This window comes from Coregonus clupeaformis, unplaced genomic scaffold, assembly GCF_020615455.1.
Source record: "Coregonus clupeaformis isolate EN_2021a unplaced genomic scaffold, ASM2061545v1 scaf2172, whole genome shotgun sequence".
NCBI lineage: Eukaryota > Metazoa > Chordata > Actinopteri > Salmoniformes > Salmonidae > Coregonus > Coregonus clupeaformis.
The window spans coordinates 16,156-84,272 of record NW_025535626.1 but is presented as its reverse complement, the minus strand read 5'-3'; the positions used below and the strand labels follow the sequence as shown (position 1 = coordinate 84,272).

General features: G+C 45.8%; 2 protein-coding genes and 1 long non-coding RNA gene across 7 annotated transcripts; all 3 read left to right on the top strand.

The window, feature by feature from the left end:
- Positions 1 to 7,408: 7,408 nt before the first annotated feature.
- LOC121563432 lies at positions 7,409 to 31,631 on the top strand. 5 transcript variants are annotated; one of them, XM_045219238.1, is made up of 13 exons: positions 7,409 to 8,555; positions 8,817 to 9,025; positions 9,368 to 9,455; positions 9,883 to 10,946; positions 11,309 to 11,668; positions 11,828 to 11,900; positions 12,089 to 12,437; positions 12,738 to 12,850; positions 13,457 to 13,592; positions 13,920 to 13,997; positions 15,789 to 16,249; positions 16,493 to 16,594; positions 16,920 to 17,437. In XM_045219238.1, the coding sequence occupies exons 1-4, from the start codon at positions 7,430 to 7,432 to the stop codon at positions 10,065 to 10,067; spliced, it is 1,608 nt and encodes a 535-aa protein (XP_045075173.1). In that variant the 5' UTR covers positions 7,409 to 7,429; the 3' UTR covers positions 10,068 to 10,946; positions 11,309 to 11,668; positions 11,828 to 11,900; positions 12,089 to 12,437; positions 12,738 to 12,850; positions 13,457 to 13,592; positions 13,920 to 13,997; positions 15,789 to 16,249; positions 16,493 to 16,594; positions 16,920 to 17,437. The 5 variants fall into 5 exon arrangements, with proteins under 5 accessions (XP_045075173.1, XP_045075170.1, XP_045075169.1 ...); XM_045219235.1 differs by having other exon boundaries at positions 8,772 to 9,025; positions 15,789 to 15,930; XM_045219234.1 differs by having other exon boundaries at positions 8,772 to 9,025; positions 15,789 to 16,022.
- Positions 31,632 to 43,628: 11,997 nt separating this feature from the next.
- LOC123481169 lies at positions 43,629 to 47,163 on the top strand. Its single transcript, XR_006660021.1, has 7 exons — positions 43,629 to 43,666; positions 44,806 to 44,893; positions 45,299 to 45,441; positions 45,803 to 46,015; positions 46,399 to 46,477; positions 46,722 to 46,836; positions 47,105 to 47,163. It is a non-coding gene; the product is annotated as an uncharacterized LOC123481169 (long non-coding RNA).
- A 13-nt stretch (positions 47,164 to 47,176) lies between these two features.
- On the top strand, positions 47,177 to 52,380 carry LOC121564814 (serine/threonine-protein phosphatase 6 regulatory ankyrin repeat subunit A-like; the record flags this gene model as incomplete). The annotated part of the gene is made up of 10 exons (XM_045219233.1): positions 47,177 to 47,252; positions 47,725 to 47,793; positions 48,140 to 48,280; positions 48,648 to 48,759; positions 48,976 to 49,002; positions 49,179 to 49,253; positions 50,660 to 50,861; positions 51,510 to 51,597; positions 51,819 to 51,936; positions 52,161 to 52,380. Coding segments are annotated over exons 6-10 (700 nt in total), but the record flags the coding sequence as incomplete, so codon positions are not given.
- Positions 52,381 to 68,117: the final 15,737 nt, after the last annotated feature.

The window sequence follows — 68,117 nt, the reverse complement described above, 5'->3', positions numbered from 1 at the left end:
GTTGAGATTTCCTGCAATGACAACAAGCTCAGTCCGATGATGCTGTGACACACCGCCCAAGATCCACCTCCAAATCGATCCCGCTCCAGAGTACAGGCCTCGGTGTATCACTCATTCCTTCGACGATAAACACGAATCTCACCATCACCCCTGATGAGACAAAACCGCCGACTTCGTCAGTGAAGAGCACTTTTTTCAGCCAGTCCTGTCTGGTCCAGCGACGGTGTGTTTGTGCCCATAGGCGACGTTGTTGCCGGGTGATGTCTGGTGAGGACTTGCCTTACAACAGGCCTACAAGCCCTCAGTCCAGCCTCTCTCACGCCTATTACGGACAGTCTGAGCACTGATGGAGGGATTGTCGTTCCTGGTGTAACTTCGGGCAGTTGTTGTTGCCATCCTGTACCTGTCCCGCAGGTGTGATGTTCGGATGTTCCGATCCTGTGCAGGTGTTGTTACACGTGGTCTGCCACTGCGTGACGATCAGCTGTCCGTCCTGTCTCCCTATAGCGCTGTCTTAGGGCGTCTCACAGTACGGACATTGCAATTTATTGCCTGGCCACATCTGCAGTCCTCATGCCTCCTTGCAGCATGCCCCTAAGGCACGTTCACGCAGATGAGCAGGGACCCTGGGCATTTTTCTTTTGGTGTTTTCAGTCAGTAGAAAACCTCTTTAGGGGTCCTAAGTTTTCTAACTACCGTCAGCAAGCTGTTAGTGTCTCAATGACCGTTCCACAGGTGCATGTTCATTAATTGTTTATGGTTCATGGCATTGAACAACATTTTTACATTTTAGGTCATTTAGCAGACACTCTTATCCAGAGCGACTTACAGTTAGTCGAGTGCATAGCATTTTCATACTGGCACCTCGTGGGAAACAAACCCACAACCCTGGCGTTGCAAGCGCCATGCTCTACCACTGAGCTACAGGGGACTAGCATGGAAACAGTGTTTACACCCTTTACAATGAAGATCTGTGAGGGTTATTTGAATTTTTTTACGAATTATCTTTGAAAGATCCTGAAAGGGACGTTTTCTTTTTTTGCTGAGTTTATGTATACATTACATGTCACAGTAGATATCCATATGACAGCTGGCTCCCCCATGGGCAATGTTGAGCATTTTAAACAATGCTATGTAACTGAACATCTATAATTTAGAATTTACTTATAATGAAAGGATAAATGAAAGGCTCTAAGGCGCTAACATTGAGTCCTTTTAAAAGTTGGCAGAATTCTCTAAATATTTGGCTCTGGATAGGCCGAGTCATCTCAAGAGTATTGGAGCCATAGAATTTGAGTGATTCTATTCTAATTCTAGAATGATTCTAATTCTATGATACTAATTCTATAATTGGAACACATCCTCACACTCACATTATAGCAGTGACCTAAGAGACATTCCCTTTTCTCTATCTAGATCCCATAAAGATCACAGAGAGGCTGAGAGACTAACCAAGTTGGACGAGGCTGTTCTAGAGAGCAGATACCCCAACTCAGTCACAGGAGGTTGAAGGAGAGAGTGAGTTGGACGAAGCTGTTGCCATCCCATCTCAGTCACAGGAGGTTGAGGGAGAGAGTGAGTTGGACAAGGCTGTTGCCATCCCATCTCAGTCGCAGGAGATTGAAGGAGGGGAGTGAGTTGGACCGAGGCTGTTGCCATCCCATCTGAGTCGCAGGAGGATGAAGCGGAGAAGTGAGTTGGACAAGGCTGTTGCCATCCCATCTCAGTCGCAGGAGATTGAAGGAGGGGAGTGAGTTGAGCGAGGCTGTTGCCATCCCATCTGAGTCGCAGGAGGATGAAGGAGATAGTGAGTTGGACGAGGCTGTTGCCATCCCATCTCAATCGCTGAGAGGGTTGAAGGAGAGAGGAGTTGGACGAGGCTGTTGCCATCCCATCTCAGTCGCAGGAGGTTGAAGGAGATAGTGAGTTGGACGCAGGCTGTTGCCATCCCATCTCAGTCGCAGGAGGTTGAAGGAGAGAGTGAGTTGGACGAGGCTGTTGCCATCCCATCTCAGTTACAGGAGGTTGAAGGAGAGAGTGAGTTGACGAGGCTGTTGCCATCCCATCTCAGTCACAGGAGGTTGAAGGAGAGAGTGAGTTGGACGAGGCTGCTGCCATCCCATCTCAGTCGCAGGAGGTTGAAGGAGATGAGTGAGTTGGACGAGGCTGTTGCCATCCCATCTCTCTGGACAAGTTGATGTATGATGTATTTTTCTATTACATGTATGACATTTCATTTAGATATTTTGTGTTTTAATGACGCAAAATTGAATTCCAGCCTAACTCTGCTTTCTGTTGTCGCTATCAGGATGCAGCGGTGACATTCACTACCGTGACCCACAAGGATGAAACTTCCCAGACCAGCCTCACCCTCAGCAGGGGAAAGAGAAGCTACCCAGACCTACACACCTTTGTGCAGGACATGAAGGGACGAGTAAGTTGCTCTTTGGCTTCCCCATGCATCCCCTAGATATGTTCCCTATCTCAATTGCATACTCCTCGTGTCCTCTCTTCTCAAAACCCATTGGATGAGAAAGCCAGAGGTCCCGCCCTTCTGACCTTCTCATCCAATGGGTTTTGAGAAGGAGGCGAGAGATTGAGAGTCTCCCATAGTCTCGGGCCAATACAAAGGACTCAACGGACCAAATAACCAATCAGGGATGTCTGGGTGTGGCCTAGTTCCATAGAGGTCCGTCCATAACGTAGTCTAAGATAATAGAGGTAATGTCCATCCATAACGTAATCTAAAATAATAGAGGTAATGTCCATCCATAACGTAATCTAAAATAATAGAGGTAATGTCCATCCATAACGTAATCTAAAATAATAGAGGTAATGTCCATCCATAACGTAGTCTAAGATAATAGAGGTAATGTCATGTAGTTCATTGTGTACTTGCATTTATTTACTTTTCAATCATTGGAATCTGCTGAGTGAGAATATGCGTGCCGGGGTGAGTTATAGTCACCTCTAAAGTAGTTAATGTTGGTAAAATGGACCAAACATTCATTTGTGGAAATCCTGCAGGACCTTTAATCCTGAACCACTGCTTTAATTGACTAGCTTGAGTAAATGGTTCTACGTTTTATATCAGTGCAGCCCCTTTAACAAACTACCTCTGTATGGTCTTTTAACATTGCAGATGAGCAGACATGAGTTTAGTGCCAAGTGCATGGATATTGTAGCATGGGTGATGGAGTCTACATCCACTGTGGTTGTTCCCGCCCTTGACCTCACCATGCAGATAGAGCTCTCTGATTCGCCAAGCTCTTCTGGATCAGGAAGTAATGAGGCAGGAGAGGTGACCTCTCTTGGCCGCAGCGTCAGATTCAGCTGTAGTGGAGGACCCATTAGGTGCACCAGCGCCAGAACCGCCTGCAGCACACGCACTCCCACGCCTTTCCCCTCCTCTCACAGGTACCTAGCCCTATCCCATCCTCTCACAGGTACATAGCCCTATCCCCTCCTCTCACAGGTGCCTAGCCCAATCCCCTTCTCTCACAGGTACCTAGCCCTATCCCTCCCTCTCACAGGTACCTAGCCCTATCCATGCCTCTCACAGGTACCTACCCCTATCCCCTCCTCTCACAGGTACCTAGCCCTATCCACGCCTCTCACAGGTACCTAGCCCTATCCCTCCTCTCACAGGTACCTACCCCTATCCCCTCCTCTCACAAGGTACCTAGCCCTATCCCCTCCTCTCACAGGTACCTAGCCCCTATCCCCCCCTCTCAAAGGTACCTACCCCTATCCACGCCTCTCACAGGTACCTAGCCCTATCCACGCCTCTCACAGGTACCTAGCCCTATCCCCTCCTCTCACAGGTACCTAGCCCTATCCCCTCCTCTCACAGGTACCTACCCCTATCCCCTCCTCTCACAGGTACCTAGCCCTATCCCCTCCTCTCACAGGTACCTACCCCTATCCCCTCCTCTCACAGGTACCTAGCCCTATCCCCTCCTCTCACAGGTACCTAGCCCTATCCATGCCTCTCACAGGTACCTACCCCTATCCCCTCCTCTCACAGGTACCTAGCCCTATCCATGCCTCTCACAGGTACCTAGCCCTATCCCCTCCTCTCACAGGTACCTAGCCCTATCCACGCCTCTCACAGGTACCTAGCCCTATCCCTCCTCTCACAGGTACCTACCCCTATCCCCGCCTCTCACAGGTACCTAGCCCTATCCATGCCTCTCACAGGTACCTACCCCTATCCCCTCCTCTCACAGGTACCTAGCCCTATCCTCTCCTCTCACAGGTACCTAGCCCTATCCCCTCCTCTCACAGGTACCTAGCCCTATCCACGCCTCTCACAGGTACCTAGCCCTATCCCCTCCTCTCACAGGTACCTACCCCTATCCACTCCTCTCACAGGTACCTAGCCCTATCCCCTCCTCTCACAGGTACCTACCCCTATCCACTCCTCTCACAGGTACCTAGCCCTATCCCCTCCTCTCACAGGTACCTAGCCCTATCCCCTCCTCTCACAGGTACCTAGCCCTATCCTCTCCTCTCACAGGTACCTACCCCTATCCCCTCCTCTCACAGGTACCTAGCCCAATCCCTCCTCTCACAGGTACCTACCCCTATCCCCTCCTCTCACAGGTACCTAGCCCTATCCCCTCCTCTCACAGATACCTAGCTCTATCACCTCCTCTTTTTGCAGGTCTTTCCTGTTATAGGTACAAATATCCATTCCAGATCCACTTAGTGAGAAATACTACTTAGATACTACACAACCACTCTAAAAAGTTTACTCTAAATGTTAATGTTTGGACTGAGTGTGGTTTGAGATGGTTCACAATGCTTCCTTTGAATAACAATAACAAGGTTGAGTTTGTGTCCCAAATTCTTGGATCATATTCTTTTATTTTGTTACCATGTACTATTAATTTCTGTTGTGCATTCTGCAGGTGTTTGACCTCTTTGCTGAGTGAGGACAAAGAGTGATATGTCTCCTCACCTGAGGGTGGCGATAGAGAGATGAGACACAGACCACACTCAGCACCACTGAGATCTGTGTTTGGCATCTCTGAGGACTCTGTCTTCGACATGGTCCAGAGCGGCCAGTCGCAGGGTGACATCGTACCGCTGCCCAAACGGAGTAGACATGAGAAATACAGACCTAGCAAAATGTCAACGGACGGCAAGTTTATGATGGGTATTGTCGAGTTGGTTATAAACCTTCTCAACTCCAGATTGGCTGAGCTAATGCGAAGTGTCAGTCAGGGAACTCTAGTTCTGCTGACTGGAAGTATCTCAGCAAGTCAACAGTTTGCCCAAGAGATGCTAAGCATGGCGACTTCTAAGATGTATTCCCATGCCATAGAGCATATTGCGCTCGGCCACAAGTCTCCCCTTGAGTAAGAGAGGGAGCTTGAGGCCATCTTGGGTCCTCTGGCTGGACAGGTCATAGTCATCATCATAGAGAGCATCATCAAGGCTAAAACCAACGGAGGAAATGAGGGGAGAGCGACCAGCCCCTTGACCTATTTTCTAACTGCCATTTCGGCAGAAATACAAAGCCTAGTGGTTCACAGATCGGCTAGCAGACCATCCACCAGACTGTCCAACAACGACCCACTGCTGAACATTTCCAAGTCGAAGGTCTTAAGATCAGTTCTGCTCAAAATGGCAGAGCTCTTTGGCCAAGGTCCAAGTGAAACCTGTCTAGTTCCACTAGTCCAGAGTCAGTCCAACAACTCCATTTGCGACTGGACTGTGAATGCAGGCACCATTCATCCAAGTACATTTCTGTCCGACAACAGAGTGACAGAAGTGTCATCCGATGTTGTGGATCTTGTACTTGAGGTTTTTTTGGATAACAGGATTTTTGGATAACAGGAACCCGTCAAGGGCACAGAGTGCCTGCTCCCACAACTCAGCTAGTGGAGCAATAGATATGAGAGCTCTTGCTGGGGACTTGGTCAGACAGGTGTCTGTCAAACTCAGTCCGTTTGTATCTGACAGTCAACTCTCCACCATGTCCATGACAGATCTGTCATCATCTTTTTCTGACTCCACCTTGAAGCAGTTGTGTTCTCGCTCTGCTGTTGCTCTGGCAACTGCCTGTCAAGCAATCAAAACAGAGCTCGAGAACCAGAGACCTACCAACCTGGCAGCCAGAGACCTACTATCGTCTCTGGTAGAGACCATTGAGGACATGGATATCTCTGACATCCTCCAGGGCCCGTCGGCCATTTTGGAGGAGGCTGCTGTGATAAAGCACCCAGAGATGTCCACCTCGACAATATACAGATCTCTGCTTCTCGACTCATCTCTCGCCTCCTCTAAGATGGTCACTGAGAGCATTATCTTCAACAACCCATGCCCATCAGAGGAGAATGTGAGTATTCAGAAGGAGCTCCCTGCTGATAAAGTTAACATCCTCCATGGTCAACCAGTGGAGGAGTATATTGTCAAAGCTGAGCAATGCATCATTCAGGTCATTCAGGATGCAGCTGTGACATATACTGCTGCGCTGGATAGAACCGACTCTTGTGGGAAACTGTCGGAAATCCTATCTGTCCATGTTTCCTCAGAGAATATTGAGGAGGCATCCTCTGATCTCTTTGGTGGAATTATTTCCGACCTGCATGAGGTATCTGAGGTCAATAAGGCCTCCATGCGTACGAAATCAGGTCGCAAAATGTTTTGGGTGGAAGTGAGTTCAGGTTCCCAGATGATTTATACCAAAACCCTGGACAAACTAAGGAAACTGTTCACCTCCCACCATCTCACTGAGGGAAAAAATACTCCTGTGCAAATCGAGCTCTCTGCAACTGGACTACTTGTAACTGAGGCCACTGTGGAGGAATCTCCTGTAACGCAGAAGACAGACAGTAAGACCCCTTCTAAGTTCTCAGCCTCAGCCCACCAGCTCACCCTCGACACCTGCACTAAAGGGGTAATCAAACAGGTGATCTCGGTGCTGAGGGTGGACACTTCAAAGGAAGACTGCTCCGCTTCCGTTGGGGAGAGCACGTCAAATTCATCCTTCGATTTCAACCAGAAGTTGGACTCGATAATTTCGAAATTGGAGGACCTCACCATTTCGAGTGACGTGACGTCAGCCGAGATTGCCACACTCACGCAATCTCTTAGTGCAGCCAGCAGAACCTCTAACATTTCCATCCAGAGCTTTCACAGTGCTGAGTTCCGAGCTAAGGCCAAACACATTGTGAGTGAGACCATTCTCAGAGCTGCTAGCAAAGCCAGCCATTCTTTGCTATGCATGCCTAGCACCACCTTCTCACACCATGCGGTTTCTACAGCCGAAGATATAGTAAATATTATCATGCAAGACCTTGAAAGTGTATCCCAGTACACTGTGGATGACGCAGACTCCTTCCCACTAGAAGAGAAAAAGCTGGAGTCCCAGCTCAAACCCAGAGTTGTCTTTGACAACTTATTGAATGCTGCTCAAACCATGTACCACAGAGTAAAGGATAGACTGAACATCTTTTTCTCTTTTCCACCGGTGTCAGTCACCACAGCCAAATATGTGCTGGACTCCACCCCTGTGGAGACACTCAGACGTTCTAAGTCCGCTGACACTGCTCTTGTTGAGGACAGGAGCCGCCCTCCGTCTGTGAGAAGTGAGAAGCCTTTGTCAAAAGTCTGTTTGGCTAAAAGGTCTAAAGCCCTTGTGTCTTCGAGTGGCTCTTCAACAGACCACCATGTAATTGACACATGCAGTGAGGATTTCACTCTGCCCACCAGGAGTATGTCAGTTGTGAGCAACAACAGTTTGAAGAGAGCCTCTCCTCTCCACGGCAGTGGATTGAGTGAAAGTTGCAAACCTCTTGTGGCTCTAAAAGACGTAACAGTGGCAGTCAGCCAAGAAGGCTTTAGCAAAACTGCAAAGAAGACGCTCAGCTTGATCCTAAATGTGATCAAGTGTAGAGTGGCCAACTCTGAGAGTTCATCTGTTGGGCAGATTGCAAGTGAGGAGTGTCTGATGGCCACTAACATGTTAGACTCTGTACTGGAGAGCCTTGACCAGTTGTCAGACATGAGTGCTGCCGATGAGATCACAAGGACAGAATCCCATTCCTCTATCGCAATGGATGAGAAAGGTTCACGGTCAACGCTTGTGAGCCAACAAGAAATAAACATATCTGACACCAATATCATAGTGAAAACTATAATGGACACAATCAAGACGGACGACCCAGAGATGACTTCAGCAGAAGAAAATCTGGATAGGCTCCTGTCAGTTGAAGCCCTTCAAGGTGCGTCTGGCAACCTGATTGCAAAGGTCCATGGTCTTATTCAGGAGATAACCATAAACCGCCAGCTTCAATCAATGGTTGGCCACAGAAGCCTCTCTCAACCAGCGCTGCCTAAACCAGCCCTGAGGAAGCTGTCAAAGGACGATGCCTCAGAGCTCATTTACAACTTTGCCCAGACTTCTGTTAGGAGACTCCTGGGGCAGTGTATGGGAAGGCCTATGCCACCATCGGCTGAAATGGTTTTGGATCAGGTCATCAAGTTGATGACAGACGTGGTGATGGACAGCCTGACTTATGTGTCCAAGTCTACAATGGAGGATGGTAAGTGAAAGGACCTATTTTCATCTGCATAGGACTTAATTGTAACATGATGCTCAATACATTGCGTTTTATGATGTGAAATTCACTGGTTGTGTCCAAAATGGCACCTTCTTCCATATTTAGTGCACTACTTTTGACCCTATGGGCCCTGGTCAAAAGTAGTGCACTATTTGGGATGCAGTGACTGACTTCAATGGCTGCATCCTCTTCTCCCAGTTATTGTACACAGGTCGGTCACACTAGCGTGCTCTTCTCACTCAGACACCAGCAATGCCACAAGTGACATCACTCATGGTGTTGTAGCTGACCTTAATGCTACTGAGGAATTCCCTGCCAGGAGCCTTAGCCCGGCTGATGTAAAGGCTGACGGCATGGCCCGTCTTCCCTCTGCCAGAGGGGAAGAGACTAAGAAGAACAGGAAGTGGCGTTTCCTACCGAAAATGCATTCGTTTCCAAAGATCATGATTAAGGTAGGGTGCTCTGTGTTTTGAGATTACCTCTGTAAGGCAGGGCTGAAATTTACCCTACAGATTCACTACACCCCTATTGTCTCTCAGCATTAGAACAAAACTGTTGTCATTTTCTTTAGGAGGTTGAGTGAGGACGCTGTAATGCAATCCTAATACACATGGGAGAGAGTCAATGGCTATGTCCCAAATGGCACCCTATTCCCTATATAGTGCACTACTTTTTACCAGAGCTCTCTGGGCCCTTGCCAAAAGTAGTGCCTTACGTAGCGAATAGGGTGCCTTTTGGGATGCACACTCTGTATTTTACACAGGCTCAGTTGTCCTGATGTGTTTTGTCAACAGCTGTTCAAGACAAAAGGGGAACCGAAGAGACACCCTGAACTGGATGCGCTGCCTACCAAACGTCTCAGAGAGACTCATATTTCACAGGGTAAGTGATAAGCATCGATAATGTCATATTGATGTATCACCCTATGACAAGCTTGTTAAAACAGTGACAACAGATACAGGCAGACCGACGGACAGACATGCAGACAGACAGGCAGACTGACAGGCAGACGGACGGGCAGACAGACAGACAGGCAGACAGAAAGACAGGCAAACAGGCAGACAGACAGACAGACAGGCAGACGGACAGGCAGACAGACAGACAGACAGACAGACAGAGCAGGCAGACGGACAGACAGGCAGACAGACAGACTGACAGGCAGACGGACAGGCAGACAGACAGACAGGCAGACAGAAAGACAGGCAAACAGGCAGACAGACGGACAGGCAGCACCAGACTGGCAGACTGGCAGACGGACAGACACAAACACACACATTCATTTTCTGATTATGAAATGTTCTTATGACAGATGCTGAGTGTGAGGTTCCAGAGTTTCCATCCACTTCCCCACCCAAAGAGGACCTGACAACCACACCAGCCCCTGCTCCCCAGGAGTCCCAGTCCCGTAAACGCCCACTCATAGTCAGGGTGTTACACGCTCTCTCCAGAGCCATCTCCAAACCATTCAGAGGAGCTTCTGGGAAGAAGAATTAGCCAAATGCCTGATTTTATTAATATGATATTTTAATCAGAGCCTTTATTTAATAAAACAATACTGCATTGATTTCTGTCTATAGTAGTCTTCATGTATGTGCAAGATAACGGTAAAGTACTTCAAACCACATAGTCAAAAGTATTCATAGTGAAGTACCGTTTATGATTATTGATTGTGGAAATACACATAATACAGAAAAGTTGTTGTCACATATAAAGACAGACATAAAGGAGAACTCTGTAGACCAGTCACATTCTCAAGCCATAACTAAATCCATGAATGGATCTCCTATAAGATGACAGGAGAACATTTGTAACACTTTCTATGAAGCCTATATCTATAATGCATACACTCAAGTCATTTACATTTTACATTTTAGTCATTTAGCAGAAGCTCTTATCCAGAGCGACTTACAGTTAGTGAGTGCATACATTTTTTTTTCATACTGTCATACACTCATAATGACTTAATTGAGTTAAGTGTTAAGTTAAGTGCAGTTATAAACACATAATGAGGGCTTATTATGTATTTCTTGCAATAAAATAGAAAAATGCTACTAGTTTATTAAATATTCATGACTGCTATTGCACGGCTCATGTCCACACTTCTGTACAATAGGGGGCAGTAATGCACCATAACGTTGGATGCCAACTGCCTATAAACCCCACTGAAGAAGAAAAAGCTACTCATGTAATGCATGCTGGAAAGCAGACAAAAACTAATGATTTGCAAGAGATCTAAACAAGATTTATAAGCTACTGAACAACAAGTCCAAGAAATCATTGCTAACCGCGTTTGCACTTTGAACAGATTTCTCGACAATAATAATGGAAGATGTGACTGGGGCTCAGCTCATTGCAGAGGCACTAAAAGCTCAGGTGAAGTGTGTGCAATATATATAAAACAGTGTTCTACTGTGTAACCGTGTTACTAATAATATATTAGTCGCTGATCATGTCCTTGGCAGTGAGAATGTAGCACTACGAGTTGTGAAAGTGTGCCATAGGTCATTGCACTGGTATAGCTAACTATTAATATTGTTGTAGAAAAACATTTAGATGTTTATGTGGAATAGTATATGTTAACACCCTTGTTGATGCATGCCAATGTGTGTGTCAATGCAAAGAAAATCTAAACTACATTGTAACAATTCATATACAATTCAGTATGAAAATGCTAAATGACTAAAAATGTAAAAAAAAAAGGTAAATATACTGTATCTACATGTAACTCTCTACAGAATGTAGAATATATGTTTGGAATAGTTGGTGTTCCAGTCATTGAAGTAGCTATGGCAGCTCAATCCTCAGGAATAAGCCACCTTTTTATTACTAAACCAGCTCTCCCCAAATCATGTGATATTAACTACCCGTACATAGACTACAGGAGCGTGTAGTGTGTGAGGGTCAGTTTCATAGCTTTTTTGCATTGCTAATTATGTCTGCCTGTCTGTCTGATCCTTTGTGTGTCTGTCTGCCTGTCTTCCTGTCTGTCCCTCTGTCTGTCTGTTCCTCTCCAGTCCAGGTGCGTGTCTGGTTGTGTCTGGACCGGGACTCATCCATGCACTTGGTGGAATGGCCAACGCTAACATGAACTGCTGGTATGCTAGAACTCCACAAACAGAAGACCCTACTACTCATGTTCAGTGGTCCTTTCAAAAGAAGGGATGCTATCCGCACACTGCAAAAAATGATCTGAGGACTCCAAACTATCTCAGATTGTCAGTTGATGTCATTGTGTGATACCTCTCTCTCTGTAGGCCTGTGATTGTTATTGGAGGCTCCTCCGATCAAAACCAAGAGACCACTGGGGCGTTTCAAGAGTTTCCACAGGTACCGATTCAACCATGATATTTCTGACTTTTGAACATTAGGGGGTTGTTTCCCAGGACACAGATTAAGCCTAGTCATGGCCTAAAAAGCAAACTCAATAGAGAATCTCTGTCTGGGAAACTGGCCCTAGCAGTTGAATTGCTGAAAGAGGAAATCATGTGTTATTTGTGGTCCTCTTTCTCTGTCAGGTGAAGGCATGCAGATTGTACAGTAAGTTCTCTGCTAGGTCTAGCAGTCTGGATATGATCTCCTCAGTGGTAGAGAAGGTATACAGTCTACTCTGACTCCCTCTGTGTAGTCCTCTTCATATCATTTGGTATCACCTGCAATTGTCTGTTTTCTGACCTCTAATTTTCCAGCTTAGCAAGGTACCTTAACTGCTTCATAAGAGCACAGCACAGCCTTAATTGATCTGAATGGAAGGGTGTTTGGTCTGTCTAAGGCAGCACGCACTAGCATGTATGGACGTCCAGGTGCTGTATACGTAGACATATTTGGGGACATGGTCAATGCTAAATTGGACAGGAGCAGAGCCAGGTTAGTGGCCATCACTGTCTTTCATCCATTTAAAAATGTCTACTAATGTGTTACTGTTGAATATGTATACCTCTGAATTCACATCACTGTAGTCATTTTTATTTTATCTTGTTATACCTTTTAACGTCTGAAGTGAACCAGAAATTAAATTACTTAGAAAATATAGCACTATATCAAAATATTCTCATCAGAGAATAGCAATAAGCCTCGATAGACCTTCATGGTTTATTTACATATGCAATAAAGTTGCTAGGTAACATGTTTAATGTTTGACCTATTATTTATTATTTCCTTTGTCAGAGAGGTGCCCTGTAGTCCACCTCCTCCTGTGAGTATGGCTGACCATATGGCGATCACAGAAGCACTGGCGGTCCTGAAAGGAGCCAAACGGCCTTTACTCATCATTGGCAAAGGTAGGCATTGCTTTTTTAATAGCCAGATAATCTGGGGGAAACAGAACTAAAATCTTGCATAATTGCGTCAGATACTTGGATAAGGTCTGGGGAGATGCTAAGAGAAAGGTACTAACGCCACTTGCGAACTCTCCACCCCCCTAAACGGAAACTCTCTGCAAGGTTCCGGCAAGTTTATGGGCCAAATGTCCCCTCCCGTTCTGAAATTGAAAAGATGCGAGCACCTGCGAAATCGGGATTTGTCCAAATGATTAGTGGTGAAAAATCAGCGTACCGGAACAAAGTTGTCACATCCCAGTCTGTTGACAGACGCTACTTCCAGTTATGTTACGTGCGTCTGTCCAAGAGAGATCAATAGCCAGCTGAGACGCACTGTAACACATATAGCACTGTACCACGGTTCAGTTGAAAACTGGGCCACGTTCAGTCGACAAATGTTGTTGACATGATTTCTCATTCTACCTGTCCGAGAGGCACGTTCGTTCTACATGCTATATTTCTATCTGAACGTTGCACAACGTTTTGCTCAGCTGAATGCATCCCAGTTGTGAAGGCCAGTCTGTTGAAATCCGTGTGGCAGTGCCCTCTGTCTGTGTCCCTCTGCAGGTGCAGCCCATTGAAGAGCAGAGGGGGCTCTGAAGGAGCTGGTGGAGGGGTGTGACCTGCCCTTCCTGCCCACCCCCATGGGTAAAGGGGTGCTGCCTGACGATCACCCCAACTGTGTTGCTGCTGCCCGCTCCAGGTCAGCCTCTCCTTCTCTCAGCTGGCATCATATTCATGTACAGACCATTGACTGTATAAGTAGGACCAAGAATTTCCCTGACCATTTGAACGGACCAGGAAACTCCTGAAATCCCTATCTATAACTAGTCTCTCCTGGCCAGGTCATGTCAATGTAAACTGGTGTCAATCAAACAACTACACTACTCCTATAACTAGCCTCTTTTCATTACATTTTGTTTTGTCCCTGCTCTCCTCCTCCTCTCTTCCTATCCTCCTCCTCCTCTCTTCCTATCCTCCTCCTCCTCTTCCTATCCTCCTGGTTCTATGGTCTTGGTGGGGACTGCAGAGCTCTGCTCCAGTCTGATGTTGTGGTCCTACTTGGTGCCAGACTCAACTGGATCCTGCACTTTGGCCTTCCCCCCAGGTTTGACACCCAAGTAAAGGTCATCCAGCTAGGTCAAAGGTCACCAGTAGGGTTTCTTTTTTTTCCTTATTTTTTTGGGATTTTAGATTTTCTGCTTATTCCGTTATGATTTTTGGAATCTTCCAACAGGGATTTCTGGGAATTTTGGGAAAGTAACTGTAACTTTGCAACCCTAGTCACAGGTCATTTCATAGTGAACTACATTTCATTGTAACCAGGTATAAAGGTATTTGACTCAGTCTATTGGATTTAGTCTATCAATTATATAGCTTCTCTATAAGTCTTTGTGGTCTCTCCAAATAATGTCATGGCTGTCTTAATGCTGTACAGTACATCTATATTTAAGCAATAAGGCCCGAGGGGGTGTGGTATATGGCCAATATACCACGTCTAGGGGCTGTTCTTAAGCACGATGCAAAGCGGAGTGCCTCGATACAGCCCTTAGCCGTGGTATATTGGCCCTATACCACAAACCCCAGAGGTGCCTTATTGCTATTATAAACTGGTTACCAACGTAATTCGAACAGTCAAAATACATTTCAAATCAAATCAAATCAAATTTTATTGGCCACATGCGCCGAAATACAACAGCTGCAGACATTACAGTGAAATGCTTACTTACAGCCCTTAACCAACAGTGCATTTATTTTTAACAAAAAAGTACAAATAAAACAACAACAAAAAAAGTGTTGAGAGAAAAAAAGAGCAGAAGTAAAATAAAATAACAGTAGGGAGGCTATATATACAGGGGGGTACCGGTGCAGAGTCAATGTGCGGGGGCACCGGCTAGTTGAGGTAGTTGAAATAATATGTACACGTGGGTAGAGTTAAAGTGACTATGCATAAATAATTAACAGAGTAGCAGCAGCGTAAAAGGATGGGGTGGGGGGGAGTGCAAATAGTCCGGGTAGCCATTATTAGCTGTTCAGGAGTCTTAAGGCTTGGGGGTAGAAGCTGTTGAGAAGTCTTTTGGACCTCGACTTGGCACTCCGGTACCGCTTGCCGTGCGGTAGCAGAGAGAACAGTCTATGACTAGGGTGGCTGGAGTCTTTGCCTTCCTCTGACACCGCCTGGTATAGAGGTCCTGGATGGCAGGAAACTTGGCCCCAGTGATGTACTGGGCCGTAAGCACTACCCTCTGTAGTGCCTTGCGGTCGGAGGCCAAGCAGTTGCCATGCCAGGCGGTGATGCAACCAGTCAGGATGCTCTCGATGGTGCAGCTGTATAATTTTTTGAGGATCTGAGGACCCATGCCAAATCTTTTCAATCTCCTGAGAGGGAATAGGCTTTGTCGTGCCCTCTTCACGACTGTCTTGGTGTATTTGGACCATGATAGTTCGTTGGTGATGTGGACACCAAGGAACTTGAAGCTCTCAACCTGTTCCACTACAGCCCTGTCGATGAGAATGGGGGCGTGCTCAGTCCTCTTTTTTTTCCTGTAGTCCACAATCATCTCCTTTGTCTTGGTCACGTTGAGGGAGAGGTTGTTATCCTGGCACCACACGGCCAGGTCTCTGACCTCCTCCCTCAACGTGACCCATGTTATACGGTCAGATATACCACAGCTTTCAGACAATCAGCATTCAGGGCTCGAGTCACCCGGTTTATAAAAGGGAACGTGTGTGTGTCAGCCTTAGCATTATGTGGTGGTGCCTGGTTATTTCTGTTGTGTTTAGCTTGAGGTTTGGCCACTCCTCCAGCTGCTGTTACATGTGTCACGCACGGCGCTCTTCCTGTCGTGTCGTTGCTGGTATGTTGTAGTAACGTTCAACATACGTTATTTATGTCAAGGTCAATGTCAAGGTTGATCTGTGTGCTGAGGAGATGGGGAACAACGTGCAACCTGCTGCTGCTCTCCTGTGGGACATCATTACTATTGTCAAGCCTGTAACACAACTCAGTCCTGGGGGACATCAGTGCTATTGTCAAGCAGGTAACACAACTCAGTCCTGGGGGACATCAATACTATTGTCAAGCCTGTAACACAACTCAGTCCTGGGGGACATCAGTGCTATTGTCAAGCAGGTAACACAACTCAGTCCTGGGGGACATCAATACTATTGTCAAGCAGGTAACACAACTCAGTCTTGGGGGACATCAATACTATTGTCAAGCAGGTAACACAACTCAGTCCTGGGGGAAATCAGTGCTATTGTCAAGCAGGTAACACAACACAGGCATCTAATATCTGCCCTATATCTGCATATTCTTTTTTAAAGAAACAAGCATTGATTGTCCTGCAGCACAGCAATGTGAGTTATATGGATATATGGATTATAATGAATGGACATTTATGTAAGGGTTGATAGGGAAAATGATGTCTGACATTTCTAAGAGTACAAACTTCAGAAGCCTTTTTAAACCTCAAATACACTACACGTTTTAAATGTCCTGCATTGCAGGAAAGTTCTCCTGCAACAAGGTGATCAAATTAAGATCCTACATCTGTACTTGATTCAGTTTGTTTAGTTTCTACTCCTCATCTTTACGTTCAGCTCCTGGAGTACGTTCATAAAGATGGCTGGAGGTATCCAGCTGATTCAGAATGGTGGACCACGTTGAAAGAGAAGATGGTTGCTATGACAAAGGTGACAAAGGTGTGTTGGTGTGTCCGTCTGTGACCTGTGATCTGTGACCTAAGCATGTTAGATTCTGCCTGTGTGTCTGTATTACTGACTCTTTGTTATCTGTGAAATAACTTGACTTAAATCCAACAGGTAGAATACATTATGGTACAGATGTAGTATTGCTCTTTCATTAATTATGTACAATTATTGCTCTTAAATCCAAAGGTAGAAGACATTATGGTACAGATGTATTCTGAGTCTTGTCATAGGCATGTATGATCCCGTCCGGTCAGGTCCAACAACTTTGCTGTTTGGGTACCTACCACCCCTGATTTGATTGTGTTTCTCTCTCCAGGCGTTAGCTCTACAGTCGACAACACCCATGAACTACTACCAAGTGTTCCACCACATCTCCCAGCTGCTGCCCCACGACTGTGTCATCGTGAGTGAGGGGGCCAACACCATGGACATCGGGCGCACCATGTTGAACAACTACCTTCCTCGACACAGGCAAGGCATGCCGCCTCACACAGAGATCAAAGGTCAAATCCGCCAAGTATCCTGTGCCTTTGCCCTGAAGACAAGTAGGAATGAGTTGGGATCTGTTGATAGTTCTGCCTGAGAAGACTTCTCAATGGAGTGCTGCCTGACAGGCTGACTGGATGACTTCTCAATGTAGTGCTGCCTGCCACGCTGACTGGATGACTTCTCAATGTAGTGCTGCCTGACAGGCTGACTAAATTACTTCTCAATGTAGTGCTGCCTGACAGGCTGACTAAATTACTTCTCAATGTAGTGCTGCCTGACAGGCTGACTAAATTACTTCTCAATGTAGTGCTGCCTGACAGGCTGACTAAATTACTTCTCAATGTAGTGCTGCCTGACAGGCTGACTGGATGACTTCTCAGTGGCAGTGCTGCCTAGCTGACTATATTACTTCTCATGTAGTGCTGCCTGACAGGCTGACTAAATTACTTCTCAATGGAGTGCTGCCTGACAGGCTGACTAGATGGCCTAGTTACAGTACGTAGCCTAGTTGCTGTACGTAGCCTAGTTGCTGTATGTAGCCTAGTTGCAGTATGTAGCCTAGTTGCAGGACGTAGCCTAGTTGCAGTACGTAGCCTAGTTGCAGTATGTAGCCTAGTTGCAGGATGTAGCCTAGTTGCAGTATGTAGCCTAGTTGCAGTATGTAGCCTAGTTGCAGTACGTAGCCTAGTTGCAGTACGTAGCCTAGTTGCAGTATGTAGCCTAGTTGCAGTATGTAGCCTAGTTGCAGTATGTAGCCTAGTTGCAGTATGTAGCCTAGTTGCAGTATGTAGCCTAGTTGCAGTATGTAGCCTAGTTGCAGTATGTAGCCTAGTTGCAGGATGTAGCCTAGTTGCAGTATGTAGCCTAGTTGCAGTATGTAGCCTAGTTGCAGGATGTAGCCTAGTTGCAGTATGTAGCCTAGTTGCAGTACGTAGCCTAGTTGCAGTATGTAGCCTAGTTGCAGTATGTAGCCTAGTTGCAGTACGTAGCCTAGTTGCTGTACGTAGCCTAGTTGCAGTACGTAGCCTAGTTGCTGTATGTAGCCTAGTTGCTGTATGTAGCCTAGTTGCTGTATGTAGCCTAGTTGCAGTATGTAGCCTAGTTGCAGTATGTAGCCTAGTTGCAGTATGTAGCCTAGTTGCAGTATGTAGCCTAGTTGCAGTATGTAGCCTAGTTGCAGTATGTAGCCTAGTTGCTGTATGTAGCCTAGTTGCAGTATGTAGCCTAGTTGCTGTATGTAGCCTAGTTGCAGTACGTAGCCTAGTTGCTGTATGTAGCCTAGTTGCAGTACGTAGCCTAGTTGCAGGATGTAGCCTAGTTGCAGTATGTAGCCTAGTTGCAGGATGTAGCCTAGTTGCAGTATGTAGCCTAGTTGCAGGATGTAGCCTAGTTGCAGTATGTAGCCTAGTTGCAGGATGTAGCCTAGTTGCAGGATGTAGCCTAGTTGCAGGATGTAGCCTAGTTGCAGGATGTAGCCTAGTTGCAGTATGTAGCCTAGTTGCAGTATGTAGCCTAGTTGCAGTACGTAGCCTAGTTGCAGTATGTAGCCTAGTTGCAGTACGTAGCCTAGTTGCAGTATGTAGCCTAGTTGCAGTATGTAGCCTAGTTGCAGGATGTAGCCTAGTTGCAGGATGTAGCCTAGTTGCAGTATGTAGCCTAGTTGCAGTATGTAGCCTAGTTGCAGGATGTAGCCTAGTTGCAGTATGTAGCCTAGTTGCAGGATGTAGCCTAGTTGCAGTATGTAGCCTAGTTGCAGGATGTAGCCTAGTTGCTGTATGTAGCCTAGTTGCAGGATGTAGCCTAGTTGCAGGATGTAGCCCTAGTTGCTGTATCGTAGCCTAGTTGCAGTACGTAGCCTAGTTGCTGTATGTAGCCTAGTTGATGTATGTAGCCTATTTGCTGTATGTAGCCTAGTTGATGTATGTAGCCTAGTTGCAGTACGTAGCCTAGTTGCAGTACGTAGCCTAGTTGCTGTATGTAGCCTAGTTGCAGGATACGTAGCCTAGTTGCTGTACGTAGCCCTAGTTGCTGTATGTAGCCTAGTTGCAGTATGTAGCCTAGTTGCAGGATGTAGCCTAGTTGCTGTATGTAGCCTAGTTGCAGTGCGTAGCCTAGTTGCAGTACGTAGCCTAGTTGCAGTGCGTAGCCTAGTTGCAGTACGTAGCCTAGTTGCTGTATGTAGCCTAGTTGCTGTATGTAGCCTAGTTGCTGTATGTAGCCTAGTTGCAGGATGTAGCCTAGTTGCTGGATGTAGCCCTAGTTGCTGGATGTAGCCTAGTTGCAGTACGTAGCCTAGTTGCTGGATGTAGCCTAGTTGCGTGCATGTAGCCTAGTTGCAGGACGTAGCCTAGTTGCAGGATGTAGCCTAGTTGCAGTACGTAGCCTAGTTGCAGTACGTAGCCTAGTTGCAGTATGTAGCCTAGTTGCAGTATGTAGCCTAGTTGCTGTATGTAGCCTAGTTGCAGTACGTAGCCTAGTTGCAGTACGTAGCCTAGTTGCTGTATGTAGCCTAGTTGCAGTACGTAGCCTAGTTGCAGTACGTAGCCTAGTTGCTGTATGTAGCCTAGTTGCAGTGCGTAGCCCTAGTTGCTGTATGTAGCCTAGTTGCAGTATGTAGCCTAGTTGCTGTACGTAGCCTAGTTGCAGTATGTAGCCTAGTTGCAGTATGTAGCCTAGTTGCAGTACGTAGCCTAGTTGCAGTACGTAGCCTAGTTGCAGTACGTAGCCTAGTTGCAGGATGTAGCCTAGTTGCAGTATGTAGCCTAGTTGCTGGATGTAGCCTAGTTGCAGGATGTAGCCTAGTTGCAGGATGTAGCCTAGTTGCAGTATGTAGCCTAGTTGCAGTATGTAGCCTAGTTGCTGTATGTAGCCTAGTTGCAGTATGTAGCCTAGTTGCTGTATGTAGCCTAGTTGCAGTATGTAGCCTAGTTGCAGTATGTAGCCTAGTTGCAGTATGTAGCCTAGTTGCAGTATGTAGCCTAGTTGCAGGATGTAGCCTAGTTGCAGTATGTAGCCTAGTTGCAGTACGTAGCCTAGTTGCAGGATGTAGCCTAGTTGCAGTATGTAGCCTAGTTGCAGGATGTAGCCTAGTTGCAGGATGTAGCCTAGTTGCAGGATGTAGCCTAGTTGCAGGATGTAGCCTAGTTGCTGGACGTAGCCTAGTTGCAGGACGTAGCCTAGTTGCAGGATGTAGCCTAGTTGCAGGATGTAGCCTAGTTGCAGGATGTAGCCTAGTTGCAGGACGTAGCCTAGTTGCAGGATGTAGCCTAGTTGCAGTATGTAGCCTAGTTGCAGTACGTAGCCTAGTTGCAGGATGTAGCCTAGTTGCAGTATGTAGCCTAGTTGCAGTACGTAGCCTAGTTGCAGGATGTAGCCTAGTTGCAGGATGTAGCCTAGTTGCAGGATGTAGCCTAGTTGCAGGATGTAGCCTAGTTGCAGTACGTAGCCTAGTTGCAGTACGTAGCCTAGTTGCAGTACGTAGCCTAGTTGCAGTACGTAGCCTAGTTGCAGTACGTAGCCTAGTTGCAGTACGTAGCCTAGTTGCAGTACGTAGCCTAGTTGCAGGATGTAGCCTAGTTGCAGTACGTAGCCTAGTTGCAGTATGTAGCCTAGTTGCAGGATGTAGCCTAGTTGCAGGATGTAGCCTAGTTGCAGTATGTAGCCTAGTTGCAGGACGTAGCCTAGTTGCTGGATGTAGCCTAGTTGCAGGACGTAGCCTAGTTGCAGGACGTAGCCTAGTTGCAGTACGTAGCCTAGTTGCAGTATGTAGCCTAGTTGCAGTACGTAGCCTAGTTGCAGTACGTAGCCTAGTTGCTGGACGTAGCCTAGTTGCTGTACGTAGCCTAGTTGCAGTACGTAGCCTAGTTGCAGTATGTAGCCTAGTTGCAGTATGTAGCCTAGTTGCAGGATGTAGCCTAGTTGCAGGATGTAGCCTAGTTGCAGGATGTAGCCTAGTTGCTGTATGTAGCCTAGTTGCAGTATGTAGCCTAGTTGCAGGATGTAGCCTAGTTGCTGTACGTAGCCTAGTTGCAGGATGTAGCCTAGTTGCAGTATGTAGCCTAGTTGCAGTATGTAGCCTAGTTGCAGGATGTAGCCTAGTTGCAGGACGTAGCCTAGTTGCAGTATGTAGCCTAGTTGCAGTACGTAGCCTAGTTGCAGGATGTAGCCTAGTTGCAGGATGTAGCCTAGTTGCAGGATGTAGCCTAGTTGCAGTACGTAGCCTAGTTGCAGTATGTAGCCTAGTTGCAGTATGTAGCCTAGTTGCAGGATGTAGCCTAGTTGCAGTATGTAGCCTAGTTGCAGTACGTAGCCTAGTTGCTGTATGTAGCCTAGTTGCAGGATGTAGCCTAGTTGCAGGATGTAGCCTAGTTGCAGGATGTAGCCTAGTTGCAGGATGTAGCCTAGTTGCAGGATGTAGCCTAGTTGCAGGATGTAGCCTAGTTGCAGTATGTAGCCTAGTTGCAGTATGTAGCCTAGTTGCAGTATGTAGCCTAGTTGCAGTAGTGGCCTAGTTGCAGTGCGTAGCCTAGTTGCAGGATGTAGCCTAGTTGCAGGATGTAGCCTAGTTGCAGTATGTAGCCTAGTTGCAGTACGTAGCCTGGTTGCAGTACGTAGCCTAGTTGCAGTACGTAGCCTAGTTGCAGTAAGTAGCCTCGGGCTGTGCGTCTTAGCCTGCGTGCCAGTCAGTGTAGCCTCAGCGCGGCAGTTGCAGTATGTAGCCTAGTTGCAGTACGTAGCCTAGTTGCAGGATGTAGCCTAGTTGCAGGATGTAGCCTAGTTGCAGGATGTAGCCTAGTTGCAGTACGTAGCCTAGTTGCAGGTAGCCTAGTTGCAGGATGTAGCCTAGTTGCAGGATGTAGCCTAGTTGCAGTATGTAGCCTAGTTGCAGTACGTAGCCTAGTTGCAGTAGGTAGCCTAGTTGCAGTATGTAGCCTAGTTGCAGTTGCCTAGTTGCTGTATGTAGCCTGGTTGCAGTATGTAGCCTGGTTGCTGTACGTAGCCTAGTTGCAGTATGTAGCCTAGTTGCGGATCATGTAGCCTAGTTGCAGTATGTAGCCTAGTTGCGGATGCAGCCTAGTTGCAGTATGTCTAGTTGCAGTATGTAGCCTAGTTGCAGGATGTAGCCTAGTTGCCGGATGTAGCCTAGTTGCGGGACGTAGCCTAGTTGCGGTATGTAGCTAGTTGCTGTTGTAGCCTAGTTGCGTATGTAGCCTAGTTGCAGTATGTAGCCTAGTTGCAGGATGTAGCCTAGTTGCCGGATGTAGCCTAGTTGCGGATGTAGCCTAGTTGCAGTACGAGCCTAGTTGCAGATGTAGCCTAGTTGCAGTGTAGCCTAGTTGCATGTAGCCTAGTTGCAGGATGTAGCCTAGTTGCAGTATCGTAGCCTAGTTGCGTACGTAGCCTAGTTGCAGTACGTAGCCTAGTTGCATGATGTAGCCTAGTTGCAGTATGTAGCCTAGTTGCAGATCGTAGCCTAGTTGCAGACGAGCCTAGTTGCAGACGCAGCCTAGTTGCAGTACGTAGCCTAGTTGCAGTACGTAGCCTAGTTGCAGTACGTAGCCTAGTTGCAGTATGTAGCCTAGTTGCAGTATGTAGCCTAGTTGCAGTACGTAGCCTAGTTGCAGTACGTAGCCTAGTTGCAGTACGTAGCCTAGTTGCAGTAGTAGCCCTAGTTGCAGTATGTAGCCTAGTTGCAGTATGTAGCCTAGTTGCAGGACGTAGCCTTGTTGCAGGATGTAGCCTAGTTGCAGTATGTAGCCCTAGTTGCTGTATGTAGCCTGGTTGCAGTATGTAGCCTTGTTGCTATGTGCCTAGTTGCAGTATGTAGCCTGTTGCTGTATGTACTGTTGTGTATTCCTGTTGCGTATGTCTAGTTGCGATGTAGCCTAGTTGCAGTATGTAGCCTGGTTGCTATGTAGCCTGTTGCGGTTGTAGCCTAGTTGCGATGTAGCCTAGTTGCAGGATTAGTGTTGCGGGATGTGTTTGCAGTATGTAGCCTAGTTGCTGTTTCCTTTGCATTCTAGTTGATCTAGCCTCGGTTGCTTTTCTTTCGTATGTAGCCTAGTTGCTGTATGTAGCCTAGTTGCGGATGTAGCCTAGTTGCAGTATGAGCCTAGTTCGATGTAGCCTAGTTGCGGGATGTAGCCTAGTTGAGGATTAGTCTAGTTGCAGTGCTAGCCTAGTTGCAGTATGTAGCCTGGTTCCAGTATGTAGCCTTTGCAGTATAGCCTAGTTGCAGGTGCTGGTTGCAGTATGTTCTAGTTGCAGTATGTCTTTCTATGTAGCCTAGTTGACTGTATGTATCCTGTTGCTGATCTACTATTGCTATGTATCTGTTGCTTTTCCTGTTGCAATGTATCCTAGTTGCAGGATTACCTTTGCTCGATTTAGTTGCGGATCTATTGTCCTGGTTGCAGGATTTCCTGTTGCAGATTAGCTAGTTGCATTTTGTTGCATATTATAGTTCTTGCTTAGTTGCAGGATTCTAGTTGCAATACTGTTGCAGTATTCCTAGTTGCATATTATGTTGGACCTCCTTTGGATGTAGCCTGGTTGCATTCTGGTTCATATTTTGCTTACTCTATTGCATATTAGCCTAGTTGCTTATGTCTGTTGCTTCCTAGCCTATTGCAGTACGTCCTTTGCTTGTAGCCTATTGCAATTATCCTTGGTTGTCCTATTGCATAGTTTTTATCCTTTTTTCGTCGCCTACTGGCGGGAGCTGTGCATGTGGATGAGGTGTCACACCTCATGTGGATTTGTTGATGCTTATGTAAGTAATTTCTTAAACAGTGAAAGTAATTAGCATATTCAATACTATTCGTCTATTTTATTTTTGATAAATTTGTTTATTGCATTAATTTTTTTGGGGTATTTGAATTTCACGATCGTCTCTAAGAGTGACCAAGTCGCAGCGTGTGAAACAAACATGACTTTAATAAGTTAAAATACAACCAAACAAAACACCACTCGTGAAGTCCACAGATACACTACTGAAAACAAAACCCCCCAACACCCGGGAAAAACATACAGTTTCAAATATGGCTCCCAATCAGACATTCCACATAATCTTACCTCTATTGTCACTCCCCACAAACCAAAAATACAACACATAGACAACCCAACCAGAAGAACACAACAAGCCACCCCTGGCTCAACACTACAAGTCCGGCAGCCAGAGCGTGACAAGTACCCCCCTAAGCGCGGACTGCACCCGCCTCAAAACCATCCAACAGGGAGGGCTGGTGCATTTCCTCCTCGGACGGCTCCGGCTCGTTACCACCACCCTTCCTCAATCCCCTCCCTCTCTACCTCTGATCTACTGCTCTTGTTTACTCCTGATCCGCGCACCCCTGGCGGCGCGTGGGAGGCGGGAGCGCACCACCCTGGCTACTCGCACCCTTGGCTTATGCGTGGGCCGACGAGACCTCACCAGGCTGCCGACTTCGCATCCCTTGGCTTGAGTGCGAGTGCGGGAATGGGCTGGATCAGGCTGGCGGCTCGCACCCTTGGCTTGGTGCGAGTGCTGGCGAGCTGCGACCAGGCTGGCGACTCGCACCCCTGGCTTGGTGCGATGCAGCGCGGGCTGGACCGGGCTGGCGACTCGCACCCCTGGCCCGTGCGGGGTAGCAGGGCCGCTGACCTACAACTTCGCACCCCTGTTGGTGCGAGTGGCAAACGGCTGACCGGCTGTACTCGCACCCCTGGCCCGTCGAGTAGCAGGGGGCCGGGCTGGACCAGGACTGGCTGACTCGCACCCCTGGCCTAGTGCGAGTGGCAGGAACTCAGGCCGGGTCGGGCCTGCCTCCGTAGGTTTTCCGAGTGGCAGAACGGCCCGACCTGGCGCGCTACACCGTGGGCTTGGTGCGTGGAGCAGGGACAGGCGGGCTGGGCTGGCGCCACTAGCCGGGTGCTGAGCAGGGACCGGCCGGGCTGGGCTGGCCCACACACGTGGCTTGGTGCGTGGAGCAGGGACGGCCCGGGCTGGGCTGTCGACCGCCCATGTGCGTGGAGCAGGAACAGGCCGGGCGGGGCTGGCGCGCTCACCGTGAGGCTTAAGTGCGTGGCGGAACAGGCCTGGCCGGCTGCTTCGAGCGCCCGCCGTGGGTTTAGTGCCAGTGGCAGGAACAGGCCGGACCGGACTGTGGAGGCGGATAGGAACTTAAAAGCCCCAACCCGTCCTGGCTGAATCCTACCTTCACACACTCTGTTTAGGCATCCCGGCTAGGCTGTGTACCCTCTACGACCGTACACTGAGCAGATATCCGGACCGCGGAGAGGCACTGAACCCGAGCGTTAGCGCCTCGTCCTGGCTGCATACTCGCCTCGACACGTGCGGGGTGCTCGCGACGTACAGGTCTTGCGGACCACTCCGTGGCACAGTCCGCTGCTCCCTCCGCAAACCTTCCCCGTCCCATGCTGCCCTGCCTGAGTGGGAAGTTGGTTCCCATCTCCATCCAGTCTCGCCAATCCTGCCTTCTGGCCCACCCCGGTGGCCTCCTCTCCAAATCCCCTGTGGCACCTCCTGCTGCCAGCCCCCATACCATGTCCCCCAATTTTTCTTTTGGGTTCCTCTCGTCCGTCCGACGATGGCCCTGCTGAGCCGTTGCTCCTCTCTCGCCAGGGCCTTAACCCTACCCCAAGGTCCCTTGCCCCCGAGCATGTCCTCCCAGGACCACAATTTGCCCACCTGGGCCACTCGCCAGCCTCTCTAACTCACCCTTCCTGGCCTTCCTCCCATGTCCAGTCTCCTTGCTCCCGGACACGCTGCTTGGTCCTTTTATGGTGGGTTTTTCTGTCACGATCGTCTGGGTAAAGAGTGGACCCAGGCGCAGCGTGTGAAACAAACATGACTTTAATAAGTTAAAAAGTACAACCAAACAAACACGACTTGTGAAGTCACAGTGACACTGACTGAAAACGGAACAAAAACCCACAACAGCCAAGGGAAAACATAAAGTTTAAATATGGCTCCCAATCAGAGACAACGAGCTCAACACTTTACAAAGTCCCGGAGCCAGAGCGTGACAAGAATGCACTAAATTACATTGTATTTTAGAGCTCTGTTGAGCCATGGAAGATTCTCAAATCCATAAGACGTGTTATGCTGGGGATTTTAGGTTGTGGGTAGAGGGAGGGGTGTCGCTTCCATTTACACCAATTGCAGTCAGCTCCTGGGAGTAGAGCGTTTGTTGTCCTGAGTTTGCAATCACTGGGAGGGGGTAGGTTGTTTTTCCACCTGACCAGGGTATCCCACCTCTGTCTTTTGATGTACCATGATCCACAGTACTCGGCTGATAATGGGACACCTCCGAGTCAGCTTAGTGACCTTGTTAAGCAGATTGGTTCAGAGATAGGATAATCTATCAGAGCGAGTTTACTGCAGCCTGGGGTTTCAAGTCTTTCTCCTGCCCGTCCCCCTCACTAACCCCAGCAGTTTCCCCTGCCTGAGCAGTGTGGGTCAACCTTTATTGATGCAATCATTTTGGAAGTCAACCAAGCTGAATCTGGTTGTGAAGTCAGATGTTAGTGCTCCACCTCTTTTAGGGGTGATGGCTCAGATAAGTACTCTGTCCTGGAGTGGGAGGAGTTAATGGAAGTCTAGCCTAGAGAAGAGGGGTTACACTGGATCTGGGAATGTTGGGAGGTGATGTCTCAGGCTCATGGGGAGGCACGGGATGTGACCAAAGTCTGGAAGCGAACAACCTTGTTGTCACAGATGTTAAGGCGTTGTTCAGAGTGTTTTCAAGCAACACTTTGGGGATACTGTCTGCTCCAGGTATGCCATTAGCTTCGATTTCTATTCAATCAAACCATATGCTAATGAGGTCCAATAGATTTCTGGATTAGGCTTAACAAAGCTGCAGAGGCAGCCGAACAGTACCTTGTGAGTGAGGGCAGGACCTTACCCAATCAGTGCTCAGAGTTGGCAGTCATGTTTGTACGCAACTGTCCTGATAAAGAGTTGGCCCAAGTGTTCAAGAGCAAACCCATTCGTGACTGGACAGCCAGTGAGGTACAGGATCGGTTGGATGAACTGTTAAGGGAACGTAAAGCATGTAGAACACAACTTTCACAGCAGGTTGCTGCTGTTTTTGACTGCCCTCAGGAGGAGTGGGTCCTGTGAAAAGACCTAATGTGTCATCTTTTTCTCAATGTGGCCGTGAACCAGACCAGGCACCATCTGTATCTGAGGGTGGGACATTAAAGAAAGTTTTGACTTTGTTAGAGAAGGCTCTGGTCAGCAATACTCATTCTGTGAGTGGCGCAGTGGTCTAAGGCACTACATCGCAGTGCTAAGCTGTGCCACTAGAGATCCTGGTTCGAATGCAGGCTCTGTCGTAGCCGGCCGAGACCGGGAGACCCATGGGGCGGCGCACAATTGGACCAGCGTCGCCTAGGGTAGTGGAGGGAATGGCTGGCTCAGTTCGTAGAGCATGGTGTTTGCAACGCCAGGGTTGTGGGTTCGATTCCCACGGGGTATGAAAAAAAAGTAACGTATGCACTAACTGTAAGTCGCTCTGGATAAGAGTGTCTGCTAAATGACTTAAACATGTTAAATGTAGAGGGCCCCGTAAACAGTTCCACAAACGTCCAGCATGAGTGTGCTGTCTGTGGAATCACTAATCACTGGACCAAAGCTCACTGTCAGATGCACCAGCTGTGCGTCAAGTGCTTTTCTCCAGGCCACATGAGCTTTGACTGTAGTGAGGCTGGGCAGCGACAGAACCCTGGATGTGGACAGACTGGCAGGTCTCAGGAAAACTAGAAAGCCTCCGTTCTGAGGGAGGGCAATGTGGGGTATTCTTATTTTTCCTCCACTGATGATGATATCCAATCTGTTTATTCTTACTTTTGTGAGTTCTTACCCAAGAACAACACAGTCATTTTTCAGAACACAATCAGAATGACAGTTTGTTTTACCCCACTATGCTAGTACAGGATAAAGTTGAGCTGAAGGGGATGTTAGATAGTGGGTCCATGTCTACTACTCTGCGCGCAGATATTGTACCTGGGTCGAGGAGGCAGGAGTGGTAGAGGGGAACTTTCTAGCTCCTTCAGACATTATCCTGGTGGGTTGTGGTGGGAACAAACTAGCCCAGTGGGCATGTGTGACTTAAAAATTCAACTTTATGGCTTCTGTTATGTAGTCCCAGTGCTTATTGTTGATGGGCAGGTTGATGAATTCATTGTGGGCACTAATGTGTTGAAGTCTCTGATTAGACAGTTCAAATCAAATGACAGCTACTGGCGGGTGGCGGGTACACCAGGTTCCTCTAGCCAGTGTGATGTCAAATCTGGAGAGATGGAGAGGAGACTCCATCCCAGATAAAGTGGGCACCATTAAGTTGAAGAGAGCAGTAACGCTCCAACCCATGCGTGAGCATCTGGTGTGGGGCCGCCTACCCCCAAAGACAAAACTCTCTTTGGGCAGTACTGTTGTTGTCGAGCCCAGCACGTCTCGTTGTGTGAATCGACACATACTAGTGGGGGAGAGTAGTTACGCCTCTGTGGGGGATGGATGGCTTCCTGTGAAGATTGTGAATCCAACAACATCGCCAGTTACCCTGAGACGAAATGCTAAAGTGGCGGATGTGTACCCTTGCATTGCATTGGAGTATTTTAATGATGTCAAGCAGCAAGCAGCTCATCAGAATGTGGCAAAGGCTCAATGTGACAGATCACATGGCAGTCTGACAGCTAAGAGTTCAGTTGGTGGCAGTGTAGATAATGGCAACAGTACACTGAGGAATCTTGGACTTCAAGGCCTGTCTGTTGAGGAGTGTCCAGTTTCACAGTTCTGGAAAGATAAACTTGTCAACTTAATTGGGAAGTATGACACAGTGTTCTCTAGACATAGCCCCTAGATTGTGGCGAGGCAAAGGAGTTCTGCCTTCGCATACGGCTGACTGATGACCGCCCATTTCGATGACCTTATCGTAGGCTGTCTCCAGCTCATTACCAAAAACTCTGGGAAACACTGGATGATATGGAGGAAAAGGAAATCGTCAGAAAATCCAGCAGCGAGTATGCCTCACCATTGGTGCTGGTATGGAAAAAGAATGGGGACTTGCGCCTATGTACTGACTTCAGGTGGTTAAATGCCCGCACAGTAAAGGATGCTCATCCCCTGCCTCATCAGGCTGATGTACTGGCCGCGCTGGGAGGTAATGCCTTCTTCAGCACAATGGATTTGACGTCAGGGTATTACAACGTGCCCCTGCATGAAGAGGACAAGAAATACACTGCCTTTTCCTCCGAGTACAATCGGTTACCTCAGGGCCTCTGCAACAACCCGGCTACTTTTATGAGAATGATGCTGACCATCTTTGGTGACCAAAACGTTCTAAGTCTCCTTTGTTACTTGGATGATCTGATGGTTTTTGCTAAGACAGAGGAAGAGAGTCTGCAGAGACTTGAGATGGTTTTTCAGCGGTTGCAGGAGCACAACCTTAAACTGTCTCCGTCTCAAGTGCAAGTTTCTGAGGAGGTCTGTAAAAGGTTTTTGGGCCACATCATTTCTCAGGAGGAGTGTAGCCACGGACCCTGCTAAAGTTCAAACCATATTGAATGTGACTGAGAGTGAGATAATGGAAGCTGATGGTGTCACACTGTCTCCTATCAAAATAGGTTATTTCCTTGGTATGGTAGTATACTATCAGCACTACATTGAGAATTGTTCCATGGTTGCTAGGCCATTGTTTCAGCTAACTACAGGTCAGAAGAAGCCTAGGAGGCAAGGGTAGGAAGAGTGATGTATGCACTCATAATGATGTATGCACTCACTAACTGTAAGTCGCTCTGGATAACAGCGTCTGCTAAATGACTAAAAATGTAAAATAAAAATGATATCCAGTACATACAGTGGGGAGAACAGTATTTGATACACTGCCGATTTTGCAGGTTTTCCTACTTACAAAGCATGTAGAGGTCTGTAATTTTTATCATACGTACACTTCAACTGTGAGAGACGGAATGTAAAACAAAAATCCAGAAAATCACATTGTATGATTTTTTAAGTAATTAATTTGCATTTTATTGCATGACATAAGTATTTGATACATCAGAAAAGCAGAACTTATTATTTGGTACAGAAACCTTTGTTTGCAATTACAGAGATCATACGTTTCCTGTAGGTCTTGACCAGGTTTGCACACACTGCAGCAGGGATTTTGGCCCGCTCCTCCATACAGACCTTCTCCAGATCCTTCAGGTTTCGGGGCTGAGATCCCCAAAGCCTACAAGAATTCTGATAGTGAAACTCCACTCAGCTGGGATGGTGCTGTGCCTGATGTTGTTAACTTGGTTGAAGATGCTTTGTCAGTCTGGTCTGTGACAATCTACCAGGATTCTGATCAGTCGTCTGACACTACTAGTGTTGAGTCGGAAATTGAAAGTGTGCTGGCTCCGGATATGCTGATCTGTAGTACTCCCCCAACCTGAGGTTAGACCTTTGAGCACGGTTGGTGCTGTCCGTGACATTCCTGCTAGGTTTTTGGGTGAGGGTGTTCGGACTAGACTAGGTAGATTTATTAATCCAGTGAATAGGCTAATCCAAACTATGTCTACACAGGAAATGAAACAATTCTTGGTTTCTCAGTGACGGTAGGATATTGCCTACCTTTTCTTTGTTGTGTGTATGTGGTAATCTAAGTGGGTCTTAGAGTGATTTGTGGGTTTGTCTAATATTTTTTGACAATTAATGTAACTTTGTGTGTAGTTCATCAGCATAAAATGTATTTGGCATTTTTGTATAGGGTTGAATAAGGGATTAGCTACCTCTTATTTTTCCTAATCCTTAGATTATAGATGGATAGCTTTCCAGCTGATCGACATTTGTGGGTCTAGAATTAAGGGACTACACTGGGTTACTCTGTCGCCCTGTGGGTGTGAAATGTTTTTTTTCTTTCTTTGCTTTGTTACCTTCGAGGTAATGTGTTTTGTTTTGTGTTTATAATCTAGTGTAAAACAGTAGGGGTGAATGTAGTAGTGTGATGTTGTTCCCCTAGATTATGCACCAAGTTGCACACAAGGACAGTTCAACTAGGCCAGGTCAAGAGGGGATGTTAATAAGTTAATAATAATAATAATAATAATAATAATAATATTCAATGTGGTTTTTATTTAATTACAGCTGCATAGATAATGTATTTTTTGGTGTACAAACATTTTTATATATCTATATTGCAAATACACCTAATTGTAAAAGTTTTGTATATTTTGGTTTGGTCCATTGCGGGTTATCTGTATTTATGTACCCTGTTATTGTTCTCTTTGCCTGTCCTTCAACTAGCAAGGTATGTTGTCCTTGGCGCCGTAATTTGTCAATATAAAACTGTGGTAAAGTTACACAAAAGTTCTGTTACGCAACTATAGGTTTTGTTACAATGTGGACAATATAAAGATTTATGTTAACAATTTTCACCAAGCTCGCTAATTTGGGTACCTATTGTAACTCGGGAGTATTTGGGTCAGTGTTTGAGTGAGTTTCTATGTGCTCACGCAGGTGCCCGAGAGCTGTGGCTGCACCAAGGGCTAACCTATTGTGTGTTGTCTCTTCGTGTACAGGTATGTCTTTTATTTTGTCAGAATTATGTTGTATATCATTTTACTTGTATTGTATAGTGTGTTGTTAGGCACTGAATGTGTGCATGCAGCACCTGTTCTCTTTTGCCTGACCTTCAACTAGCAAGGTGCCCGAGAGCTGTGGCTGCACCAAGGGCTAACATCATTTTTTTTGTCTCTTCGTGTGCAGGTCGAATAAAAATTATCCAACCATCAGAATTCCAGTTGTGGCAGTGTCCTAATTAAAAGTACACAACGCAGAACGAACCACGCTACATATGCATAATGATGTAGTAAACAACATCGCTCTGCGTGGGAACTTTTGGTGGGGGGGAAGTAGCCTTTATAAGTCTCCATGGTGGGTAAAGACCATCACTTCGTTGTCTTGTTGGGAATAGTAATAATTTGTGACAGTACGCATTGTATTAGTCTAACGGTTGTTTTTTAATTTAGTTTCTCACATTAAACAGACATTTGAGAAGGATTTGAGAAGCGAATTGCTTGCAGTTGTACCTATGACACACAGACACACTAAAGCTGTACAGTGTAGTTAGAAAAGTCAATTTACATTATTTGCAGATGTGTTCCCTTTTATTTACAAATCGAAAAATGTAACATTTGAAATGAATGTGGCAGAATAGTTAAGCATAGAGTTCCTGTGGGAGTCTTCTCCTTCAGTCTTTTTGCCTCCTATGCCTCGTTTCCTATTAGATGGGATTTTCCCAATGCCAAGTTCACCTGAGACAGCCGCTATCCAGTGTCATGTGTTGCTGAATTACAGATCTCGCTATCCCAATGTCGCTGCTGTCCATGGTGCTGAAATATCCAATCTCGGCTATTTGCATAAATAGGACCATCCACACTTGACACCACACACACAAGTTAATGCTAATATCACACACACACTTTTGAACATTGCACAACTTGCAACAAGACACTGAAACAGCACTTAATTTCAAGTTTGTTTGTTTCTGAATAAAGATGCGAAGAATGAAATCAATGTGTGGAAGGAGATTGGACAATGTATAGGCATTCCCTATAGCTGTATTTGACTGGAGCATGATCAGATTGCTTTGTTTCAGCCAGAATGGAAATTTGGTCTGAGAAACTATGTCCATTATAGCATGACTATTTCAGACAGAATTCACTTCATATTGTCTGTAAAAATATAAATAAGAGCTAACTCTCTCTCCTCTGCTCTTGTCCTTCTAGACCTGTCTGCTGCCTTTGATACTGTGAACCATCAGATCCTCCCTCTCCACCCTCTCCGAGCTGGGCATCTCCGGCGCGGCTCACTCCTGGATTGCGTCCTACCTGACCGGTCGCTCCTACCAAGTGGCGTGGCGAAAGCTGTCTCCGCACCACGTGCTCTCACCACTGGTGTCCCCCAAGGCTCAGTTCTAGGCCCTCTCCTTTTCTCCCTATACACCAAGTCACTTGGCTCTGTCATATCCTCACATGGTCTCTCCTATCATTGCTACGCTGACGATACACAACTAATCTTCTCCTTTCCCCCTTCTGATAACCAGGTGGCGAATCGCATCTCTGCATGTCTGGCAGACATATCAGCATGGATGACGGATCACCACCTCAAGCTGAACCCTGGCAAGACGGAGCTGCTCTTCCTCCCCGGGAAGGACTGCCCGTTCCATGATCTCGCCATCACGGTTGACAACTCCGCTGTGTCCTCCTCCCAGAGTGCGAAGAGCCTAGGCGTGACCCTGGACAACACCCTGTCGTTCTCCGCCAACATCAAGGCGGTGACCCGCTCCTGCAGGTTCATGCTCTACAACATTCGGAGAGTACGACCCTGCCTTACACAGGAAGCGGCACAGGTCCTAATCCAGGCACTTGTCATCTCCCGTCTGGACTACTGCAACTCGCTTGTTGGCTGGCCTCCCTGCCTGTGCCATTAAACCCCTACAACTCATCCAGAATGCCGCAGCCCGTCTGGTGTTCAACCTTCCCAAGTTCTCTCACGTCACCCCCCTCCTCCGCACACTCCACTGGCTTCCAGTTGAAGCTCGCATCCGCTACAAGACCATGGTGCTTGCCTATGGAGCAGTGAGGGGAACGGCACCTCTGTACCTTCAGGCTCTGATCAGTCCCTACACCCAAACGAGGGCATTGCGCTCATCCACCTCTGGCCTGCTGGCTCCCTTCCTCTGCGGAAGCATAGTTCCCGCTCAGCCCAGTCAAAACTGTTCGCTGCTCTGGCACCCCAATGGTGGAACAAGCTCCCTCACGACGCCAGGACAGCGGAGTCACTCACCACCTTCCGGAGACATTTGAAACCCCACCTCTTTAAGGAATACCTGGGATAGGATAAAGGAATCCTTCCCCCCAATTGTAAAGTGGTTATCCCACTGGCTATAGGGTGAACGCACCAATTTGTGAGTCGCTCTGGCTAAGAGCGTCTGCTAAATGACGTTAATGTGCCCTTGAGCAAGGCACTTAACCCTAATTGCTCCTGTAAGTCGCTCTGGATAAGAGCGTCTGCTAAATGACTAAAATGTAAATGTAAATGTAAATAAGGCAATGTTTATATGACCCCCTTTCAAACATTCACATATGTATCATTTTCTTGCAGATATACAGTGCATTCAGAAAGTATTCATACCCCTTAACTTATTCCACATGTTGTTTTCTTACAGCCTGAATTCAAAATGGATTCAATTATAATATTTTCTCTCACGCAGCTACATACAATACCCCATAATGACAAAGTGAAAACACGTTTTTGAAATTTTTGCAAATGTATTGGAAATGAAATACAGAAATATCTCATTTATATAAGTATTCACACCCCCTGAGTCGATTAAAGCTGTGTCTTTCCGGGTAAGTCTCCAAGAGCTTTGCACAACTGGATTGTAAAATATATGCAATATACATTATATAGACAGCCATTTTTTTTTTGCCATAAGTTTTCAAGCCGAATTAAGTCAAAACTGTAACTAAGCCACTCAGGAACATTCAATGTCATCTTGGTAAGCAACTCCAGTGAATATTTGGCCTTGTGTTTTAGGTTATTGTCCTGCTGAAGAGGGAATTTGTCTCCCAGTGTCTGTTGGAAAGCAGACTGAACCAGGTTTTCCTCTAGGATTCTGACTGTACTTAGCTCTATTCCGTTTCTTTTTATCCTAAAAAAGTATCTAGTCCTTGCCAATGACATGCATACCCATAACATGATGCAGCCACCACCATGCTTGGAAATATGAAGAGTGGTACTCAGTGATGTGTTGTGTTGGATTTGCCCCAGACATTACACTTTGTATTCAGGACATAAAGTTAATTTATTTGCCACATTATTTGCAGTTTTACTTTAGTGCCTTATTGCAAACACAATGCATGTACAGGTTTCCTTCTTTTACAGACATTTAGCAGACGCTTAGACATTTAGCAGACGCTCTTATCCAGAGCGACTTACAGTTAGTGAGTGCATACTCTGTCAATTAGGTTAGTATTGTGGAGTAACTACAATGTTGATGATTCATCCTCAGTTTTCTCCTATCAAAGCCATTAAACTTTCTAACTGTTTTAAAGCCACCATTGGCCTCATGGTGAAATCCCTGATAGTTTTCCTTCCTCTCCGGCAGCTGAGTCAGAAAAGGACGCCTGTATTTTTGTAGTGACTGGGTGTATTAATACACCATCCAAAGCGTAATTAATACCTTCACCATGCTCAAAGGAATATTCAATGTCTGCTTTAATTGTACCCATCTACCAAAAGGTGCCCTACTTTGTGAGGCATTGGAAAACCTCCCTGGTCTTTGTGGTTGAATCTATGTTTCAAATTCACTGCTGGACTGAGGGACCTTATAGATAATTGTATGTGTTGGGTACAGAGATTATGTAGTCGTTTGAAAATCACTATTATTGCACACATAGTGAGTCCATCTAACTGATTATGTGACTTGTTAAGCACATTTTACTCCTGAGATTATTTAGGCTTGCCATAACAAAGGGGTTGAAAACTAATTGATTAGATTACTAGATACTAGACTCTGTCAATATGTTTTTGGAAGAGGCTCTGCATTTCTTGCATACACATCATATATTTATGTAAGGATTATGACGACCTTCTAAACAGGACAAAGCTGTTTATGTGTGTTCCCTTGTCTCCACTGTCACCACATCCCTCGATGTGTGCAAACAGAGCATCTATATCAGGGATGGGCAACTCCAGTCCTCGGGACCTGATTGGTGTTACACTTGTTCCCCAGCCCCAGCTAACACATTTGACTCTAATAATCAAGTACTCATGGGCTTCAGTTTAGAATGCAATAAGTTTAATCAGCTGTGTTTGCTAGGGATGGGGAAAAAGTGTGACACCACTCCGACCCCCAAGGACTGGAATTGTCCATGCCTGATCTATATGGTAGGACCAGTACCAGATTAATATGGAGGCGAAAGAAACGCACACCTATTTAGGGGAGGTGCTGGCTATCGGAGTAGAACACTTGAAAAAGAAAAGGAGAGCCGACACTCTAGAGCTCAGATGCAATAATTTAATAACTTAATAACCAACGTCAGGATACCCTGATGAAGACAGCTTGTCTGTCGAAACTTTGGTTATTAGGTTATTAAATGATTGCATCTGAGCTCCTAGAGTGTGCAGAAAAAGTGTGACACCACTCTGATCTAAAGTGTGTCCATCCCTGATCTATATGGTAGGAACAGTACCAGACCTGAATGAATGTGTCTGTTTTGAATATTCACGGAGACAGAATGATGTGGTTGATAGCAGAGACGTCATGCCCAAAGGGGGGCACAGGGTCACCTGCCCCCTCAGATTTGTGATGTTTAAATTTGTCTTGTTATTTTTTCTCTGTCATACTACTAACCATGAAGTTGGCTTTAGCTAGCCCAGATAGGATCCCATTCTCCCAACCTAATAACTACACTGAACAAAAATATTAACGCAATATGTAAAGTGTTGGTCCCATGTTTCATGAGCTGAAATAAAAGCGTGAAATATTTTGTTCTCACAAAAAGCTTATTTTTCTCAAATTGTGTGCACAAATTTGTTTACATCCCTGTGCGAGCATTTCTCCTTTGCCAAGATAATCCATCCACCTGACAAATATGGCATATCAAGAAGCTGATTAAACAGCATGATAATTACACAGGTGCACCTTGTGCTGAGGACAATAAAATGCCACTCTAAAATGTGCAGTTTTGTCACACAACACAATGCACAGATGTTTCAAGTTTTGAGGCAGCGTGCAATTGGCTTACGGACTGCAGGAATGTCCACCAGAGCTGTTAACAGATATGTTTATGTTAAATTCTCAACCATAAGCCAAGGCGGCTTTAGAGAATTTGGCAGTACTTCTAACTGGCCTCACGACTTCAGACCACTTGTAAAGCAGCGTATGGGCAAGCTGTTGGCTGATGTCAACGTTGTAAATGCTCCATGGTGGCAGTGGGGTTATGGTATGGGCAGGCATAAGCTACGGACAATGAACACAATTGCATTTATCGATGACAATTTGAATGCACAGATATACCGTGGGATAGTGTACGTGCACAAAGTGAGTTTGTAACATGTATATCATTCTTACTTGTTGTTCTTTATATTTACTACCATTGCCTATTGTAAGTTGCCTCTCTGTGTTTTACTGTGTTGTGTAATACTCCGCAGGTAGCATTATGCCATTAATACAGCCCTTCCTTTGTTAATAGCGTTGTTGCTCTACTTGTGCTATCAGATATTGTGCATATTCATTACCCCTGTTATCTGTCCATTACAGGACCACTATCATTCCACTACCTTTCCATGTCCATTTCATCCGTGTGTGTCAATAAAGTATCCTTGAATGTAACTCTGAGGTTGCCTTATTCCCCTCTTACCGGGGGAGGTGAAAGCGCAACCTGGTCTCAGAACATTTCGTATTATTCTGTATGTACAAAGCTGTGATCAAGGCAAAGGGTGGCTACTTTGAAGAATCTCAAATCTGAAATATATTTTGATATGTGTAACACGTTTTTGGTTACTACATGATGCCATATGTGTTATTTAATAGTTTTGATGTCTTCACTATTATTCTACAATGTAGAAAATACACAAGAAACAGAGGAGGAGAAACTATCCAACACTCTGGGAGAGAGAACGAGTGACCTCAGTCGAACTCACAGCCAGGAAGATGGGTTAGATACAGGAGAGGAGGAGGTTACCCCGGATGCCATCACCCCTGCTCCTGTGAACAAGGAATGAGAGGGGAAGCCTTCTAATCAGGCCAACGGGCAGGCGGAGCGAGAGGTCATAGTGATAGTGATTCACACCCAGAGAGAGACAGACAACCCATACAACCTCTTGGCTGAGATTAACCACACAGAGGTAGAGGCAGAGAGCCTTCAGGGCAAGCCAGTCAGCCTGCCTGCTCTGATCCTCAAGTCAATTGTATTTAAATTCATATTCATTAAAGATTTTTAGTCAAGACTTGAAAAGTGCCATTTATTTCAAATGATAATTATTCAGTGTCTGCAACCCTCAAGAACCAGGATGAGTCTGGGTTCCCCTTTAACTGGGCAAACACAACTATATATAGCATATTGTCATAGACTAGGCCGAAACGTTAATCTTTTAACCTTGCTTAAATAAAACAATGCATTTTTAATAGTGAGCAAGAGTTTTCTATGATGATTAAAGTTTTTTTGTCGCGCCCTCCACTTTTTTGTCAAATAATACATCTAAAAAAAATGTAATAAGTTAATTATTAAAAGCATTAAAATTGGGATTGGGATGTTTCCCACCTATTTATACAACCTACTCCATAAAGTTTAGAGAAATGTTCTGAAATTATTTAAGAATTAAACAAAAGAAAATCAGAATTGAAGGCAACTATAATGCAAAGAATTTAATGGTATATGGTTCAATCCTGTTTCTGGTCTAATTAATAATTAATATTGTTCCTCCTCTTCCTTGTGGCAAGCGCAGCAGCACACTGCCCTCCAAAGCCTGCAAAAAAAACGCTGGACTGCCCCGTTCCTCGCCCTGCATGGAACATCCAGGGTCACGTCCTTGGTGACGTGTGGGGTGACGTCCAGGGTGACCACAGCAACATCCTCTAGAAAGGGACAAAAGCGGGACAGAATGTAAATAAATGCAAACCATAGGTTCTAAACACTGGCCAGTTGAATGGGATCTTTTATTTCAGCTCATGAAACACGGGACCAACACTTTACATGTTATCATGATGAACGGCACCTGTCAGAGTGCTTTCTATAAGTCTTACTCACCTGCTTGGATGTCAGATGGCAGAGTGGCGTAGACGGCCACCATGAGAGGCTTTTCTTCAGGTGTGACGTCCACAACCTCCAAGATTGAAGAAGCAGGGTATGCATCTGTGTTAGGGGTGAGGTCCACAAGCTGCAGGTGGGAAGAAGCAGGATCTGCCTCTGTGTTTGGGGTGATGTCCACAACCTCTAGGTCGGAAGAAGCCGGGTCTGCATCTGTGTTAGGGGTGATGTCCACAAACTCCAGGTGGGAAGAAGCCGGGTCTGCCTCTGTGTTTGGGGTGATGTCCACAAGCTCCAGGTTGAAAGAAGCCGGGTCTGTCTCTGTGTTAGGGGTGGTTTCCACAACCTTCTGACAGGTAGAAGCCGGGTCTAACTCTGTGTTAGGGGTGATGACCACAAACTTCAGGTGGGTAGAAGCCGTATCAGCCTCTGTGTTAGGGGTGATGTCCACAAGCTCCTTGTGGGAAGAAGCCAGGTGTGCCTCTTTGTTAGGGGTGATGTCCACAACCTCCTGGTGGGAAGAAGCAAGGTGTGCCTCTTTGTTAGGGGTGATGTCCACAACCTCCAGGTGAGAAGAAGCCGGGTCTGCCTCTGTGTTAGGGGTGATGTCCACAACCTCCAGGTGGAAAGATGCTGGGTCTGCCTCTGAGTTATGGGTGATGTCAACAACCATACGGTGGGAAGAAGCCGGGTCTGCCTCTGTGTTTGGGGTGATGTCCACAAGCTCCTGATGGGAAGAAGCCAGGTGTGCCTCTGTGTTAGGGGTGATGTCCTCAACTTCCAGGTGGTAAGATACCGGGTCTGCCTCTGTGCTACGGGTTTTGTCAGCAACCTCCAGGTGGGAAGAAGCCAGGTGTGCCTCTGTGTTAGGGGTGATGTCCAAAACCACTATGTGGGAAGAAGCCGGGTCTTCCTCTCTGCTACGGGTGATGTCAACAACATCTAGGTGGGGAGAAGCTGGGTCAAACTCTGTGTTAGGGGTGAATCCCTCAACCTCCAGGTGGGCAGAAGCCGGGTCTTTCTCTGTGTTAGGGGTGATGTCCACAACCTCCGGGTGGGAAGAAGCTGGGTCTGCCTCTGTGTTATGGGGGATTTCCACAACCTCCAGGTGAGAAGAAGCCTGGTCTGCATCTGTGTTAGGGGTGACAATTAAAATCCTGATTGGATCTACTACTACAAGGCCCCAGGATGTCATGACAAAAGGCATCTGTCAGAGTGCTTTCTATGAGTGCTACTCACCTGCTTGGATATCAGCTGGTAGTGTGGCGGAGAAGGCCACCACTAGGACAGGGGGAACTCGCAGGGTGTCTGCAGTAGGCTGGAAGTAGCTTTTCACCTCGTCCGCCACAAAGGCACAGACAGAGCTCATAAAAAAGGGGGTCTTGAGGTCATCCAGGGAGAAGGACTGGCTGATTCTCCCGAGGATCGACCTCACAGAGTCAAAAGCAGCAGCCCGGGAGAAAGGGGTGTGAGGAGAAGAGGCCTTCAACGTGTTGGAGAGCTTCTCCCCTACGGCCACCACCATACTCACAGCCATCCCGGCTTAGGAGGATGGGGTGATCCGAATGGCCTTCCTCTGGCTGAAGCCACAGGGCCAGGAGGATCCTGGGCACCAGCTCCACCACCACCTGGGATGGGCTGAGCAGGTTGCTACAGGGCTTATTGGACAGCTTGTCCAGAATGCTCCTCACAGCTCTCTCCACGATGATGTGGACCTTGGGGTCGCTGAAATCAACAAAAAGCAGCAGAGAAAGCTAAACGATGTGCAATGTTCACACAGAGAACACTGCCCTAGTTATTTTCTGCATAGCTCCAGATGTGTAGATGAATGGAGCAAGCTGTATGCAGGGCAGTACATGGAACTCACATGTCAGCGCCAGCTGGAGAGGTGGTGTGCATAGAGCGTCGGAGCTTGCAGACAGCCTTGTGCTCCATGTCAATCATTTTTAGGCAGGTGTTTACTTCCCAGGTCTGCCGTAGGAAACAGGAAGTCCCATTAGTGTAATTTCACAACAGATATATTCTGCTGTACTGACTAGTTGTTGAAAGGCTAGAAAGGAGCTCACTGACTGATAGTCTAAGTCTCTAACTCTCATTCTCTTACCAGCCGAGCGAGTTCGTTCCCCTCCTCCAGGGTTTCCTTCCACACCCTTCAAATAAAACACAAAGCATTTCAACTTTCCTGGCTTCCTATTTATCTGTTGTTTATTTTACCCACACCTCCTGGAGTGCTGCTGGTGACAGAGAATGGCAGTGAAGGTGAGAGCTGACGTGGTACTCACCTCTCCCTAAGGGATTTTTTGCCCTGAGACACCAGCCAGTCGCTCATGTGCTCCATGGTGACATGGGGCGAGACCTGGCCTCGACTCTGGAGCAGCAGATAGTGGACCATGAACTTCTTCTGCAAGATGAGGTAAGGTGTGAGACCGTGCCACTAAAGACCATATAATGTGCTTTCAGAAGGGCCTCTCGCAACATTTCACAACTGCTCATGTCTCACAATTTGCAAGTGATATTAAAAACTCTTATGACCATCTTCTCTAAACTGTCTTGAAATAAAACTCTTGTTTTGGGATTAAATCTATCTATTTTTTCTGTGGTTACTGTTTTTGTGGGGTGAATCTTACCTGTTTATTGTAATATGCTTCCTCCCAGCAGGCCTGCAGAGTCTGAAAATAAAGGCTGCTTCTACAGAATTCCTTTGAAGATAATTAAAACAATTATGCTTTATTAGGTACATTATGCACAGGCATTTACAGTATGCCAAAAGGAATATCTCCTAAGATTACCTTAGTGGGACCATAAGTGAACTCAGGAATGCTCCCAACCCTATCCATGGTCAGAGGGGGACGAAATGCAGCGCTATAAATATACGGGATGCTCTAGAGATAACAGGAATGTCTTAAAGTCGCGAATGATCAATGCCTGTGGAGTCGTCCAATATGCTGCGCTGAGAATTGAGTTGTAGGCGATATTTGGATATGTTTGGAGCAATTTACATGTTTACATTCTATTGCCATGGAGAAATTGAGTTTCTAGAACCTGTTTTCTTCTATGTCTTTATTTCGTGAAATATTAAGATCTTTATTTTGTCATAATGTGTATATGAGGACGTTGGAGCCCGTTCCGATTCATGACGCGGTTATCCAGGTGCATGTTGCATAGACCTACTAATCCTACCTTGGCTTACAAGTTAAATTAAATTAGTATACATGCCTATACAAATCTATTGACCACATGTCAGCTTCCTGCTTCCCCTGTTTGTCTCCTGGCCTCTAGAGGTCAGCTGTGTTCCCCTTTGCCTTAGTTCTTCCTCATGTGTCCTAATTAGCTTATCCAGGTCACCTGTGCCTTGTTTCCCCTTGTGTATTTTAGCTGTGTGTTTTCCCCTTGTTTGTCACTTGGTTATTGCGTCCTGACTGTGTGTCTCCTGCTTTGTCTCACCGTGTCTGTCCTAGTAAGTTTTTGAAGTTATCTTTAGTTTGTTTTTTCTCCCCTCGTGGAGTTGTTTTGTTTTGCCTCCTGTTTTGTGAACATTAAATCTACTTGCCTGGAGTATTGCCTTGGGTGTTTCATTTGGGTCCTACAACATCTCCTCTGTGGCTAAGGGGTAGTACCCCCAGCTCTACACTTCTGAGACCGGAGTTCTAACCCGAATTGTGACACCACATCCATTTAAATCAATGATTGTCAATTGAAAATGTGGTAGTTGTGTTATCCTGTTGTGCGTGTCAGGGCTCCTCTTAAGCACGTTATTCCAATATTTCCTAGAATTGACGCAGGTTACACTTTTGCAAAACTACTAGGTTAAAAATAAGAGCATGAATGACAATAAAGGTATGACTTGAATTATATGTGTAGTAGTGTGATGTTGTTTCCCTAGATTATGCATCAAATTGCACACAAGGACAGTTCAAGTAGGCCAGGTCAAGAGGGGATGTTAATAAGTTAATAATAATAATAATTCAATGTGGTTTCTTTATTTAATTACAGCTGCATAGCTAATGTAATTTTTTTGGTGTACAAACATTTTTATGTATCTATATTGTAATTACACCTAATTGTAAAAGTTGTGTATATTTTGGTTTGGTCCATTGCGGGTTATCTGTATTTATGTACCCTGTTATTGTTCTCTTTTGCCTGTCCTTCAACTAGCAAGGTATGTTGTCATTGGCGCCGTAATTTGTCAATATAAAACTGTGGTAAAGTTACACAAAGTGCTGTTACGCAACTACAGGTTTTGTTACAATGTGGACAATATAAAGATGTATGTCAACAACTTTCACCGAGCTCGCTAATTAGGGTACCTATTGTAACTCGGGAGTATTTGGGACAGTGTTTGAGTGAGTTTCTATGTGCTCACGCAGGTGCCCGAGAGCTGTGGCTGCACCAAGGGCTGAGCTATTGTGTGTTGTCTCGTGGTGTGCAGTTATGTCTTTTATTTTGTCAGAATTATGTTGTATATCATTTTACTTGTATTGTATAGTGTGTTGTTAGGCACTGAATGTGTGCATGCAGCACCTGTTCTCTTTTGCCTGACCTTCAACTAGCAAGGTGCCCGAGAGCTGTGGCTGCACCAAGAGCTAACATATTGTGTGTTGTCTCTTCGTGTGCAGGTCGAATAAAAATTATCCAACCATCAGAATTCCAGTTGTGGCAGTGTCCTAATTACGTGACCTGCCGACTGGTCAGCTCAAGCCGACCGCCGGAGCTGTGCGTGTGGATGAGGTGCACGACCTGCGCATGTGAATTTGTTGATGGCTTACTGTAAGTGAATATATACTGTAAACAGTGAAAGTGAATGTAGCATATTCATTAGATACAGGTATTCGTGCTTATTTGTATGTTTTGGATGAATTTGTTTTTTGCATTTATTTTTTTTGGTATTTGAATGCACTAAATTACATTGTATTTTAGTGCTCTGTTGAGCCATGGAAGATTCTCAAATCCATAAAACATGTTATTCTGGGGATTTTAGTGTGGGTAGAGGGAGGGGTGTCCTTCCATTTACACCAATTGTACAGTCAGCTCCTGGGAGTAGAGCGTTTGCTAGTCCTGAGTTTGCAAGCACTGGGAGGGGTAGGCTGTTTGTTCCACCTGACCAGGGTATCCCACCTCTGTCTTTTGATGTACCATCATCCACAGTACTCGGTGATAATGGGACTAATCAAATGTTCTGGTCCTGTCCCCGTCTGGCAGATTATTTGTCCACTATTTAAAACCCTTTCTGAAGCATTTGATATAAAGTTGCAGCCTAGTGCAGAAATTGCTATTTTTGGAGTACCAAACAACAATCCTTCTCTGACCAATAGACAGCTAGATGCCATTGCCTTTGCCTCCCTGTTAGCCCGCAGAATGATTTTATTGGATTGGAAATCTATCAATCCTCCCTTAGCCTCTCTTTGGCTCAAAGATCTGAAGCTGTTCCTAAAATGAGAAAAAATGAAGTTACCATTCGAGGGTCAACCAACTCATTTTATTCCTCCTGGGACCCGATGATATCCTATTTTGAACAGCTCCAAACACTTCCTCCAGATTAGTACTCTTGGCCCCACCTTGAGACTACTGCTATATAGGCCTATAAAATCACTTAATCACCTGAAATTGTTAGGCTATTACATTTTTGCTTGAAGTAACGTTGTTGTATACTTTTGTTTTGTTTTCTGACATGTAACTCAATTACTTTCCCTTTCTTTTAAATGTGTTTGGAGGCATTCTGGGGGGGGGGGAGGTCAAAGGGGGGACTAAAAGGGGAGAAATGTACCATGTCTTTACATGTTATCTTTCATTCATTGTGAATACAAAATATATAATTTTAAAGGGAAGGCTTTGAAGCCAGATTTAGCGGATTTTGCTGTTTAGTTTTCCTCAACCTGTGTTTTGTTTCTCTCTCCTCTCCCTGTTAGATGGTGAGGCTGCTTCTCTCCAGAGGAGCCAACATTAATGCCTTTGACAAGAAGGATCGCCGAGCAATCCACTGGGCTGCTTACATGGGTGATGAGTTTACCACATCATTTACATTCTGACTAATGTCCTTTATACCAATGAATGAATGAATGAATGGACTGTGTGTTAGTCTCACAGCTCAGCTGTATGAGCCACGTCTAGTGTGTTATTATGTCAGAATCATGTACTAAGTAGGTTGATTTAGATGTTTTCAGTTGTACTAACATGATGTAGGTGTTGCTTATGGTGCTGTGTACCACTGTAAACTAATCTATCTCTCCCTCTCTCTGCCTATCTCTCTGTGTTTGTATCTCTGTTTCTCTCTTAACCCCCCTTACTATCTCCCTCCCCTCTCTCTCTTTTTTTTCTCTCTCCTCTCTCTCTCTCTCTCTCTCTCTCTCTCTCTCTCTCTCTCTCTCTCTATTTATCCCTCCCCCTCTCTCTCTACCATAGGGCACATTGAGGTGGTGAAACTGCTGGCCTCTCATGGATCAGAGTTGTCCTGTAAAAACAAGAAGGCCTACACCCCTCTCCACTCTGCAGCCTCCAGTGGAATGATCAGTGTGGTCAAGTACCTCCTGGACCTTGGTGTGGATGTGAGTCAACACGCATTTAAATGTGTAGGGGGTTTTCATAATAGTAATGAAGAGAGAGAGGTTAGAGCCAGTGATTTGGACCAGGGGTTTTCATAACCAAGTAATGAAGAGAGAGATGTTGGACCAGGGGGTTTTTCAGAACCAAGTAATGAAGAGAGAGAGGTTGGACCAGGGGTTTTCAGAACCAAGTAATGAAGAGAGAGAGGTTGGACCAGGGGGTTTTCAGAACCAAGTAATGAAGAGAGAGAGGTTGGACCAGGGGGTTTTCAGAACCAAGTGACCTGATCAGGAATGTATTGTTTTGTTCTCTCCCCCCCTCTCTCTCTCTCTCCACTCTTTTCCCTCCCTTGCTCCCCTCCAGATAAATTAGCCCAATGGGTACGGTAACACCTCCCTCCACGTGGCATGCTACAACGGGCAGGATGTGGTGGTGAATGAGCTGATCGAGTGCGGCGCCAACGTGAAGCAGGTGTACGAGAAGGGTTTCGCCCCACTCCACTTCACGGCCGCCTCGCGCCATGGGGCGCTCTGCCTGGAGCTGCTGGTGGACAACGGGGCCCTCGTCAACATCAAGGTGAGGAGACCGGATGACCAACACTGTGTCTGAACTAAATAACACCCTATTCCCTATGTAGTGCACTACTTTTGACCAGGGGCCCATAGAGCAAGGAGCCGTGATGACACTGCCTGTGTCCCAAATGGCACCCTGTTCCTTTTATAAGTACACTACTTTTGTTCAAAAAGTAGTGTACTTATAAATAGGGTGCCATTTGGGACGCACACACTGACGCAGCACATGGCTTAGTATTTGGCCCTGGTCTACATTCAAATACCAATGGAATAGGCCTAACAATGCAAACTAAATGCAATCAAGCGCTCCTCCAATACGTGTTTGATTTTGCCTGTGGTCAGCAGCACAGACTGCCGTGTGAACCATCTTTGTCTTTCTATCTGCAGAGTAAAGATGGAAAGACCCCCCTCCACATGACGGCCATCCATGGACGCTTCTCCAGATCTCAAGCCATCATCCAGAATGGTGAGTCGCTGTGAATGCTCTCAACTGAATATATATGAACCAGTAGGCTCTTCAGCATTGTCTTTTGTCTTCAAACCATGATTCACTGGCACAGAGCAATGTTACTTGCAATGTGGTTGAACATGAAGCTTCATGAGGCCTCTAGGGTCAAGTGGTTGACGTGTGTCTGTGTGTGTGTTGTGTGTGTGTGTGTGTGTGTGTGTGTGTGTCTGTGTGTGTCTGTGTGTGTGTGTGTGTTCTGTAGGTGCTGAGATCGACTGTGAAGAAAAGAATGGAAACACACCTCTGCACATCTCTGCTCGCTACGGCCATGAGTTACTCATCAATACACTCATCACGAACGGAGCTGACACAGCCAAGTGAGAACACACACAGTTTCCAGCAAAAATGCAACATGCATCTGCAATTCTGTCATTGACCGAATTCCTGCTTGGAGACTATGCTCAACACATTGTGGTGTGTGGGGGGTTGATAGACAGGGCATTGCAGCATGCTGATGTGTTGATCTGCTGTGGGGTTTAATGAGGACTGTGATGTGGTGCTGTTTCCAATCTTAGCTGAATCAACTGTAAGTCGCTCTGGATAAGAGTGTCTGCTTAAAGTCTAAAATGTAAAAATGTGTTGCAGGCGAGGCGTCCATGGGATGTTCCCCCCTCCACCTGTCTGCTCTCAGTGGGTTCTCTGACTGCTGTCGGAAGCTCCTCTCGTCAGGCTTTGATATAGACACCCCTGACGACTTTGGAAGGACCTGTTTACATGCTGCAGCAGCTGTTGGGTGAGTGGACTGGTCCAGGCTTTACACCAAGGAATATTTAGTTCATGAACTGGAAAGCCACCAGAAAGAACAAACACATATTCACACTCTTACATTTCACATTGTTTAGCAGTATTAAAAAATCGTATAGATCATTAGTGCGGTATCATTTCTGTATAATGTGGTTCCATGCCATGGTGGTATTGACTTGCGCTCTGGTCTAAATTGTCTTTATATCTTCTTGAAAGAGAAGAGAAACCTGCAAACTGCTCTTGCTAGTATCACTTTTTATTATTGCTTTTATTAGCATTATAAAAACAGTGATACTAGCAAGAGCAGTGTACGGGTTTCTCTTTTCTTTAAGGTTCTCATTGTTACCATCCACCTGATAGCTCAGATGTGAAAGGGCCTTTCTGAACTTGATATCTTGTTACCATCCACCTGATAGCTCAGATGTACGAGGGCCTTTCTGAACTTGATATCTTGTTACCAGGAACCTGGACTGTCTGAATCTGCTGCTCAACACAGGGGCAGACTTCAACAGAAAGGACAGCTTCGGAAGGTCTGTCTGTGGCATCAAATAACTTTCATATGTGATCTTTATGATAATGGGGAATATAGTATAGGGGCATATAGGAATTATTATGGGAAATATTGGGCGGCAGGTAGCCTAGCGGTTAAGAGCGTTGGGTCAGTAACTGAAAGGTTGCTGGTTCAAATCCCCTAGCTGACTAGGTGAAAAATGTGTCTATGTGCACTGCAGCAAGGCACTTAACCCTAATTGCTCCTGTAAGTCGCACTGGATAAGAGTGTCTGCTAAATGACGTAAATGTAAAATGTAAATGTTTTACAGCTCCAATAAGCTGTTTCTGTTGTTGATGTTGAATGGTTTCTGTGCGTTCTTCTAGGAGTCCTCTGCATTATGCGGCAGCCAATTGTAACTACCAGTGTCTGTTTGCCTTGGTGGGGTCTGGGGACAGTGTGAACGATCTGGATAAAAGGGGTTGCACCCCGCTCCACTACGCTGCTGCCTCCGACACAGACGGAAAGTACGTCTCACACCTCTCTTACTGTTGTGTGTGTTGTGGTGCCATGACCTTTCACATTTCACTGTAGTCTGGAGAGTATGTTGTGGTGCCATGACCTTTCACATTTCACTGTAGTCTGGAGAGTATGTTGTGGTGCCATGACCTTTCACATTTCACTGTAGTCTGGAGAGTATGTTGTGGTGCCATGACCTTTCACATTTCACTGTAGTCTAGAGTATGTTGTTGGCCGTGTTTGAATACATACTAGTGTTAAATCTGCAGTGTGAAAGCTTGGCCACGTCTCCTTTGGGAAAGTGTCTCTGCTTGCTTATCTGTCTGTCTTGATGTTGGTATAATGATTAGTGAACTCTTGACCTCTGACCTCTAGGTGTCTGGAATATTTGCTGCGAAACGACGCTAACCCAGGGATCAGGGACAATCAGGGCTACAACGCAGTCCATTACGCGTCTGCGTACGGACACCGCCTCTGTCTGGAGCTGGTGAGTCAGAACCACAGGGGACTAGACGCCCTGCATTCACAGACCATTTTGTCTGCGTCCCAAATGGATGTAGGGCCCATAGGGCTCTGGTCAAAAGTAATGCACTATATAGGGAATAGGGTGCCATTTGGGACAGACGTTGATATTCAGTAGGTTTTAAGGTGTGGTTGCATGTTTGTCGTGGCCGCATCGTCACTCTTGATGTTCTTTTTCCAGATTGCAAGTGAAACACCTTTAGATGTGGTAAGTACCAGTTGGTTACTTTTCCTCACACTAGCTTGTTTAAGATACGAATGCAACACCCCAGTATGTCTGCAGGGGCTGGACACTGAGATTTACAACATGAAACATGCTACTAGACTAACCTTCAAAGTAAATATGTTACAAGTCTAAACTGGCCCGTCCTTGTCTTTCCCCAGCTAATGGAAACCTCAGGGACAGACATCCTGAACGACTCTGATGTCAGAGCTCCCATCAGCCCCCTACACTTAGCTGTGAGTAAAGCCTACCTGCTCCTGTAGGGGTCTCGCCACATGACAAATGGCACCCTATTCCCTATTTAGTGCACTACTTTTGACCAGAACCTTATGGGCCCAGATCAAAAGTACTGCACTACATGGGAAATAGGTTGCTATCTGGGATGCAGGCATGGTGTTGTTTTTCCACTAAAAGTTGATTGTCCAGACACTCACACACCATGTTCCTATCTGTTCCTGATTAGTGTAAAATACATGCATATTTTGACACGGTGATGATGAGGATGATTTCCTTATTTTGCCATTTGAGTTAATCAACCTCCAACAGAGAAGTAGTAGTGTGTTTGTTTCTAAATCTCACGCTTGGCAGGGACCTTCGATGTTGATGCTGGGCGGGAGAAAAAATGGGCACCCGATTTGAGAGACACTGGTCTACTTTAGAGGTCTAGGACTGTTTCTGTTCAGGCATACCACTGGTCTACTATAGGACATTGATTATATTAAGAGTGTATTTCTGTTCTGGCATACCACTGGTCTACTATAGGACATTGATTATATTAGGAGTGTATATCTGTTCTGGCTTACCACTGGTCTACTATAGGACATTGATTATATTAGGAGTGTATATCTGTTCTGGCTTACCACTGGTCTACTATAGGACATTGATTATATTAGGAGTGTATATCTGTTCAGGTGCACCACTGGTCTACTATAGGACATTGATTATATTAGGAGTGTATTTCTGTTCAGGCATACCACTGGTCTACTATAGGACATTGATTATATTAGGAGTGTATATCTGTTCAGGTGCACCACTGGTCTACTATAGGACATTGATTATATTAGGAGTGTATTTCTGTTCAGGCATACCACTGGTCTACTATAGGACATTGATTATATTAGGAGTGTATATCTGTTCAGGTGCACCACTGGTCTACTATAGGACATTGATTATATTAGGAGTGTATATCTGTTCAGGTGCACCACTGGTCTACTATAGGACATTGATTATATTAGGAGTGTATTTCTGTTCAGGCATACCACTGGTCTACTATAGGACATTGATTATATTAGGAGTGTATATCTGTTCAGGCATACCACTGGTCTACTATAGGACATTGATTATATTAGGAGTGTATATCTGTTCAGGCATACCACTGGTCTACTATAGGACATTGATTATATTAGGAGTGTATATCTGTTCAGGCATACCACTGGTCTACTATAGGACATTGATTATATTAGGAGTGTATATCTGTTCTGGCATACCACTGGTCTACTATAGGACATTGATTATATTAGGAGTGTATATCTGTTCAGGCATACCACTGGTCTACTATAGGACATTGATTATATTAGGAGTGTATATCTGTTCAGGCATACCACTGGACTTTGCTTCAGACTGTGTGTTTGTTTCCATTCAGGCGTACCACGGCCACCACCATGCTATGGAGGTCCTGGTTCAGTCTCTGCTGGATCTAGACGTGAGGAACAGCCAGGGGCGCACCCCTCTGGACCTGGCTGCCTTTAAAGGCCATGTGGAGTGTGTTGACGTCCTCATCAACCAGGGAGCCTCCATCCTGGTTAAAGACTTCACCCTGAAGAGGACCCCCATCCACGCTGCAGGTACGCATAGGATATCACGTAAGACCTAGAGATTCTGTAATTCAAAAGTTTTCCTTACCAAGATGGACATTTGTTTGGTCATTTTGCTAGGATGCCAATGTCCACTAGGGATATTATATAGCATAGTGTGAAAATGCCCACTACACACTGATCTAAGGTCATTTTTTGTCATTATTGCTGAGGATCTGGGGAGGGTAAGCTGATCCTAGATCAGTGCACAGGGGGACTTCTATCCAGAGCCAGGTACACAGCTAGCAGGTGACAGGCTTCGAGGGCCTCAGCCCCAAAATGTTTTATTATCTGCTGTGTTAACATCATGAGGATGTCATCTACCAATACCACTGTTCTAGAAATCTGTCTGTTCATTTGAAGGTAATAGTCGTCCAGCAATCAGCTCATATCCTCTCTGTTTAGCCTCCTCTAGCTACCAACGGTCAATCATCTCACATTCTTATATCCTCTCTGTTTATCCTCCTCTAGCTACCAACGGTCAATCATCTCACATTCTTATATCCTCTCTGTTTAGCCTCCTCTAGCTACCAACGGTCAATCATCTCACATTCTTATATCCTCTCTGTTTAGCCTCCTCTAGCTACCAACGGTCAATCATCTCACATTCTTATATCCTCTCTGTTTATCCTCCTCAAGCTACCAACGGTCATTCGGAGTGTTTGCGTTTGCTGATTGGAAATGCTGACCTCCAGAGTGCAGTGGACGTTCAAGACGGGAATGGACAGTAAGTCAATTGGGTTTTGGATACAATTCCTGAAATAAAGAGATTTTGACACTAGGTCTACGTCCCAAATGGCACCCTATGCCCTACTTGGTGCACTACTTTAAACCAGAACCCTATGGGCTCAGGTCAAAAGTAGTGTACCATATAGGAATAGGTTGCCATTTGGGACTCAGCCTGGTTATTACCAGTTTGTAATATGACCTTGTTGTCTTGTGTATCAGAACCCCTCTGATGGTGTCGGTGCTGAGCGGACACACAGACTGTTTGTACTCACTGCTCAACAAGGGAGCCAGCGTAGAAGCCAAAGACAAGTGGGGCAGAACAGCGCTACACAGAGGGGTGAGGAGGAGAGCTGGCTGTATACGCTCACACACAGAAAGAGACAGGGAGGCTCAAATATACATATTATCTTCAGAAAAGTAGTTGTCCATGGGTAGTGGTGTATTCATCCCTGTAGGGGGACCTGTCTCCAGACATCATTTGTAATAATTGATGATTCATTATTATATCATTGATTATTAGTTATTAAAATCCATTCTTGTCTCCCCGCCCCTTCCTCCCAGGCGGTGACGGGTCATGAGGAGTGTGTGGAGGCCCTGCTGCAGCACAGCGCCAGCTTCCTGGTTCGGGACTGTAAGGGGCGGACCCCTGTCCACGTGGCGGCGGCATCCGGACACATCGGGGTGCTGGGTGGGCTCCTACACGCCGCCCAGTCAGTGGAGACCCTCCCCGTCATCACAGACAACCAGGGCTACACGGCACTACACTGGGCCTGGTACAACGGTACGTACTGGACTAACAGAACACTAGATCTTTTCTGATTTTCTCTCTTCAGCACCGTAAACATGTTCCTGAATTAGGCAGGCCATACAACGGTACGTACTGACTAACTGGACTGTAGCTCTGTTCTCTCCTCCATGAAGTGTACACTCATTCACCTCCTCTTGTGGCTTGAAAAGCATTCGATTGGTGTGGACGGAGCCATGTGGGGGAATGAAAAAGACTACAACAGAATTAGGGGTTATGACTCTCAGTGGAGGACCTTACACTGAAACAGGACATTGTCAGGGATTGACATAGCATATGTTGTAGCTAAAACATCTTTTGTGACTTCACCATTGTCAGATGTGTAGCTTTCTCTGAGAGTATTGTTGTGGTCTGCAGCGACGTCATCTTTTTCCTGTATGAATCAATCTTCCACTAGGCCATGACACGTGTGTAGAGGTGCTGCTGGAACAGGAGGTTTTCCACAAGACAGAGGGCAACTCGTTCAGCCCCCTCCACTGAGCTGTGATCAATGACAACGAGGGGGCTGAACCTCATCAACTCGACTAACGCAGCCTTACAGACGTACGTATGGTTCAGCTGTATTAATTGGGCCAGAAGAATTGGTCCTCTGTAGCTCAGCTGGTAGAGCACGGCGCTTGTAACGTCAAGGTAGTGGGTTCGATCCCCGGGACCACCCATACACAAAAAAATGTGTGACCCTCTGCTGTTCTGTTTGAACCCCTCAGGTTACACACCTGCCTTGGCCTGCGCCCCCAACAAAGACATTTACATTTACATTTTAGTCATTTACAGGGACGGCCTGTTCAATAGGGCGATATGGGCGACGCACTGCCAAACCTGAAAAGGAAGGGATTTTTTTTCTAATCAATTATATCACGGCAACAGTAGTTATCAGTGTTCTAATCTGATCTGACTGCCACTAAATGTCAAATCAGGCTAAAGTCGTGCTTCAAATGGCCCCGCCCGTTTTTGGGGCGATTTCAGTCAGGTTGAAAATCGCCCAGAAGTCTCTCATAGCCTGTCATGTAAAATCTATTTTTTTCAAATTTCAAAGCTTTCAATACATTCTCTATGGGTGTCTGTGGGCTTGCACTTACGCGCTTTCGTCATACGTGACGTAACCATGAACGTAACTAAGAAAATAGCGGCTAGCAGCGTCTCTGTTGCGACCTGCAGTGTGGCGTTATCTTATGTTTTTAATTTGTACACTTAGTGGCGTTATTTTATGTTTTTAATTTGTACACTTAGTTTACAAACATTCTGCCAACCATGGATTTCCAGTGGTGGGTTTTGGACTGATCTTGTTGATCGTGTACATACCCGCTACGAACGGACTAAATAATGAAAACGCTGCTGGCAGCGGAATCCAATACAGCTGGGAGACTTGGCTGGATGACAGAGTCCCGGACAGAGAAGTGGAGCCGGCCGGCTTCACCCTGGTCAGAGCGGACCGCGATCTGACACAGTCACAGGGAAAATCGATCCTGGTAAGAGAGCGACTCTGTACCCGCGACATTGAACTGCTTTCTGTGTCACTGCGACCTTACTATCTGCCCCGTGAGTTCCCCCAATTGTTTGTTACCGTTGTGTACTGTTGATAATCACAAGTTTACTGGAGAACTGAGACCAAGTAGAGACTTTGGACAGGGTGGATATGGTATAATAAAGGCAATTTATTCAGAGGTAAAGATATCTGGAATCGCGTGCACGGACTCGTTCGTCAAACTCTTAGGGAGCTATCTGAAGAGAGCCCCGAAAACATTGTGTGCAGACATTTTATACAATAAATGATGTAGGTTGAATCTAGTAGTTCTGATCTTCTGATTGGTCCTGATGAGTTGGGCGAGGTCCCCTCCACTGTTGCATTGGCTCTGAGTCGGGTTCTCTGTCTTCAAATGTTCAGCCTAAAGAGAGGGGATTTTTGTGTGTGTGTGTGTTTAACAGTGATGATGTGTGTGTGTGTGTTATCAGTGATGATGTGTGTGTGTGTGTGTGTGTCCTCAGAGCAAGAACTCGTGAGTTGGAAGAACTGAGAGACCTATGGCGTGGGTGTTGTCCTTGGCCACCTGCTGACAAGGCTGACAAGATAGGACTCTTTTGTCCATTGTTATAGGATAGGAACAGCATTGATTGAAAACAAACGCCCAACACAAAATGGGTCATGCACAAGATTTTAGTCAGACCAAGCTATAACATTATATATTTACTACGACAGTACATTCAACCAAAAGCTAATATAACAAAGGCATCAGAGATTATTTATAATCTGTCACAGAAACTGGAATCCATCTCCCCAGATCAGTCAATAAATGCTTCTGGTATTGACTTATATGCTGCCCCTGTCTTCATGTTGTTGCTGGACATATCTTTTTTAAAATGTGTGTAGGTCACCTAAATCATCAGAAAAATTGCCCCTCCTGAGAATTTTTTCAGGAGCCGCCACTGGTCATTTAGCAGACGCTCTTATCCAGAGCGACTTACAGGAGCAATTAGGGTTAAGTGCCTTGCTCAAGGGCACATTTACGTCACTAAGCAGACGCTCTTATCCAGAGCGACTTACAAATTGGTGCATTCACCCTATAGCCAGTGGGATAACCACTTTACAATAACGATAACCACTTTTTTTTTTTTTGTTTGGGGGTGGGTTGGGGTAAGGGGGGGTAGAAGGATTACATTATCCTATCCCAGGTATTCCTTAAAGAGGTGGGGTTTCAAATGTCTCCGGAAGGTGGTGAGTGACTCCGCTGTCCTGGCGTCGTGAGGGAGCTTGTTCCACCATTGGGGTGCCAGAGCAGCGAACAGTTTTGACTGGGCTGAGCGGGAGCTATGCTTCCGCAGAGGAAGGGAGCCAGCAGGCCAGAGGTGGATGAACGCAATGCCCTCGTTTGGGTGTAGGGACTGATCAGAGCCTGAAGGTACGGAGGTGCCGTTCCCCTCACTGCTCCATAGGCAAGCACCATGGTCTTGTAACGGATGCGAGCTTCAACTGGAAGCCAGTGGAGTGTGCGGAGGAGGGGGGTGACGTGAGAGAACTTGGGAAGGTTGAACACCAGACGGGCTGCGGCATTCTGGATGAGTTGTAGGGGTTTAATGGCACAGGCAGGGAGCCCAGCCAACAGCGAGTTGCAGTAATCCAGACGGGGAGATGACAAGTGCCTGAATTAGGACCTGTGCCGCTTCCTGTGTAAGGCAGGGTCGTACTCTCCGAATGTTGTAGAGCATGAACCTGCAGGATCGGGTCACCGCCTTGATGTTAGCGGAGAACGACAGGGTGTTGTCCAGGGTCACGCCAAGGCTCTTCGCACTCTGGGAGGAGGACACAACGGAGTTGTCAACCGTGATGGCGAGATCATGGAACGGGCAGTCCTTCCCCGGGAGGAAGAGCAGCTCCGTCTTGCCAGGGTTCAGCTTGAGGTGGTGATCCGTCATCCATACTGATATGTCTGCCAGTCATGCAGAGATGCGATTCGCCACCTGGTTATCAGAAGGGGGAAAGGAGAAGATTAGTTGTGTATCGTCAGCGTAGCAATGATAGGAGAGGCCATGTGAGGATATGACAGAGCCAAGTGACTTGGTGTATAGGGAGAATAGGAGAGGGCCTAGAACTGAGCCCCTGGGGGACACCAGTGGTGAGAGCACGTGGTGCGGAGACAGCTTCTCGCCACGCCACTTGGTAGGAGCGACCCGGTCAGGTAGGACGCAATCCAGGAGTGAGCCGCGCCGGAGATGCCCAGCTCGGAGAGGGTGGAGAGGAGGATCTGATGGTTCACAGTATCAAAGGCAGCAGACAGGTCTAGAAGGACAAGAGCAGAGGAGAGAGAGTTAGCTTTAGCAGTGCGGAGAGCCTCCGTGACACAGAGAAGAGCAGTCTCAGTTGAATGACCAGTCCTGAAACCTGACTGGTTTGGATCAAGAAGGTCATTCTGAGAGAGATAGCAAGAGAGTTGGCTAAAGACGGCACGCTCAATAGTTTTGGAAAGAAAAGAAAGAAGGGATACTGGTCTGTAGTTGTTGACATCAGTGGGATCGAGTGTTGGTTTTTTTGAGAAGGGGGTGCAACTCTCGCTCTCTTGAAGACGGAAGGGACATAGCCAGCGGTCAAGGATGAGTTGATCAGCGAGGTGAGGTAGGGGAGAAGGTCACCGGAGATGGTCTGGAGAAGAGAGGAGGGGATGGGGTCAAGCGGGCAGGTTGTTGGGCGGCCTGCAGTCACACGTCGCATGATTTTATCTGGAGAGAGAGGGGAGAAAGAAGTCAAAGCATAGGGTAGGGCAGTGTGAGTAGGACCAGCAGTGTCATTAGACTTAACAAACGAGGATCGGATGTCGTCAACCTTCTTTTCAAAGTGGTTGACGAAGTCATCCACAGAGAGAGGGGGGGAGGATTCAGCAGGGAGGAGAATGTGGCAAAGAGCTTCCCTAGGGTTAGAGGCAGATGCTTGGAATTTAGAGTGGTAGAAAATGGCCTTAGCACCAGAAACAGATGAAGAAAATGTAGAGAGGAGGGAGTGAAAAGATGCCAGGTCGGCAGGGAGTTTAGTTTTCTTCCATTTCCGCTCCGCTGCCCGGAGCTCTGTTCTGTGAGCTCGCAATGAGTCATCAAGCCACGGAGCTGGAGGGGGAGGACCGAGCCGGCCGGGAGGATAGGGGACACAGAGAGTCAAAGGATGCAGAAAGGGAGGAGAGGAGGGTTGAGGAGGCAGAATCAGGAGATTGGAGGGAGAAGGTTGAGCAGAGGGAAGAGATGATAGGATGGAAGAGGAGAGAGTAGTGGGAGAGAGAGAGCGAAGGTTGCGGCGGCGCATTACCATCTGTGTAGGGGCAGAGTGAGTAGTGTTGGAGGAGAGCGAGAGAGAAAAGGACACAAAGTAGTGGTCGGAGACATGGAGGGGAGTTGCAGTGAGATTAGTAGAAGAGCAGCATCTAGTAAAGATGAGGTCAAGCGTATTGCCTGCCTTGTGAGTAGGGGGCGGTGAGAGGGTGAGGTCAAAAGAGGAGAGGAGTGGAAAGAAGGAGGCAGAGAGAAATGAGTCAAATGTAGACGTAGGGAGGTTGAAATCCCCCAGAACTGTGAGGGGTGAGCCATCCTCAGGAAAGGAGCTCATCAAGGCGTCAAGCTCATTGATGAACTCTCCAAGGGAACCTGGAGGGCGATAGATGACAAGGATATTAAGCTTAAATGGGCTAGTGACTGTGACAGCATGGAATTCAAATGAGGAGATAGACAGATGGGTTAGGGGAAAAATTGAGAATGTCCACTTGGGAGAGATGAGGATTCCTGTGCCACCACCCCTCTGACCAGATGCTCTCGGGGTATGCGAGAACACATGGTCAGACGAGGAGAGAGCAGTAGGAGTAGCAGTGTTTTCAGTGGTAATCCATGTTTCCGTCAGCGCCAGGAAGTCGAGGGAATGGAGGTTATCATAGGCTGGGATGAAGTCAGCTTTGTTGGCAGCAGAACGGCAGTTCCAGAGGCTGCCTGAGACCTGGAACTACAGGTGTGGGGGTGCGTGCAGGGACCACCAGGTTAGAGAGGCTGCAGCCACGCGGTGTGAGGCGTTTGTGTGGCCTGTGCGGAGAGGAGAGAACAGGGATAGGCAGAGGCATAGCTGACAGGCTGTAGCAAATGGCTACAATAATGCAGATGGAGATCGGAATGAAATGAACCAAACATCAGGGAAAGGAGAGAGTAGGGCTTCCCCCACCAAAACCTCCACCTCAGAAACTATAATTGTTTCACTGAACCACCCGAATAAAAACTCTCCCAACTTCCACTTTAGAAATTAGAATTGTTGTGAACTACAGCAGTTCAATGTTTCAAGGAATAGACTCAACTTGCTTTGTTCAGCTAGCTAAATATGACACCATAGCTAACTAGCATGCTAGCATCCAATAACACACAGTTTAGCACCAATACTTGGTTACAACAAACTACCAGTAGTGTGTTAACACACTAAACAGATAATTCGTGTGTTAACGAATTACGTTGGCTAGCTAGCACAAATATATTGTATTTAGCAGCTACAGTACAGTTAGCTGGTCGTGTTGGCTAGCTAGCAATGGCTACTGTGTTGACTTTGTTTGGAAAACGGCTAGCTAGCTAGCTTCGTGCTACCTACAATAACTACCCACAATAGCTACCCACAACAGCCCACGATGCCTGACTATGACGCCATAGCTAACTAGCATGCTAGCATCCAATAACACACAGTTTAGCACCAATACTTGGTTACAACAGACTACCAATAGTGTGTTAACACACTAAACAGATAATTCGTGTCCGTGTCTAGTTCCTTTCATAACGCAGCAAAAATTAAACGTTGGCTAGCTAGCACAAATATATTGTAATTAGCTGCTACAGTACAGTTAGCTGGTCGTGTTGGCTGGCTAGCAATGGCTACTGTGTTGACTTTGTTTGAAAAACGGCTAGCTAGCTAGCTTCGTGCTACACCCGGGACCGCCGAATACCATGCTAACATACAATAACTACCCACAACAGCCCACGATGCCTAACTATGACGCTATACCCAACTAGCATGCTAGCATCCAATAACACACAGTTTAGCACCAATACTTGGTAACAACAAACTACCAATAGTGTGTTAACACACTAAACAGATAATTTGTGTCCGTGTCTAGTTCCTATCATAACGCAGCAATAATTAAACGTTGGCTAGCTAGCACAAATATATTGTATTTAGCTGCTACAGTACAGTTAGCTGGTCGTGTTGGCTGGCTAGCAATGGCTACTGTGTTGACTTTGTTTGAAAAACGGCTAGCTAGCTAGCTAGCTCGTGCTACTCCCGGCACAGCCGAATACAATGCTAACCTACAATAACTACCCACAACAGCCCGCGATGCCTACCTACAATACCTAACTACGATCTAAATACATAATTAAGCCTTACTCGACAAAGCCCAAGCTATGTACAAAGCCAAACTTACCCGACGCCAGCTGATATTTGTCTTCTGCAATCAGTAGCAGTGGCGGCTCCTGAAAAAATTCTCAGGAGGGGCAATTTTTCTGATGATTTAGGTGACCTACACACATTTAAAAAAAGATATGTCCAGCAACAACATGAAGACAGGGGCAGCATATAAGTCAATACCAGAAGCATTTATTGACTGATCTCAAAAGTGTTGGCTTACCAGGGTTGGTGGAGCCCTCAGTTTCATCTTTGCCTCGCAAAGCTAACTCAAACACTCCGCAAAACTTCACACACTGGATTAGCCGGCTGAGGATGTGGCGGTTCTTGCTAATGTCGTAGTAAATATATTTGTTATAGTGAATATGGAATATGATATGTTGAGTAAAATGTTGTGCTAAGATCTATTTAGGTCAGGAGCTGGTTATAAGTTCTGTTCCTATCCAATAACAATGGACAAAAGGGTCCTATCTTGTCAGCCTTGTCAGCAGGTGGCCAAGGACAACACCCACGCCATAGGCCTCTCAGTTCTTCCAACTCACGAGTTCTTGCTCTGAGGACACACACACACACACACTCATCACTGTTAACACACACACACACACACACACACACATCATCACTGTTAAACACACACACACACACACACACACAAAATCCCCTCTCTTAGGCTGAACATTTGAAGACAGAGAACCCGACTCAGAGCCAATGCAACAGTGACAGTAGCCTGCAGGGGACCTCGCCCAACTCATCAGGACCAATCAGAAGATCAGAACTACTAGATTGAACCTACTTCATTTATTGCATAAAATGTCTGCACACAATGTTTCGGGGCTCTCTTCAGATAATAATAATAATAATAATAATAATAATAATAATATGCCATTTAGCAGACGCTTTTATCCAAAGCGACTTACAGTCATGCGTGCATACATTTTTGTGTATGGGTGGTCCCGGGGATCGAACCCACTACCTTGGCGTTACAAGCACCATGCTCTACCAGCTGAGCTACAGAAAGTGGATACTCATGGATGCGCATTGCAATTGTAAAATGTCAACACAATTGGAGACACCACGTCATTTTTGGAGACATGTTATTGACAGTAAACTATTGTAGATGCGACTGCTAACTAACTAAAACATTTTAGCTGGCTAGCTAATCATCTTAGCTAAATGTGGGGCAAACAATTCAGTTATTTACCGTTAATTTGAGGGATTGGGGTGAAAGAAATCGAGTTACATAGTGATACTTTACGATATACTGTATTGACAATATCGCAATATTTTAGCGCTAGTTGGCTGTACCTGCACCAAAACACCATTATTGTTCCTTCATAGCTTGTTCTCAATCTTTTCACATTGGGAGCCAATTTGTTTTCAGCACTTTTATTTCCATGACTGATCAAAACTCGTTCTCATGGCTTTCTGATCCCTCTGCAACAGACATATGGTGCGCAATAAAATCACAGTATCGAATCGCAATACGTATAGAATCATGAGACTCGCAATGCTGATGCATATATCTTATCGTGAGGTTCCTGGCAATTCCCAGCCCAAGTTCATTTGCCACAACAAATCTCTTCGCTAGCAAACGCGATGTCTTCTCCAAAACGGCAATGTGTCTCCAGCAATGTTTACTTTTTTGACGTTCTATGGCATCTCCACTTTCCAAGCATATATGACCACATGTAATATTTTGGTAAGTGATGCAAATAGTGAACTATGTAGGGCCAGGATGTAAAATATATGTAGCTGCAGCAATTTCTCTTATCTGATATGGTAAGTAATGGGGCTTAATTTATAGCTCCCTAAGAGTTTGACGAACGGGTCCGTGAACGCGATTCCAGATATATTTACCTCTGAATAAACTGCCTTTATTACACCATATCCACATCCAGTAAACTTGTGATTATCAACACTAACCTCATCGTTGTGGCGGCGGACAGCTAGCCTGTATCCCTCGTCATCCAGTTGAGTGAGTGGCAATGTCTTTTTTCGTTCAGTACCAATTTTTGGAAAATCCTCGGGTGTAGGACTTTCCGCCTTTAGTAGAAACCTGTTGAATTATTAAATTTGGTCTGGGAGGTCCTAATTGTTTCGTTGCCAATTTATCTTAATTTGTTCGCCGACAAAAAGGAACTTCTTTCAAACAATCCACTCTTTTTCTCAGTTACGTTCATGGTTACGTAACGTATGACGAAAGCGCGTAAGTGCAAGCCCACAGACACCCATTGAGATTGTATTGAAGGCTCTGAAATTTGAAAAAATAGATTTTACATGGGAGTCTATGACAGAAGTTCTGGGCGATTTTCAATCTGACTGAAATCGCCCCAAAAGGGGGTGGAGCCATTTGAAGCACGACTTTAGCCTGATTCGACATTTAGTGGCAGTGTGGCACTGTGGCAGATCAGACGTATAGATTACAACACTGATAACTACTGTTGCCGTGATATAATTGATTAGAAAAAAAATCCCTTCCTTTTCCCGTTTGGCAGTGCGTCGCCCATATCGCCCTATTGAACAGGCCGTCCCTGATCAGTAGGTGTAATTAAGTACAGTAGCTACTAACTACCTAACGTTGATGCCTCAGATAAAGAGGTTAGAAAAACGGCTGAAATGGTAGGTAGCTAGCTGGTACTCTTAAGCGTGAAATAACATTGGAAACAGCTATCCACCGTTGCTAAACGTTACCAGTAGCTACCCGCTAGCTAGCTAGCCTCGTGCTCCGCTCGTATACAATAGTTACCTACAATAGTTACCTACAGAAACCTACAATAACTACCTAAATAACTACCTAAATAAACTAACCTACAATACCTAACTACAACTACCTACCACAATCAAATACATGGTTTAAGCTTTACTCAACGCCATAAAAGAAGCTCAAGCTTACCTCCTGCTAGAGAAAACACAACCTCTTCCAACGAGACAGCACTAGTAGCCTCCATCGTGTTCGCGGTGGCCGATGTTGTTGAAGCTGCAGTAGGAGTTGTGCTCGCCTGCGCAGCACGGGCAGGCTGTCGAAGGTCACACTCTTGGAGGGGCTGGTGGTGTAGTGGTTAATGGCACTGAAGGACAGGCTGGGCGCAGGGTTGCGTACCCGATCATCTCACCTCCTGCTACCAATCTCTATCACAGCACTTTCTGCTGAGTGTAAATTGGGAAATAAACAATAGATAAAATAGGAAGCCAGGAAAGTTAAAATGCTTTGTGTTTTATTTGGGGGTGTGGAAGGAAACCCTGGAGGAGAGGCAGACATAAGCTCGGCCTGGTAAGAAGGAATGAGGTTAGAGACTTAAACTGTCAATTAATTAACTCTGTCTACCTTTCAGCAGCCTTGTTAATTATAAATCTCTCTCATTTGAAATTACCTCATTAGGACTTACTGTTCCTACCCAGTGTGGCCTGAGTAAACACACCATAAGCTATGATTGACATGGAGCACAAGGCTGTCTGCAAGCTCCATGCATCTCTATGCACACCACCTCTCCAGCTGGAGCTACATGTGAGTTCCATGCTGCCCCTGCATACCAGCTTGCTCTGTATTCAATACACATCTGGGCTATGCAGAAAATAACTAGAGCGTGTTCTCTGTGTGAACATTGCTGTAATTTAACTTTCTCCTGCTGCTTTATTCAATTCCAGCATTTGATTATAACCGTGGAAGGCTGTACAAAGACTAACGGACCAGCTCTCCATCAGCCTAGCCTACTCCATGCCATCCAGTGGTGATGAGCTGTTGCCCAGGATCCCCTCCTGCCCTGTGGCCCAAGCCAAGAAGGCCATTCAGATCACCCCATCCTCCTAAAGCGGGATGGCTGTGAGTGGTGGTGGCCTAGGGAAAGCTCTCCAACACGTTGAAGGCCTCTTCTCCTCCACCCCCTTTCTCCCCGGGCTGCTGCTTTCCCAGCTCTGGTCAGTCTCAGGAGAATCAGCCAGTCCCTTCTCCTGGATGTTCTCAAACCCTTTTTATGAATCTCATCTGCACTTTGTTGTGGGCATAACTTCCTCCAGCCCTCTTAGATACCTAAAAAGTTCCTATACAATATTGCAGCTTCTCAGCCACACACACAATGATATCCAAACAGGTGAGTAGCACTCATAAGCACTCCTGACAGATGCCTTTGTGTAATATCCTAAAACACCCTTACTGTTAGTAGGAAGCCAAAATCTAAAGTTTAATTTCTCACCCTAACACAGATGCAGACCAGCTTCTTCCCACCTGGAGGTTGTAAATCCCCCATCTGCAAAGCGTTAACCTTCCTAAGGTTATGGACTCTTTATTTAGAGTAAATTACCTCCACCTAAGAGGTTGAGGTTCACCTAACACAGAGTTTGTTGACTTCTCCCCACCTAGATGTTGTTGACATCACCCGTAGCAGAGAGGAAGACCCACTGTTCCATAGTGGTTTTGGATGCCCCTAACACAGAGGCACCTGGCTACCACCTGCAATTGCAATAAACCCATGGCACAGAAACAGACTAGATCGTCCACCGAAGTTGGACATCACCCTAACACAGAGGCACACCTGGCTTCTTCCCTCAAGGCTTGTGGGCCTCACCCCCCAGCAGGCAGACCAAACCTTCCACCCCAATTCAGGGCCTAATTTCCCCTGCCGAGGCACACCTGGCTTCTTCACCTGGAGGTTGTAGACATCACCCCTAACAAAAGGCAGACTACTTCTTCCACCTGAGGTTGTGACATCAGCTATTTGAAGGCAGTAAACCACCCCACCTCAGAGTTGTGGACATCATCCTGCCCAATGGGCCACGCATCTTCCCACCTGGGTTGTGGACATCACCCTAACACAGAGGCAGACCGGCTTCTTCCCACCTGGAGCTTGTGGATATCACCCAGCACAGAAATGGTCTACTTCACCCCTCAGTTCTAACTACTATTTGGAAGTGCAACCCGGCTTCTTCCCACCTGGAGCTTGTGACATCACCCCAACACAGAGAGCAGACCCGGCTTCTTCACTCTTGGAGATTGTGGGCGTCACCTGAAAGAAGCCTCTCGCCATTGGCCGTCTCATACTCTGTGGCATCTGACATCCAAGCAGTGTAATTAAGACTTATAAAAGCACTCTGACGGGTGCGTTCATCATGATAACTATGCAAAAAGTGTTGATTATGTTCTACTGGCTGAAATAAGATCCACATTCTAACTGTCTTCAGAACCTACGGTTTGCATTTATTTACATTCTGTCCCGCACCTTACACCAAATCACTTATGCCAAATTACTGAATCACACGTCACCAGGACAGCCTGGATGTTCCATACAGAACAGAAAGAACTGATCCAGCGTTTTTGCAGGCTTTGGAGGGCAGTGTATACCTCATACCCCAGAAGACAACCTTTAATTATTCATTAGACCGAAACGGAACAGACATATACCATTGGAATTCGCTTTTTAATTTATAGTTATTCAGATTGATTTTCTTTAACAATTCTTCAATTAATTTCAGAACCATTTCTAAACTTTGTAGATGGGTTGTATAAATAGGTGCAAACATCTAATCCAATCTTAATGCTTTAATAGTGTATTGCATTTTTAGTCATATTATTTGACAAAAATTAGGACGCGACAAAAAACTTTAATCATCTTAGAAAACTCTTATCACTATTAAATGTTGTTTATTTAAGCAAGGTTCAAAAAATTCACTGCTGTATTTGACCTGATCACAGGCCTTATGCAAGTTATGTTGCCCAGTTAGGGGACCAGACTCACCTGGTTCTTGAGGTTGCAGACATGAATAATTATCATTTGAAATAAATGGCACTTTTCAAGTCTTGACTAAAATACACACAATGAATATGAATTTAAATACAATTGACTTGAGAAGATCAGAGCAGGCAGAGCTGAGCTGTTTTCTGAAGACCTCTGCCTCTTACCTCACCAATGTGGTTACTCTCAGCCAGAGGTTGTATGGGTTCATCATCTCTCTCTGGGTGTGAATCACTATCACTGCTACCTCATCCACACCTGTCTACCCATTGGCCACAGTTAGAAGAGCTTCCCCTCTCATTCCTTGTCCCAGACCAGGGTGATGGCATCCAGGTGACCTCTCCTCCTCCTGTCTAACTTCATCTTTCTGGCTGTGAGTTCGACCCCAGGGTCCTTTCGTTCTCTCTCCCAAGTTGGATAGTTTCTCCTCCTCTGTGTCTTATGTATTTTTTCTACATTCTATGAATAATAGTGAAGACATCAAAACTCATAAACTAACATATGGCAATGTAGTAACCAAAACGTGTTTTACCATAAAATATATTTCAGTTACAATTCTCTTTATTGCATTACCTTTGCCTTGATCTGCAGCTTTGTAGATACAGAATGTCTAGCAAATGTTCTGGGGACCAGGTTTCCTTTCCACCTCCCCGGTGGAGATAAGGCAACCTCAGAGTTATTCAGATACTTTATTGGCGGCTTTTTGGATGAAATGGACATGCTGAAACGTGAAGCTGAGGAATCAGTAGTGATTCTCTACAACTGGACGATAATGAGACTAACCGATACTCACACAATGCTTAATGCGCTGCAAGTGGGCAACAGCGCTATTAACAAAGGAAGGGCTGTGTGTGGCATAATGCTACCACAAATGTACACAACACAGTAAAACACGAGGCAACTTACAATAGGCAATGTAGTAAATATAAAGACAACAAGTAAGAATGATATACATATTACAAACTCACTTGTGCAGTACACCTATATATCTAAATTTATATCTGTACATCAAATTATCATCTAAATCATTCAATTGTGTTCATTGTCTGCCTTATCTCCCTTTGTGCCACCTGGGCATTTACAACGTTGACATCAATGTGTCCTTACATAAACTGCTTCTAGAGTGGTCTGAAGTCATTAATTAGTTGAAAGTATACAATTCTAAGCCATAAATAAATTAACATAACGTTCTGGCAGCAACTCAGTGGACATTCACTGCATGATCTTTAATAGTACCTGCTACTGCCTCAAAACTTGGAGAACATCTGTGCATTGTGTTGTGTGACAAAACTGCACATTTTAGAGTGGCATTTATTGTCCTCGGCACACAGTGCACCTGTGCTAATTATCATGCTGTTTAATCCTTCTTCCCCAATGTCTGTTGTCAGGTGGATGATTATCACTATGCGAGAAATCTTTCCTTACAGGGTATATGACAAATTTGTGCACACATTTGAGAAAAATACTTTTGTCACACAAATATTTCCTTTATTTAAGCTTATGAAACATGGGATAACACCTTCACACATATTGTTTAATATCTTTTGGTTCAATGTAGTTATTAGGTTGGAGAATGGATCCTATCTGGCTAGCTAAAGCCAACTTCATGATTAGTAGTATAATGATAACTAACTCCATAACATTTAAACATCACAAATCTGAGGGCAGGTACCTGTGCCCCCTTTGACATATGATATTCCATATCAACCCACTCGACTATATCAAGTGAATATTCAAAACAGACACATTCCAACCGGGTCTGGTACTGTTCCTGCCATATAGATCAGGATGGACAATTCCTGTCCTTAAGAATAGAAGTGAATGTCACACCTTTTCCGCACACTCTAGGAACTCCCAGATGCAATAAATTTAATATCCTAATAACCAAAAGTTTAGAGCCAGACAAGCTGTCTTCATCCAGGGTATCCTGGCGTTGGTTGTCTGTAGTTAATAAGTGTGCTGCATCTGGCTCTAAAATAATCTTACTCTCTTTTCTTTTTCAGAAGTGTTCTATCTCCATGCCACACCTCGCCTAAATAAGGTATTGCGTTTCTTCGCCTCCATATTAATCATTTTCAGTACCACCATATAGATCAGGCATGAACAATTCCAGTCACAGGGTCAGGTGGTGTCACACTTACCACATCTATAACCAAACTTTGCTTCTGGTTCATTCTTCTGCATTCAAACAAGCCCATGAGTACTTGATTATTGAAGTCAATCTGTGCTAGGGCTGAGAACAAGTCTTAACCTGTCAGGTCGGGACTGGAGTGCCCATCTGATATAGATGCTCTGTTTGCACACATCGAGGGATGTGGTGACCCAGTGAACAAGGAACACACATAACTGCTTTGTCCTTTTAGAAGATTGCGTCATAAATTACATAAAATGCCGAGTGTATGCAGAAATGCAGAGCCACTTCCAACATATTGTGGAGAATCTAAGTCTCAAGCCATCAATCAATTCTATTTTTCTTTCTTGCAGCAAGCCCTAAATAATCTCAGGAGTAAAAATGTGCTTATGAGTCACATAATCAGTTAAAATGACTCACATGTGTGCAATAGCAGTGATTTTCAAACGACTACATAATCTCTGTACCCCCACACATACAATTATCTATAGGTCCCTCAGTCCAGCAGTGAATTTGAAACATAGATTCATACAAAGACCAGGGAGTTTTCAATGCCTCGCAAAGTAATTTACTTGATGTAGATGGGTACAATTAAAGCAGACATTGAATATTCCTTTGAGCATGGTGAAGGTATTAATTACGCTTTTGGATGGTGTATTAATACACCCAGTCACCTAAAAATACAGAGCGTCCTTTTCTAACTCAGCTGCCGGAGAGGAAGGAAAAACTATCAGGGATTTCACCATGGGGCCAATGGTGGCTTTAAAACAGTTAGAAAGTTTAATGGCTTTGATAGGAGAGAAAGACTGAGGATGAATCATCAGCAGTATGATTATCACAATACTAACTAATTGACAGGTATGCACTCCCTTAACTGTAAGTCGCTCTGCTGGATGAAGCGTCTACTAAATGACTAAAATGTAAATGTAAAAGAAGGAAACCTGTACAT

Bases quoted from the DNA above. Each gene is read 5' to 3' on its own strand.
- LOC121563432 (XM_045219237.1), top strand. From the start codon at position 7,430: ATGTACCACAGAGTAAAGGATAGACTGAACATCTTTTTCTCTTTTCCA. The intron at 8,556-8,771 runs GTAAGTGAAAGG...CTCTTCTCCCAG, and splicing joins CAAGTCTACAATGGAGGATG to TTATTGTACACAGGTCGGTC. The intron at 9,026-9,367 runs GTAGGGTGCTCT...TTTTGTCAACAG, and splicing joins TTCCAAAGATCATGATTAAG to CTGTTCAAGACAAAAGGGGA.